This window comes from Calliphora vicina, chromosome 3, assembly GCF_958450345.1.
Source record: "Calliphora vicina chromosome 3, idCalVici1.1, whole genome shotgun sequence".
Lineage (NCBI taxonomy): Eukaryota > Metazoa > Arthropoda > Insecta > Diptera > Calliphoridae > Calliphora > Calliphora vicina.
The window spans coordinates 77406791-77478879 of NC_088782.1; the positions used below are offsets into that span (position 1 = coordinate 77406791).

At 30.1% G+C, this 72089-nt stretch overlaps 2 protein-coding genes across 2 annotated transcripts; one reads left to right on the forward strand and one right to left on the reverse strand.

Moving 5' to 3' along the window:
* Nucleotides 1-318: 318 nt before the first annotated feature.
* On the forward strand, nucleotides 319-20618 carry l(3)02640 (porphobilinogen deaminase-like protein l(3)02640). The gene is made up of 4 exons (XM_065503892.1): nucleotides 319-691; nucleotides 4148-4220; nucleotides 18513-18782; nucleotides 18845-20618. The coding sequence occupies exons 1-4, from the start codon at nucleotides 641-643 to the stop codon at nucleotides 20182-20184; spliced, it is 1734 nt and encodes a 577-aa protein (XP_065359964.1). The 5' UTR covers nucleotides 319-640; the 3' UTR covers nucleotides 20185-20618.
* A 3658-nt stretch (nucleotides 20619-24276) lies between these two features.
* Nucleotides 24277-25728, reverse strand: LOC135953642 (zinc finger E-box-binding homeobox 1-like). The gene is made up of 2 exons (XM_065503602.1): nucleotides 25572-25728; nucleotides 24277-25507 (listed from the first exon to the last, which is right to left on the reverse strand). Exons 1-2 carry the CDS (start codon nucleotides 25689-25691, stop codon nucleotides 24410-24412), a joined length of 1218 nt encoding a protein of 405 aa, XP_065359674.1. The 5' UTR covers nucleotides 25692-25728; the 3' UTR covers nucleotides 24277-24409.
* Nucleotides 25729-72089: the final 46361 nt, after the last annotated feature.

The window sequence follows — 72089 nt, forward strand, 5'->3', positions numbered from 1 at the left end:
TGTTAATAATATTTTGTCAACAGGTTGTTATAACTAATTGGACATAAAATATAACTTAATTAAAAATTTTCCTACTTTTTGAAAAATATGATAAGAATAAGCCACCATATACAATTTTAGAACTAATGTACAATATATATACAATATTCGAACTTTGAAGGTCCATAATTGGTCATAGCTACGATTTAGTATCGTGTTGAGGATTTTTGGGGATTCAACTACTTTAAATGGGGATGAGGTTTCTGAAATATTGACAACAACGAATGTGTAGAAAAAATTTAGTTATAGCACGTTCGTGATTACAGACGGTTGTTGGTGTTGTATTTTTCTCTCCTTGAAACGGATTTTGTAATCATTGTTAGTTTTTAACATCTTAATAGAAAAAATATTGACGGTGCTCCAGTGCTGACACGTTATCATTTTTAACTCTAATTGGAATCGAAATTCACTGCCAAAGGTTTCTCAACTTCTACGTTATAAACAAAGTCTCCATCTGCAACAACAAAACGCTTTCTCTTTGCAACCATCAGCAAACAACTCAAGTACCTGCATTTTTGTTTGTCTTTTTTTATAAATCTTTAAAAATAATACAATATTTTATTAAGACAAATAATAATAATAATAATTGTAACAAAAGGAAATGATGACCAGTGAAGAGAAACCTATCCGAGTTGGGTCAAGAAAGAGTGAGGTAATAATAACATGATTGTATTAAATAATTATTTTCAAATGTTTGTTGTTGTTTTTTGAGTTAAGCAATCAATTGTTGGTGCGTGTGTGTTTTATTTTATTTGTTAAAACTGTGCTTGAAAAGAATTTTTATTTCTTTTTTTGTTTTTTATGTGAATTATATATAATATATACATAAATAAGTTTTTAAACTGTCTAAAGAGCAATGTTACACAATCAATCTTGCCACAAAAGTAACCAAACTAAATAATAAACCCCAAAATGTTTATATTTCTTTAAGTGATTATCATACAAGTACATTCTGGTATGTATCTACATATCTATGTATATATTTCCAAGTACATATAATTAAGTATATGTGTATATATGCACATATCTGAATGCTGAAGTCAAGATTTCAAAGTACATACCTTCAATTGCAGATAAAATGTTAAAAGATACAATACACAAAAATTGTTTATTAATCACAGACCAGTTATTTAAGAAATACAAAAATACGACAATCACGAAATTGAAATATTTTTTTTTTACAAATTAATAGGTACAATGAAATGGTTGGGAAACTTTATTCATATCTACTATGAACTACATCAAGTTAGAAAGATTTGATATAAATCTACAGGTTGTTGGAGACTCCAACTTTTATAAAATTGTTGACATCAATGATAACTTTAATGCTGATGTATTGCACTTTCATTTTCGTATGAATGAAAGTATTATTAATTTACTTTAATGTTACGTTTTTAAACCAATAGATATTTCTTTTGCTAATACCTATTATACCTATTAGGTATTTATTTATACACTTAAAACTTTCAACACAAAGTATACTTATTGCCTTCAATCTATTTGCAACCAACCCGACAATAAATTATTTTTGTTATGGGTATGTACCTCTCTAAATCAGTGAACTGTTTTCTAAACAGGTTCAATTCGAATACATATTTATCAGATACCTATTCAATTAGCTTTAATAATTTATTTCTACTTTTTGAGTATTGAGTTTGATAATTTGGATAATAGGTATTCGACCAATTTTAGTTATTGGTTGAACTTTAATAAGAAAAGTTATTGAAAATACTGTTTTTGTAATTGAAATCTCATTTTAGTAGGGATTTCAATTACGAAAAATTTATATTCAACCAATAAAGAAAACTGTATCTATATTCAATTATCCAAATTATAAAATCCAATACTCAAAATATAGATGAGAAACAATATAATATTAACATTCTACTATGCACCTTAATTGGTCACAAAATGTATTGGGTGTAAGACTTAAAAATGCAGAATTAACAATAGATGGTGTATCGTTTGAATGCATTTTGAAGTGTCATTCTCTCGGTCATTCTCTTTTAGTTATTGAACATTGTAGTGTAATCAACAAAGGTTTTTTTCCTTCGAAAATGTAGAATTTTGTTCAGTATTGGTGATTTTGACACGGAAGACAAAGCTCGCCTAGGTCAGCCAAAAAATTTGAAGACCAAGAATTGGAAGCATTACTTCACGAAGATTGTTGTAAAACTCACGTTTGAAAGCAGCAGGATTCATCCAAAAGCAGGGAAAATGGGTACCATATGAATTGAAGCCGAGAGGCCTTGAAAGAGCCAAAAGTGATTTTATTAAAGGAAATCACTTTTGGCTCAGAAAGATAGGAAAAGGTCATAGCAAACAATGGCCAATACATTGAAGCCAAAAAGCTAAACATTTTAAAAAATCTCACATTTTTAAGACATACACCCAATATGAGTGTGCTGTCATGTCAAGGCTTGGTCGTATATCTGGCATTATTTTAGTTTGGGTCTCTGCACATAGAGACTACTATTTAGATTAGACAGATGAGTTAGCCAAAAAGTAATATCTTCAGACATTTTCTTCAAAAGACTGAAAGCCAAGTAATTAGGGAGCTCTTTTGACAAAAAACGCCCAACGCTACTTATAACCCGTAACAGAAGGTATATTTCAATGTGAGCAATGTCACGGCTACAGGCTGAATCTAGTAAATGACACATCTGACGAGTGGTGTGATCTTGTCAAAACGAGGTCCTTTCGACTATACTTGAATGTTTGCGCGCAGCGAACTACCCCGTTAACAAACCAACCAAATGAACCATTTTTTGATTAAATACATTTTTGATCAAAGTAAAGTAAAATATATTTTGTGAATAATATTAATAATCTTTATTTATAAAAGGTGAAACTCAATTTCATTTGATTGAAATGTTTTCTGATAAGAATCCATTATAAATGGTTTATTCTTCATAAGAAGTATTATTTCATTAAGCAGATTATAAACACTTCTGGCAGCAATGTTTTTGTACATTATTAACATTTATGAAGATTGAATTTGTTATATCAAACCTATAAAATCAAAGTCGGTATACCATCCTACAAAATTGATGTGGTTTTTTATAGTTTTTTCAAAACTTTAATATTAATAATAACTGGTCAAAACTTTTAAACGTTGAATGCTTTTTTTTAATTTATATCTCCACTTCAGTAATATAAAACCATATTTCCAAAATAATAACATTTTTTTTATTTAATATATTTCTTTATTGAATCTTTCTTTTTAGAAATTTACAGTATTAAAATCTTAACCTAAACTAAAACTAAAGTTGTTATTGCCTCTGCAATGTCCAACATGAGTGCTCTTTAAAATGATTATCTGGCCAGAATCACTATTTTCAATCGCCTCAGTCGTCTTTGACCCTCAAATGACAGCAACTCCCTGGCAAGGGGATTTTGATGATACATTCGTTTTGAAAGGTAGTTTAAACTGGAGAGTTTGATCTCCTCGCTTATTATGGGGACATTATGATCCCTATGGATATTAATATTGCGAAAGTACCAATAAAATAATAATATTTGAAAGAAAACTTATTTTTTCGAAAAAGCACAAATTTGGTTTTAAACTTAATTTGTTGTCATCAAATTGATAAAGTTCTATGATCGCACTTGTCGCATCAGTCGCACAGTCTTGCATTTAGTTACATTCTATGAAGGATCGTTTTTCTACCATTTTCGGTACAATTGTTTGTCTACAGATTTTCTCTTTGTTTTAGTGAATAATGTATTTAAATCGGTTCAGATTCTGGTTGAATTTCGACATATATATAAATTTTAATAAAAAATGTGTTTTCATACAATCAAAGTCTAATAGAAAAGAGAAAAGTTTCTAAATTGCTTTTATTGGCAAATTTGTAGAAATATCAAGAATACACATGAGCTAATAATTGTATATCGCTACAAAAATACAACTCATATTTACATTGTCTTGTTGTTCTATGTCATTATTCTCAACAAAAAATAAAATCTGAACAATCTGTTTCTTTGTGTGTAAATTCTCGTAAAGAAAATTTATACACTCGTTATTCCGAATTTATTTTTTGTTACGAATTCGGCTGCTAATATATTATTATTTCTACAAAAAAAATATTAATTTCTTTTTTTTCAGCTGGCTCTCATTCAAACGAAACATGTCATTTCACGCTTACAAAAACTCTATCCGAACAAAAAATTTGAAATACGTAAGTAGAAAAAATATTAAATAAATTCAAATTAATCTACCATTTATGTATGCGAGAGTGAATGACAAACAAACAATCGTGCTATAGTTCTTGTGGCCGGATATCAATTACAGTATATACAGAAACTATTTACGCAATAGTAATTTAAAAAGAAATACTTTATGATTCCTGTTTTAAATTTTCCACTTTTACCGGAAAAATATACAAATTTCCCAAATTCTAGTCATGATGCATGCTTTCGAAATGTCTACACTGTATAAAGAAGAGATCACGGAACTTATTGTTTGTACACGTGCTATGTATAAACAATGTAAACACAAATACATACTTTTACAAATGCGGTTTTCTCTCTGTGAGCCTATGACTGATTAAAACGATAAAATATTGTTGTTTTTGTAAGACAAAATATGTTCTATGAAAATTATAATATTTACAATAATACTTTTAACATTATCAAATAGTTTCAACATTTTGACGATATACAAAAATTATCTGGCAACTGCTTACTATTTTTATAGTCTAAAGGTAGGGTCACACATGGCAAATATTTGCTAAAAAAAAGCGTAACCACTTTTTTTAGCACAAATTTGTTTGACGTATTTACTATAAAATACGTCACTAAACGTCACTACTATAAAATAAAACTAAATTTTTTGTTTTGAATCAAACTAAGTAAAGCAAGTTTTTGAAATAAATAAAAGAATTAAAATATATTTTATTTAGTGGTTATGTCTTTTTCATCAAATATTTGTCATGTGTGACCCTACCTTAAGATTCAGTTACAGATTTTAATAACACAATATCTAATATTAGTTTTACTAATGAAAGATTTACATACATATATATAAATGTAACATATGTCATATTTTTAGATGTTTATAATTTAGAGTACATATATGAACCCTATTTCAAAGCTCTTTTAATCAGATCCTTTTCCCTCAGATTTCAATTGACAAATTTTCTATATAAGTATAAAAGCTTGTATATAACGTTCTAACTCAATAAAGTGAACAATTACAGATGCTTACAGATGTTTACAAAATTGCATTATCTGTAATATTTGTGCGAACTTGAGTCTGCATAAATTAAAATATGAATCTACACCTTTTTCAATTGTAAATTCAATTCAGAAAAGATCAATTGGAATTGAAATTTTTCATTTGATATTCAGAAAATTCGAATTGAAAATGATATTTTTAATTTCAAATTCGGAAAAGAACAAATTGATAATGAGAATTTTCATTTATAATTCGGAAAAGAAAACTTGAAAATAAGAATTTTCAATTGAATTCAATTGTTTTGTCCCGAATTATAAATGACAATTCTCATTATCAATTGTTCTTTTTCGAATTTCAAATGAAAATTCTCATTATTTTTCTGAATATCAAATGAAAAATTACATTTGTTTCTGTAGAAAATGATATAGTTGTCATAATATAATTTATTATTATTATATATATGTTTTGTCTAAAGTGTTGGCTAACAGCCTGTGTGTATGTTTAGGTGCTTACCTACATATACATACAGTTTCGAAAAGTAAAATAGCAGTGCCACTAGTCAATTTTTTTTTTTGAAATGGCGTTCAAAGTTTTTGAAATTTTAAATGTGAATTTTGTTTTTTTCAATAATCTGACATTCATTGTTTGTGAGGTAATATTTTTGTAATATCAAGTGAAATTTAGTAAAAAGGTTATGAATTTATTGTATATTTAACCCTCCGTTAGTCGCAATCATTTTCAATTGATATCAATAAAGAAAAAGCCGCGTTTGAAAATAATCTCTTCACTTTAAATTTCGTAAACATAAAAACAATATATTAAATTCAAAGTATTTAAAAGAGTAATAAAAATAAAATTGCATTAAAAATATAAAATAAAAAACAAAAAAAAATTTTGCATGTATCAACCAGATCAGTTGCGACTAACGGAGGGTTAATATTGAACTAAGTTTCATTTTTCGATAATTCTTGTTTTAGCGGTTCACGGGAAACATTGCAAAATTGCTTATAGAAAATAAATTTTAACATTAAAAAAGAGGAACATTTATCCAGATTTTCAAATCAATATCAATAGCTATTGAATAACATGAAAAAATACGGTCTGGGCTGGAAAAACTTAACCACACAACGATCGAAATATCGTTAGAATCATCAAATATAATCTATTTTAAGAATTAAATTTAGAAAGATATGACCAGGGAAACCGGACATGTGCTCTAAAAAAAGGGATTTATGCTGTATAAACCAAAAAAAGTGCTCTAAAAAATAAAATCTACACAAATTCTGAATTAACAATGTTTTCATATGGGAAAAATTATGAAAATCATTGCACTTTTTTAAGAAATGAAGTACAATCGCACTCGTTCAACAATACGGTATTAACTCAAAATTTTTAAAAATTCACTTTTTGCAAGAAATCAACTAACAACATAAATATCTATCTACTGTAAAAATTTACTCTTTCATCTTGAAAACCACATTTGAGACCATTTTCGTGATAATTAATAAAATAATACAAAAAAATATCGACAATTTCCAGAAAAATGGTAGTAACTAAAAAATAGATTTATTTTGCAATAATTGCAAAAATTTTAAAGAAAAACAATGTTAATATATTTTCAAATGGAATTTGCTTACTATGATGTATTCGGATTTTCAAATTCTCTTAAAATGTAATCACAAACAGTTTTTGCCCTCTAATTTAAAAAAAATTTTGAGTTAATACAGTATTGTTGAACGAGTGCTAATATACTGATACTGATACTGATAATAATACTAATAAGTATAAAATATGAAAAAAAAATGTTTAAATAAGTATAAAATTAGAAAAAATTTAAACAAAATGTATACAAAAAGGCTGTAAAAATTAATAGGACGCACAGTGGGGTCAAATGCCCTTTTAACGGATTTATTAATATCTCAACAACAATAATAGCAACGCTCGCAAAATTTTACGTGTGTAGCTCTTAGACCAATCCGCATATTGTAACAAAATTTTATGGATATAGGAGGGGGAAGTCAATTACCCACCATATAAAATAATTATTAACTGTGCTATATCTATAGAACTACAATAGTTATGCACACTAAATTTGCTGTGGGTAACTCTAAAAACAAACTTCACGTTCCACCAAAATCGGAACGGTATACGAGGGTGGAATCGGGTTCCCCCCATACAAATTAATAATTAATTCTCCTATATATATAGAACTACATCAGTAAAGAAACTAAAATATTGTTTTAAGATGATATCATTATATTAACTAGTAATGGGAGGTTGAATAATAGAGATCTTTCCCAACTCCTGCCACTAAAAGACTTCGGTTCCTGCAAAGTTTAAATGCACTGCATTGAAATATATGTATATAACACAATATTTAAAATGAGACAATATAAAAACTACAGATGTAGACATGAGTGATAACTGGCTCCCGATTTAAAACATTAAAATTCTCGTGATCGCGCTGACTATCATGATTTTTTTATTAAGCTAAATTGCCTGATATCGGATGACTTCGTATTAACCACAAGAAAATAATTTTAAACAAGCATGTATGTACAAGCGTGAGTGCGTGAGAGTTAAATTGTTAAAATCCCGCGTGTTATTCATTCACGATTAGAAACTCAACGGATGGAAAACTAAACTTAACTGAAATAAAGAAAAGTAATTGGTAAAAGTAATAATACAAGAATATAACCACAACATTTGCACATCTCTTATATAACAAAAAACGATGACAATAACAATAACAACGACATCGATAAAACGTTTATCAGAATCGCAAAGTGCTTTTTGTAGGTAGACTTAATGGGTGAAGCTGTTACTAATTTACATATAGTTTACGAGGCGCAGCGATGCACAACATATTTTTTTATGAAACAACGCTTAACTGTCCAGGCTTTTAAATTATATTAAATTCTCTGCCCAGCTGAGCCCAGCTAATAACTTTATGTCCATTTGAACTGATAAAATCCATTTTTTCACTTTCACAAATAATTCAAATTTAAATTTAACCAAAACATATCAATAAATACTTGAACTTGATGGTTGCATAATTAGATTTGTTAATTTTTTGATATTAACTATTACAAATAGTATTTATGTATTTGCACAATTTTTATACCCTTCAGCTTCGTGAGAAGGGTATATATAAGTTTGTCATTCCGTTTGTAATTTCTACATTTTTCATTTCCGACCCTATAAAGTATATATATTCTGGATCCTTATAGATAGCGGAGTCGATTAAGCCATGTCCGTCTGTCTGTCTGTCTGTCTGTCTGTCTGTCTGTCTGTCTGTCTGTCTGTCTGTCTGTCTGTCTGTCTGTCTGTCTGTCTGTCTGTCTGTCTGTCTGTCTGTCTGTCTGTCTGTCTGTCTGTCTGTCTGTCTGTCTGTCTGTCTGTCTGTCTGTCTGTCTGTCTGTCTGTCTGTCTGTCTGTCTGTCTGTCTGTCTGTCTGTCTGTCTGTATGTCTGTCTGTCTGTCTGTCTGTTGAAATCAGTTTTCTGAAGACCCCAGATATCTTCGGGATCCAAATCTTCAATAATTCGGTCAGACATGCTTTCGAGAATTTTGCTATTTAAAATCAGCAAAATCGGTCCACAAATGGCTGAGATATGAGGAAAAAACCAAGACAACCTCTATTTTTGACCTATTTTTTACCTATATCTGGATTACTAAGACATTAATATAGACAATATGGATATCTAATGATAGATATTTCAAAGACATTTGCAACGACGTATATAAGACCATAGTAAGTTGGACCTACAATGGGTCAAAATCGGGAAAAAAAAATTTTGAACCCGAATTTTTTTTTTAAAAAAAAAAAAAATTTAAAAAACAAAAAAAAAAATTTTAAAATTTAAAAAAAAAAATTTTTTAAATTTAAAAAAAAAAATTTTAAAATTTAAAAAAAAAATTTTAAATTTAAAAAAAAAAATTTTAAATTTAAAAAAAAAAAATAATTAAATTTAAAATAACAATCGAAAAATTTTTTTTTTCAAAAAATTCAAAAAACAACTGGAAAAAAAATTAAATTTTGTTTACCTAAAAATATTTAAAATTTTGAAGTATAATTTGGTGAAGGGTATATAAGATTCGGCACAGCCGAATATAGCACTCTTACTTGTTTTATTTTTTTTTTATAAATTTTTTTGTTTTTTTTTCTCACAATATGTAATTTCAACACGTGACTATAAAAATAACGTTTCATATTTCACATTAATTTTTTGCCTGCTGATGTAGAATTTTGTGCTTTTTAAGCTGTTACTTTCAGTTTTCACGATACTTGAAATTTGTTTTTTCAATATTTTCTTTTATAAGGAAGTTCAGGTTGTAGGCAATATATGTATTCGACGCCCACACCTTCTTCTGCTTGTCAAACACAGTACACTTCGAAAACAGTCAAAATATTTAAAAATCTAGTGCTACCATCTTGTTCGCAACTGTATGTACGTATTTATATAAAATTCAAATTACGCAAATTTATGTAAAACCATATTGCTTATCGATTATTTATGAACTTAAAAAACGACATTTTCAAATTAACAAAATACATACACTGATGGACAAAATTCACCGCCATTTCCTCTTTAGGATGTGTAAAGGATCGCCACGGTACGTATTTGTAAATTAGGTTAAGTTAAAAAGACTTGTTTTAACTGAAGTATAATTAAATTGAATTATTGTTTTTGTTGAAAAAATAAAATTTTGTGTTTCAATTATATTTATAAAGTGGTAGTCCTTTAAACATTCTGAAGGGAAATGGCGGTGACTTTCGTCCATCAGTGTACATACATATTTACTTAAAGGACTAATGAAAGTTGAAATGCTCTTATAAAAACAATATAATTTAATTATTACTAAAACGCACATAATTGATAACGAATGCTTATATCTAATAAAACTACTCTTTATTACATTAACAAAAAAACATCTTAAACTTCACAGCGTTGGAAATTTGTATAAAAACGGCAAGTAATTAATAAACCAAATATTGATTAGTCACCATTGAAAACAATTTTCAAAGTACAATTATGATAAGATGGGTTTCTTGCATGTATGAAATAGATACAGTATTATAGTAGGCACAGATAACATTAACTTACGGTACGTTTGTACATACATATTTACTATTTCTTTAATTTAAACAAATATGCATTTTATGTTTATGAAAAAATTAAAAATGATGAAATAATGTAGTACTTTTTAGTACATATTCCTGATTAAAATTGTACCTCTAAAATATACTTTTATTAAATAGATGTTTACCAAAAAACGTAAAGACATTTGATGAAGTAAAATATATTTATAAGTTATTTTTGGTAAACATATGAAAATGATCGTAAGAGAAATTGATGATCAAGTCCATACATATCCCATTTTTTTCTTATTTTTCAAAAACATTTTAGATTTTTGTAATTTTTCTAATTATTTTTATTTTTTTGATAAAAAAGTAATTTCTCAAAAAGTCTACATAAGAAACACTTTTTTAAGTTTTAAAGTTAGTGAATGGGTGCAAAATAAATGTATAATAAAAAACATTTTTAAAACAAGCTTTTATTTAAATGCTTAAAAATAAGAAAATAAACTTTAAATTAAATTAAACTATTTATGTCCAATTTTCCATGACTCTGGCGCATGAATCAGGCTGAATTTGACCGATGGCATGGGCTATGTTGGCTTTGAGGGCTGATGTGGTTAGTGGCTTATTCCCATAGACCTTAAACTTAAGAAAACCTCAAAAGAATAAGTCCAACTGGATCAAATCCAACGATCCCGGTGGCCAGTTCACATTACTATAGTCTTCAAATCGAGCCGTAGCGTCGTCCTGTAGTTGTCCATATCATCCAATTCTGGCCATCACCATTGACGGTGAAAACTCCAGCCCTAAATTCACAAGTTCAGAAGTCCCTATGGAAGACCATTTATAATGTAATCAATAATTTGATTTAATTATAGTTTATTTTCTTCTTTCTTGGAACATTTAACTAAAAGCTTGTTTTAAAAATAAGGGTATTCATTGTAAGTCACTCATGCAGCGAGTCTGTCCAGCTCAGATCTAGTCTATTTAGACAAATTGCTCGGTATCGAGGCTTACATGGCCCGCTTTTCAAGGGAGTTTCATACATTTTTCAAGTGCAGTAAGGGTCAGTATTTAAAAAAGGGTCAGCATTAAGTCTCTTGGAAAGGACACTTCTAAAGATACACTTTCTATGTCATCCAGAATTTCTACAGATTGTTACTTACAACTTATATATATATATTTCGGGGCACTATTTATATTCGGGCTGAAAAAGTGCGTTCTAGAAATCAATATTCATAATTTAGCAAACGATATTTATAACATTAAAAAAGATAAATGTAAATTTTATCAGATTTTTTAGATTTTTAGTGGGCTGTGAATTCCTTTGTATCTAAATCGATACTTAATAATTTCTCAGATTCCAAAGAAATTATAAAGGAGTTAGAGTTTCGAGGTTATAAGGAAATAAAAAGAATTATTTCCTTTTTGGGATAAAAGGACACTAATTTTTCAGCTTCATCTTCTGAAGATATACATATATTTACAGAACATATATTGTTTTATTATAAGAGAAAAATCTGTCACGTACGATAGTAAATTTTACGCCTCTCACGATTCGAATATTTTCGCATATTTCTACATGTACCTCAAAATGAGTTCCGTTTTATGTCACGTAGTATATCTTATTTCGCTCAACATTTTGGACAACAATATTTCGAAAGAACTTTTTATTATTTTAAAATATAGTACCCTCTGAATGGAACATAAAGACCAAATTATTTTTCAGATACTATTGTTTTTGCAAAATCTATTCCACTCCATAGGTGTACAAATGTCAAGTACGATGACATGGAATTGCCCTTATGTGTACAAAATTTTAAACTTTTACAATAAAAAATAACCAAGTTATAACCAAAATTCAAAACAAAGTATCAACAAGTGCACGATTTTCTTAAACAAAATAACGTATGTATGCGTATGAGTAATTAATTAATAAATAATATTTACTTTATTTTAGGTAGTTTCCTAATACAATTGCAATTGATTCTTTTTTGCAGACTTTATGAAAATATAATGAAGTATCTTTTTTAGTTTAAATAAGTAGTTTAGTTATCAAAATTTAAAAAAAAAAGACGAAATATAATAATAGGTCTGTTCATTTACTTTCCCAGTAAATACTTGCAACAAGAGAATAAAATCAAAACTTACAAAATTACTCTCTTAAATTCTCAAAAATAGTAAAAAGTAAATGAACGCTTTTCCAGTAACAATTGTTTTATACACACAATTTTCTTATTTTATTCCTTTTAAAATGTATAAATACTCACATTTTCTTTAATTTTATTGAAAATTATTTTGTTTTGGCATTTTTTCACCACAAAAATAAAATTTTAAATAAATAAACAATAACACAAAACATATAAAATATAAGCTGCTAACTATTACGAGTTCAAAATAGAACTTGTAATAGTTTGCAACGAGAGAACACTCTCCAAAATTTATACGCTCTTGATTTTTTCTCTACTTGCAAGTTTTTGAGTTAATGAACGCTTTTCCAGTAACAATTGTTACTAACTAGTAACAACTTTTAGTTATTGAACATAGCTAATATCTACAACTGCTTTCATTTAAAACAAAAAAAATAATTTTATTTTTTCATACAAATTTATATTGATGATACGTTATTTTGGTTTTAGAAAACAGCAATTCAAAATAACATAAGACACATAGCTAAAGTGTGCTTTGAAAAAATTTGTTTTTTTTATACCCTTCACCTTCGTGAGAAGGGTATATATAAGTTTGTCATTCCGTTTGTAATTTCTACATTTTTCATTTCCGACCCTATAAACTATATATATTCTGGATCCTTATAGATAGCGGAGTCGATTAAGCCATGTCCGTCTGTATGTTGAAATCAATTTTCTGAAGACCCCAGATAATCTTCAATAATTCTGTCAGACATGCTTTCGAGAAGTTTGCTATTTAAAGCATTTACCTAAAAATATTTAAACAAATTTATTTTAAACTATAATTTGGTGAAGGGTATATAAGATTCGGCACAGCCGAATATAGCTCTCTTACTTGTTATAATATGTATATATTTCTAGTGCCATTGTAATTCAGATTTGAAAATTTTGTTTCAATATCTCAAGTAGTTTTAATTGTATAGTGATGTTACGTTATTTTTGCATTTTAGGTGATGATATGTAAGTTTTTTCTTATTAAAAAAAATGCAACGACTTTGTCGTAATTTGATTATTTATGCATAGATTTTTGTAAAATTCGGTGGAGTTTTAAGGGTATACAAATAAGACCTTCACTAAGTAAATGAGCAAACAAATTTTTCATTTAAAATTTCAATAATTTATATTCGTGAGTGATTTTAGCAAGTGGGACTTATATAAGAGATACTAGCTGTCCCGGCAAACGTTGTTCTTCCATAGCTCACACAAAGTTTGAAGACTGCCACTATAATAGTTCTAAAGATATGCATTAATAAATTTTTACTTTGTATGGGAGGTTCCATGCCCATTGTACCTAGGTCAATTGTGAATCTAAACCATCCAACACAACAAATTTCATCGAAATTGGCCCAGCCGTTAAGAACGAGTTCAGTTACTATAACACGTACAGAAGAATTATATATATAAAGATGACCAATTATGGAAAGTTATTTCTGTTAAATTGTATGTTTATAGCCATGGTCTATTAATATACATTGTGGGTGCAATGAAATAAGGCCATATGGCCTTTATTACCACCGAGGGAGTGAAATAAAGTCATATTCAATTAATGGTCAAAGTGGAAATAAAGCCATATCAGTGTAAAATAGCTTGTTATAATTACAAACATACGTATAGTTATTTTCTCGTGACAGGCGACAAAAAAAATATTTTATAATCATTTGCAGGAAAGGCTTCATTTAACGAAGCCGCCTGCCGCGTTCCATGTAGGAGAAAGCCCCTAAGAGCGGCCGCAGGCCTCCAATAAAAAAAACCTTTTCCTGCGAAACCGAATAGTTGCAAGCCATACTACTGAGCAGGCTTGGGCGGTAATGATTACATTGTGTAATATATTACTGGTACATTACCATTACCTTGTAATTGTAATTGGATTTTTGCAATTACAATTACTTGTAATGTGTAATTGACCAATAGCACATTACAATTACATGTAATTGTAATTGAATTTTTCAATTACAATTACAAGTAATTGTAATTGCAAAATTTTACATTACAATTACATGTAATTGTAATTGAAAAATGTCAATTACAATTACAAAATTAAGAAAAAGTAATAGTAATATGACTAAAACTATGTAATGATTACTTTCAAAGTATTTATTATTAAAAAATATAAAATTACAGAAGTTACCAATTACTTATTTTTATAGTGTGCAGTAGAATGCCGAAGACCAGTATATTATATAGTAACACATACATATCTACTGATGCATACTCGATTAATTAAATTAGTCTTCAGTTTCCCAAAAAAGATTGAAAAGTATAGTTTGTAAACAATATTTTTTAAATTTTTTCGAAGTACATATGTATATGGATTTTTAGCAACTTCGAATTCTCTGAAATTCAAAGTATACATTCTACTCTTTTCAAGACGTATTAACTCGAAACTCCAACTTCATATCATTTTATATCCCTCTAAATTAGAACATTTACTTCTCAGAACTAACATATTGACCATTTTTTAAATATGATGTACGAATATTGAACAAAATTAACAAACTATTTTTAAAACGAAGTAAATTTGTAAGTTATGATTTACATTTAAAAACAAGTAAGAGTACTATATTCGGCCGTGCCGAGTCTGAAATACCCTCCACCGAAATATGATGAGAATTATAGAAGTTACATTGGTATAAAGATCCTATTATGTATGAGGATTGAGAAAAGGTCATTGAAATACTATTAAATAAATATATGAAATAATATAACAATTGTTAAAAATACTATTTTGCGCAGAAGTTATTTCATTTTGATTGTAAAATAATTATATATAATTCAAGTGAAGAATCCGATTATAAAAAAGGGTATACAAATATATTTAGACATAGTTCAAAATTTTGCATACGGAAATTTTAATATACATATATTCGCGTTTAATGAATTTTCCGGATATGAGCCTTATATACGTGCAATATATAATTATGAACCCATAGTCTCAAAATCAAATAGTATGATTTCTGTCTACTTGAAACTGATTTCTGTTAAAATTTTGATCGATATAAATGTGCGTTAATGTATTTTTGGGTTGAGGGACATATGTGGGGCTATGACCTACTTGGTTCAGTAAAGATTTATTTTGGAGATTTGTGAAGGTTAATGAGTTTTCCGGAAATGTTTCTCATGCGAAGGCTATGACGATAATTTATCTTCATAAAATTGAGTACAGTGATTTTTATATATATTGAAATTTTTTGTTTCGAATTTCAACTTGATAACTATATTTGTAAGAAATTTATTACGATCTTATTCGGGAGTTGACCTTATATGGGAGGTATAGCCAAATATGGACTATATTCACAAAATCCTGTAGTATGATTTGCAAATATAAATTACGGATAGGTATGGAATTTTTGTTCAATATTAATATTTTTAAGATATTTATGCAGCTTAATGTGTTCGTAAATGGTCCTTGTATGGTCCTTAAGAATTGAGTAATAAATCCTCGAAAATTTTACATTTTTTAATTCTTTATGCAATTATTTTATATCTTTGACGAAATAATATTTTTAAAAATAGTATCAAAGTTTTTAAAAATATGTTTAAATGAGCTTTAAAAAAACATATTTCATTAAAACCGTTAAAGAAACCTGAAACCGGTCGAGTTTACAAAGATGAAAAAAACTGTAAACCGGTTTAATTTTTTTATAAATGTAATTGAATTTAAAGTAACTAAATTACTTTTTAATAAATTACATATGCTTTTTCTATCAATTACAATTACTGGTAATTGTAATTGCCATTTTTCAATTACAATTACTGTTAATTGTAATTGAATTTTTCAAATTACAATTACATGTAATTGTAATTGAAAAATCGCAATTACAATTACCAGTAATTGTAATCATAATTCTTCAATTACAATTACATGTAATTGTAATTTGAAATTATCAATTGCAATTACACCTAAAGTAATTTAATGGAAAATGTAATTGGCATCGCCCAAGCCTGCTACTGAGTGCAAAAACACTTGTCTTCGCAAATAAAGTTTTTCTGCATGGCGGCCTGCGGCCGCTCTTAGGGACTTTCTCCTCCATGGAATGCGGCAGGCGGCTTCGCTAAATAAAGCCTTTCTTGTAAATAAATTATTAAAAAAATACTTTTTTTTCGGAGTGGATGTTCCTTAATTTTTGATTGAACTTTCTTTTTTTGTCAAATTAAATAAATCATTTAAGCAAACAAAAAAATTTCTAAGATGCAATAATGCCATAATGGCTTTATTTCACTTCTACCATGGGAAATAAGGCCATATGGTCTTATTTCCCAACTAGTTGAGCAATAGAGCCATATGGCCTTATTGCCTATGGCCTTATTTCACTGCACCGACATTGTGTATACCTACATTTTTAAGAGATTTATGCACGTTAAAGTGATTTTCATCATACAATTTGGTGATATGAATTCCGTATATATAAAATTTATTTGGAGCGAAATTTGTGTAGATACTAGGGTATTAATTCGACTAATGATCGTTCGATTAATCGAATAATTTCTTACGAATAATTATTCGAACAATTTGAAAATGGCCATTTTCGAATAACGAATAATTCGAACAATTTTATGTAGAATAATCGAATAAAAATAATAAATGTTCATATATATTTAAATTTATTAAATTGCTTAAAAATGTTCATAATTCTGAAATTCGACAATAACTAAAGACAAAGGACTTTCGATCACTGTAGATGAGTGTTCCGATAGCTCCTTCTATAAATATATAAATATTACTGCAAGAAGTTACAATTCTAAAAACAAATCATTCAAAATTTTTAACTTAGGGCATGAACCAATGAAAATAAAAGGTACGGAATAAAATATTTGTTATTTAGCTGGTGAAATATTAGAAGAATCGCAATTAATAATCAAAATTTTAATTTAGATTAAAGTGGAGTTGAATGTGATGGAGAATGTGATTTTGAAACGGTCGTCGAAAGTGATATTGAGGATGAGATTTATAATGATTACATTGAAATAGATGAAGGCCATGATCTTAAAATATATAAGTGATGTTATTAACCGCGTACGTAATATTTAATAAATCGAATGATAAACATAAATATTGCAAACTAACGTTTTGTTGCAAGATGATTTTGAACATCGTAGAACATCCTTGTCTAACATGGTAATAAACTTTTTGCGTATTTGTAAATGCTTCAATCATGCACTACCTGACTTCAAATTAGCCACGTTCATTGACTATGATATAAACTTTGGAAAGATTCCCTTTATTGAGTAATTCCCCAAGACCACTTTATTAAGCAAAGATTCGGCAACGTTGATAGAGCTTGATGTATAATAAAATTTGTTATAAATAATTTAGAAATTGTGAATAATTAATTTACTAAAGAATTAGTTACTCAATTTAAAACCTGAAGTAATGAACGACATAAAAAAAAGTTCTTAATACGTTTATATTGTATTTGAATTCAGGATCATGTCCAACTAGCTCACATTTTTTAAAACATAGCTAAAAAGCGGAAACTAAAGGATTTGCTAGTCAATTGTTTTGTAGATTGTTCGGGAGATAATCTGATCAGAATATTTCTGATGAAAATTTAATGATGGACTTTGTTTTCGAATGTTTTTTAACATTATCAATACTTGAATTGTTAACTTTAACGTTATTTTTTGCTTTTCTTTAACAATAAAATATTAAAAACCGACATCAAAACTTCATTCTTTACTTTTTTTAAAAAAATGTATATTATTCGAATAATTCCATTAATTTTAAACGTGTGATCGAATTATTCAAACAAGTTAAAATCTTTCGTATTCGTTTTATCCGAACAAGAGAAAAATCTAATAATTCGAATACCCTAGTAGATACCTTTATAAATTAAACTGAAATAATGTACCAATTTCAGCTAGTTTCAATAGGCTACATCCTTGGATGAAAGTGATTCTGAGTCGATCGGTTACACTAATATTTTTGAACGTTACAAACATCAGCACAAACGCATTATAATGCGTAAAGTACTTATCATGTTATTTATAAAACTAATTGAAAATTAAATATATTTGGTTTCAGATACTATGACAACTATTGGAGATCGCGTTCTCAATATATCACTGCCCAAAATTGGAGAAAAAAGTCTTTTTACGAGAGACCTTGAAGATGCATTACGTAATGGTGGTGTTGATTTTGTCGTACATTCGTTAAAAGATTTACCCACCGCATTACCAACTGGCATGGCTATTGGTGCAGTACTTGAACGAGAGGACGCTAGAGATGCTCTTGTTCTCAGGTCGAATTTTAAAGGTCACACAATTGCTACCCTGCCCAAAGGAAGTGTTATTGGTAAGAATTTTGAAAATGGTATTAATATCATGATTTTCTCATGAAACTTCTTTCGTTTGTAGGCACTTCATCATTGAGGAGAACCGCTCAACTGCGGAGGCAATATCCGAATTTGATTGTTTGTGATATACGTGGAAATTTAAATACCCGTTTGGCCAAACTGGATGCAGTCGATTCGAAATTTGCTGGCATTATTTTGGCACAAGCTGGTTTGGTGCGTATGGGATGGCATGATCGCATAAGTCAAATTTTGGAGCCGACTGATTTATTGTATGCCGTGGGACAGGGTGCTTTGGCGGTAGAGTGTCGATCAAATGACACCGACATTTTGAGCATGCTTCGAAGTCTTATGTGTCTGACCACCACATGTCGCATCTTGGCTGAACGGAGTTTTCTCAAAACACTCGGAGGTGGTTGCAGTGCTCCCGTTGCCGTCGTTAGCATTCTAAACGGTGATTTGACGAAATATTCCTACAAATGTGAAAATCTAAATTTACACTTGGATGGCGCTGTTTGGAGTCTTGATGGCTCTGTGGAGATTCGAGAGAAAATGTCATGTTCACTTGGCGTAGAAATTGAGAACAATAACATAGATGGTGATGAGAGTAGCGGCGATGAGCCTCCCATGAAGCGCACAAGACCGAATGACAGCCCCGTAATGCAGAGCCAAAATAGTCCTCCTATAATTAACGATGATCCTGACGTCGAAGCATTGTCCGGATCGTATAACATTGAAGAGTTAGTCGAAAAGCACATTAGTTTGGCGAGAAAATGTCCGGTTGTGAGTTCGGAAATTAAAAGTGACGCTGCTAATGGCAATATGAATTGTGAACCTGGTGGCGGAGATGCAGACAAAACTATGACAAAATCTTGTCCACTACCAATTGATATTGGGCAGGATGTCATGGGTCAATGCCCGTTTGTGGGCAACGACGCAAAAATAGCACTTGCTGCAGTAGGAAAATGTCCAATGACCAACAATAACCCCAATGGTAATAGCATAATTGGAACATCAAATGGAGACGAGGTTGATTGTTCACCCTCTGTGTCTGCGGCATCGAAATGTCCCTTCGCCTCGATGCACAAGCCAAATGACCCTGTATTTGCGACAAAACCTCAGGATACTGAATCTGCAGTACATGGAAAGTGCCCCTTTTTACAAAAGACTGTTAAAATGTTTGACTATACCGACGATGAAAAGCCTCAATCGCAAAAAATCGCCAACATCCTAATTGAAGATGTAGACAATTTGTTCTGTGGACTGTATCACCATGCCTGTCACAATCGAGAATTGTATGTGAAAAGCAATCGTTTGGGACAACAATTGGCAGAGGATTTGATTAAAAAAGGTGCCTTAGATGTAATGAAGTGTGCTCAGGCTGAAATTCATAGTAAATCATAATAGAACTACATCCGTATTCTGGCCTAATTGTTGACATTATAAATCTTCTAATGTTCTTCCTAATTCAAGCTATCCAGCAATCTTAATGTGTATGGGGGCATTATATCAAATTTGTTCGTTATATTGATCATTTGTTACATAGTTGTATATGTACACATTTTGTTTTTTATTAATATTTTTTTCGTTATTTTGTTTGTTATCATCATTATAAATATAACTACATTTCATTAAATCAACCAAAATAGTTTATCATAATAATTCATTCTGTTTAAAACTATAATCACAACAACTATGTTAACTCAAAGTCAAGAAACATACCGTTAAATCGATCGAAATGGATCAAATGGAAAACTTTATTTTAGTTATACATACATATTAAATTTTTAGTTAAACATATTACATATTTAAATAAAGGAATGGCATTATTAAACAAATTGTAACATTATAAATACAGTATAGCATTTCTGAAATATAGCGTAAGTATTTTTTATAATTATCTTCTAATATTTGAGCTATATTAAGCACCTTCTGCATATATGTATAATAATGGATGTGTGTATGTATGTTCCGTATGGACTCAAAAACGGCTGGACCGATTTTGATGAAATTTTCAGGGAATCATTAGAATAGACACTAAAGTCAGATTTTTGATTTTCGGTTTGTGGGTGGAGGGGCGTGGCAAAATCAAATGTTTACACTATACCGCTAATGACATAAAAAAAAATTTTGTAGAAATATGTAAGTAATTTAGGCCAAAAAAATAAAAATTGGTAAAAAAAATATTTTTTTTTTATTCGAGAAAAAATTAAAAAATTTTTATAAGGTGCAACATCTACTTTCTTCTATATACATATGTATGTATGTATGTCTGTTTATTTGTTCCTTATGGGAGGCTAAACCACTACACCGATCCTCCTGAAATTTTTACTGTATGTTCCTCTATATCTGGAAGGAACAATGGGCTCCATTTTATTTTGAAATTTCAGGTCGGCGTTAGGGTGTCCATTATTTTTCGATATCGTTTTTTTTACGCATACCCGCTGAAAACTTGTTCTAAGAAGCGCAACCCGTGCCGACTTAGCGATTTAGTTTTAAGGTGCATTTACAATGGGAAAAATGCATTTTTTGCAGTTTTTGTAAAAATTTTGCCATTAAATAATTACTTTTACAATTTAATTTAAAAGAATCGAAATGTGTACGTAATTGTCGTTCTAATAAGATATAAAAGGCAAAAATTGGTTAAAAAATTTTAAAGTTATTAAAAAATCGCCAGGCCATTAACGTGTCTCAGGCCACTAGAACCAGAAATTTAGGAACAAAATTAACATATTTTGATAAATATTAAAATAAAAGCTTATTTTTCAGAGACCAAAAATAACTGTTATTAAATTTTTTGTGACTGAAAAAGTTAGGCATAAATCAATGAATAATTTTTACGTTTTCAAATAAGAGTTATTCATAATAAATATTTTTTTTCGTTGCTCATAACTTTTATTTTCGATTTATATTTTTTACGTTGCTCATAACTTTTTTTTTTCAATTTGTATGTTTTTAAGTTGCCTGATAAGAGTTATTCTAAAGAATATATTTTTTTCGTTGCTCATAACTCAAAAGAAGTTTCTTTCGCCACCTTGGTTGCATTTTATTAGTACATACATTGAATTTAACCTTTAAAGTCGCAAAAAATAAGCTAGGTATGAGATTGATGTTTTTTATTGTGTGTTTTTTTAATTATGAAGAATTTTGTTTCACAATCAATGTTTTAGCAAACGCATTGTCCGCCAAGTTGCACCTTTTCACAGTCAACAAAATACGCAAAGTAGAAAATGCTCTTACAACAGAAAGCCGTTTAGCCGACAGTGCATAGACAATATGAACTAATTTATTTAAAAATTGCAAAAGTATCCTTTTTCTCTTGCTAATATTACAACAAATCGGCTTCTACGTCCAGTCTCATAGGTTTAAAGCCCTCTATTTCAGCTATAGCTGCCTATAACTCTCGCGATGTATTGCCTTTGTCATCTTCTGAAGATAAATCCACTTCAAGTTCTCTAATTGATGTTCCGAACAACGATGACGTATTTAGATTCGTCGATTCGTCAATCAGAAAATCGGATATTGGTTGAAGTGGAGATACTCAGGTGAAGTTAAATCGAAAATAAAAGTTATGAGTAACGTAAAAAAATATTTATTATGAATAACTCTTATAAGGCAACGTAAAAACATAAAAATCAAAAATAAAAGTTATGATTAACGAAAAAAAATATTTATTATGAATAACACTTATTGAAAAGCAAAACTTATTTTCATTGAGAATAACTATTATTTAAAGAAACAAAAATTTATTTCTACAATATAACAGTTATGGCTAAATTTTTTTAGATATTTCTTTTAATAGTTATGTCTCTGGTTAAAATACATATTTTGGCCAATTTGTACAAAACTGTGCCCCATTTTCTCATTCTCTGGTTATAATTTTTCGTATATCGTCAAGTTTCCATTTCCTCTTTAGGATGTGTAAAGGATCGCCACGGTATGTATTTGTAAATTAGGTTAAGTTAAAAAGACTTGTTTTAACTGAAGTATAATTAAATTGAATTATTGTTTCTGTTGAAAAAATAAAATTTTGTGTTTCAATTATATTTATAACGTGGTAGTCCTTTAAACATTCCGAAGGGAAATGGCGGTGACTTTCGTCCATCAGTGTATGTAAAAGTATTTATTTGGTGTATATATTAAGTTTTTTTTATTCATTTGTGAGTCGGCCATTTCTTATATTCTTTTCTTTTTTATTTGTGTGCGTAAATAAAAAATTGTCAAAGAAAGCATCAACTATAAAACCGATGCGTGATTGCTTTTCTACTGCGTTTAAAATACTCATTTTCGGCATTTTGAAATGGTATACACAGTAAGCATTTTGTATGCCGGCATTATGAAACAGTATACTTTGTTCAAATACAAAGCAACTAACATTTTGGAAGTCAGCCATTCTACTCACTAAAAGCACAAAATTACGAATTTTTTACGAACAAATTCAACACTCTTTTGGTGCAAAATTTATTTATTTATTGAAATTCATAGTAATATAAAAAGGACAAAAATAACTTGTATTACATAGTTAAATTACCTGAATAAATATACATTAAAAAACCAATTTATATTCAAATATTGATATCGGAGTTTTTAATATCTAGTGGAAAACAAAAGAAAAATAATTATAAAATATATTTGTAATAGCCATAGTCTATAGAAGACTGAAAAATATTAAAATGTTTCATAATGGTTATAGAAGTCCGACAAAAATATAAATCGTTTATAATGGTTATTGTTTAGGTTGCATCTTTTTGGTAATAATAAAATAACATTAAACGAATTATACAATTTTTTAGAACGTTAGAATCTTCCTTTTTGTATGCAACTTAGCTGGAAGTACTTTATTGGATTCTAGTATTGTGTAAATATTGTTTGCCACCGTTATTTTATCGTTATAAAAAATCTCTTCGTTTTGTGTAAAGGTAAATATACATGGCAAATATTTACTCAAAAAAGCGTAACCATTTGTTTGACGTGTTTACTCTTACAAGTGTTTTGTAAGACCAAAGAAACAGCATCAAATAAAATAAAACTATTTTTTTTGTTTTGAATCATCTTAAGTAAAATAAGTTTTTTAAATAAATGAAAGAATTCAAATACATTTTATTTAGTGGTTAAGTCTTTTTCGTCAAATATTTGTCATGTGTGACCCTACCCTTAGACATAAGCACTACTATCTTATTAAAATACGCAACATATTCCTTCTGCGATGTAATTTTTATTTGCAATAAGGGGATATTCGTCTCTAATTAAAACTTGAAGTTCGTTTTATTTTTATAACAATTTTTTAAAACTTGGGTTGATGGATGCCAAACAGTTATGGAAGACCAAACAAAATAATACTCTTTTGCAATGGTTATATTAGGATTACAATATTTTCCGTTATTTTCTTAGTTATTTTTTCTATAACCAATTGCTTGTTTAAAAAAAAAAATAACAGTTATTTCGGTTCCCTGGTAAAAATTAAATAACTAAACTTTTTGGAGCAGCTATGAAAAATTTGTTATGTCAAGACAAGTGATTTTGTAATTTATTCAGTTTAATTAAAAACAAATACATTGATTGCATGTATGACCATAATGTAGTAAAATATGTAAAATTTATTTTAATCCTACAACCTACATAGTTGGTTCTATTCTGCTTCCGATTCATTCTGCGATGAATGCTTCTCCTGCATGTGTAATTCCATCTTGTGAACAGTTTTAAAACGCTTGTTACACTTTGGATACTGACAAAGGTTGTTAGTGGTTCTACATTTTTCACTAAATACATGCGATTCATATTTTTGCTGTGATCGAAATTCCGATGAACAATGAGGACATGCCTTTAGTCGTTCACCCATATGACTTGTCTCTATATGTTCGCGCAATGCGCTCTTTTTATGAAATACCTTGCCACAAATAATGCAATTCATATCTTTTACTTTGCTTTCCATGACATTCGACTCGTTCCCATCCTGCTCATCGACAGTTAAATCCATTGGGGACTCTTCGTTTACAGATAAGGATATTGATTTATTACGTTTCATAGGTGTCGATGCGGCCAAATCGTCTTCGTCCAATTGGATACTCTCATTTGTTGTTGTTACTGGCTTTCTTTTTGTTGCCGCCTTGGCGGTTGTATTTTTTACTGGTGTTACCTCATTGTCCAATATCTTCTTGAACTTTGGAGTTGTTACAGAATTTGGCGTATCTCCATTCTCATTAGAGATGTCAGTGTTGTTCACCAGCTTGGCGTCTGGAAATACAGATTTACGTCTTGCAATTTTTTTTGGAGTCTTCGGTTTAGTTTTATCTTGAGTGATTGATTCCTCTAAATTGGTTTGAGAATCAATTTCACCAGTTTCGGACATATCTAAGTTTTTCTTTCCATTTTCTTTAGAAATGTCATCGTTGATTACCGTCTTATCATCAGGAAATACAGATTTACGTCTTGCTATTTTTTTGGGAGTCTTCAGTTTGATTTGAATTTTTGATTCGTCTAAATTTGTTTGAGAATCATTTTCACCTGCGTCGGACTTGTCTGAGTTTTCCAGATCATCATTATTGTTTTTCTCATCAATTATCCTCTTAGTTGAATCTTTTGAGGGAGTTTTGGGTTTTTTCACCTTCACCAATACCTTTAATCGTTGTAGAGAGTTTCGTAATTTATCAATAACCAGATCAGTTTGTACCAACTGTACGGCACAAGATTGACATATCAGAACACCATTTGCTTTGCGCGGGTCCAACTGTTAATAACGAGTGAAAGTAGGTGGTGAAACATTTCCATTATTGAACATTTAGTTTACTTACATCTACGCCGGAAATCTTCACAATCAAATGTGGTAGCAATTTACCAAAGTATTCTCCGGTTATTGGAATATTTTCAGCGTCTAGAACCGCACAAATTTTACATCTTTTAGAAACCACCATTATTAGAAATTACAAAAAAACGAATAGCGGAGAAAAACAAAACGAAAAGAACACGTTTTTGTTTGGTAACAAACTTATAATTTGCACTAAAACGAAATGGAAAGTAACACAGGGTGGTGGCATGTAAAACAAACATTAGTCTTTGCGTTTTGATTTGTTAATGTTGGCAAAATATTTTTAAATTTATAACGTACATAATACAACTTACACACATACCGGGTTTTAAATAAATATTATTTAATTCTGACTTTTTCTTTCATATATTTCCAATGTTTGAACAATATCTTCTTTTGACGTGTTATATACTATACAATCAATTGTATAACACGTTCAAACGGAATTAGTTTTTGTAACAGGGATGATTTTTAATGAACACAGCCAAGAATGAACAACAATATAATACAAATAATAACAAAACAAACATCACTCATTTGCTGCAACAACGTCATAACTCAAAATCCGGGTGTTTTGAACTGAGTACTACAAAATATACGTCTTTCATATAGTTTTATCAGATTTAAAAAAGTCAATTATTTTTTGTATGAGAGTGTTTTTTGTTGTAAACGTCAAAATGAAAATTCATGTTTTCTCGTATATTTGACAAGTAAATATTTGGTTTAAATACAGATTAGAAAGATATTATGTAGTATCTACTATTTAAATCTGGTTTTATTTCAGAAATCGCATGATTTGTTGAAAATTTATTTAAGAAATAGTAAAGTGTCATAAAACATTCAAAGTCGTTTTTCTCGAAACGACTTTTTTGAATTATGACGTTGTTGCACCTAATGAGCGATATTGTAAATTTTCATTACTGCAATATTAGGTTTCTTATAATTATAATAGTTTTGTTAAGAATATGTACGTGATAATGAATGTTGAAAACTACTGACATCCATTTAAAGACATGAATCGGATAAATTATTCAGGATGATAAATGAAATGCCATCCGGACCAGCAGCCGAGTGTGCATTTCTGGATTTTATGTACAGTATATATCATTTCTAACCACTAGATCTTATACAGTGACCGACAAAAGTCTACATACGACCATTATACTCGCGGACTTCTAAACCATAATAAGTAAAAGCAGTTTTATTTCAAATGCATTTTTATTAATATAACAAAAAAATATCGCTAAATTTATAATTAATTTAAACTGTTACAGTAGTTTTGACTTACCTGCTATCACTTAAGAGCATTTTGCATATAAGTGCACAAAACTTGTGTTTTGTATATTTATTTACCAAACTCCATATAAATTCGTTAATTTAAGTGCATTGTTCATACCTGCACATTTAAGATAAGTGCATAATACTTTTGGAAGCTATAACTGGTTTTCATGAAAAAAATTTAATTTAGCTGCCTAATACAAAATTAAATCAAAACAAATAAGAAAAATACGATTTTGAATGAAAAAATATGTTGTACACTTCTTAATAATTTTAAAAGTAGCTAAAATATAAATTTGACGTTATTTTTAGACGGAAAAATCACAAAGGTTCGTGTAAATTATTTGCCGTTAGCTGCTTTTTTGGGCAGTAAACTGTAAATGCACTTACCAGCATCAATGAGCAGGTAAGTGCATTGAGGTTAACTGCATTTTTAACTTACCTGCACCAAAAAAATATCGTGCAAAGTTGATTGTGCATGTAAGTCAAAATTACTGTATTCACAAAAAATTAAAAAAAAAAATATGTTGACAAAAGTCTACATACGATCTGTACACTAAATAAACATTTTTCAGCGAATACAAATTTTCGTTAAATTCAATATTTCGTTGGGCCACCACGGGTATATACAAGCGTCTGGGCATCGAAGTAACAAAATGTTCCAGTTCTGCGGACGTTATATTTTGCCATTCTTCTGGAAGCTTCTCCTTTAACATTGGTTCACAAGTAATAAGATGTTTTCGGATCTTCCGTTGTAGAATTTCCCACACGCTCAATAACATTTAAGTCCGGGCTTTGAGGTGGTGTATACAATTGTCGTGGAGCATGGTAGAGTAACCAATCTTTGACAGTTTGAGACGTATGTTTCGGATCGTTATCTTGCTGAAATATCCAACTTTAACCAAGAGTTAAAATATCAACTGGTGCTCTCAAAGTTTGTTCCAAAATTGATTTGTACTGATAACGATCCATATTACCCTCAATAATCACTAACTTTCCCACTCCAGAAGCAACGACAGTACCCTAAACCATCACACTGCCACCACAACTGTAGCAAGTAAGTTTTTCGGATCCATTGCTGTATTTGTTTTGCGCCATACTTTATCTCTCTTCAACACTTCTAAATATGTTATACTTCAACTCATCAGGGAACAAAACTCGCTTCCAGAATTCCATGTCCTTTTCAAAGTGCTTTTGGGCGAATTCCAAACGAAGTTTCAAGGTTCTTTGAATTGTTCGTGAATAAACATTATCTTCTGATCTTGTTGCGAGTTCTTCGGCCAATTTTGTGATATTTACTTTTGAGTTTTTGTTGACTTCTTTTAAAATTAAGATTACATATCTACGATGTAGTTTCTTTGGGCGACCACTTCGCAGCTTGTTATTAACTCTACCAGTGTTTTCAAAGTTACTGAATATTGTTTGAACTGTAGACTTAATAAATTGCATGCTTATCTGTTAGTATTCAAAAAAAACCAGGACATGCTGTGGTCGTATGTAGACTTTTTTCAATGTTTTTTTTTATTGTTTTTTATTAATAATTTTGCAAGTTTACATTGCAACAAATTTTTTTTTGGTGCATAGCAATAAAAATAGATTTCAAACAAAACTGCATTATTATTTTTTTATTTACCGGGTTTTCTCTCATAAACTGGCAAAAATTGTGGTCGTACGTAGACTTATGTCGACCACTGTAGTCTCATCTATCTATATATATAAAAATAAATGGTCCAAGTATGTAATGTCATCACGTGATAACGGCTGGAGCGATTTGGCAGATTTTTTTTTATTCGATTCGAAATTTTCGGGAGATGGTTTGTAAAAAAATCCGGCTAAAACTCGGAAATTTTAAGTTTTTAATATATTGTCTCCTTTTCACTTCTCATTTCTTAAGTATGAGAAAATTCTAGGAAAACACAATGAACTAAATTTTACTGCCTCCTTTTCACTCCTCATTTTTCATAATAAGCTAATTTTTTTTTGGAGAAACTTGAAGAGGTAACACACTGCCTCCTTTTCACTACTCAATTGTTTTACTTAACCTACGCCTTAACTTTAGAATATAATTAGTTATATACAGTGGTGGCCACCAATTTAAGACAAATACTTGAATTTTTTTCATCAACTGAATTTTAAGTGCGATAGAGCCAAAATAAAAGGTCCTCTAAGGGTATGAAATTTATTATTAATGTTTCTAGTTTCTGAAAAATGTTTGGAAAAATCGGTAAAACATATATGGACAAAGATATGTGGAAATACGTTGACCCACCTCAGCGAACATCCGCTGTTAATAACATGATATGACCGAAACTAATGGAACTAAAAATAGGAAATTTGGTCCGAATATTTTATAATAATAAAAATATTATGATATAAATGTGAGAAAATATGTTTATTTAAAAAAAATTTTTTTGGTCAAGTTGTAGAAAAATTGTATGTGTTCATGGTGAATATGTATGAATTGACACAGTCGAATAAAACACACTTGTGTGTTAAAACAGTCCTCATGCATACATATTTGTGGAAATATTTGAAAAAATAATTGACAATCACGTGGAATTTAGCAAATAATTTTTGTCTTAAATTCCTGGCCACCACTGTATGTATGTGTTTGCTCTGTGATATAATTTAGTCGTATTTGATAATATCAAAAGTGAAAACTTTAATATATGTACATATCGAGGGCCTATATTCAAAACCCTCTATCTTTAACCCAGATATGCCGATTTCTTGAGCTTGATCATTTTAAAAGTACTTTTATATTATTTTGGAAGCAAATGAGAAATAAAATACTGCAATTATTGTTTTTTAAAAATTTATTGAAAAGAGTGGTGGGGTCACAACAACAAAACTAAAACGCAATAATGAAACATTCATGCATATAACAATCAAGCTACTATTTTATTTATTCACTTGTAAATCTACAAAATTTTACTTTCCGTACAAACGAGATATGTCCATTAGTAATCTACGATGAATTCTAAGAATGTTTGCCGAAGAAACCATGGGTCTAAAATCAAAACCGAGCTTCCCATTTTTAACACGAAAATTTTCCTTTCATATTTTATAATTTTGTTTAAATATGCTAACATTTTATTGAGCCTTTTAAGAAACATGACTATGTTTGGGCTTGTTCGAAAGGAAAGAAAGGCAAAAAATGGAGAAGATACTAATAAATTATGAATCTCACATATAATTGGTTTGCATTCTTGTGGACTTTATGATAGAGGGTTTTTCTTCTCAACATATTCAATGTGTATGTATGAAAATGATAAGATAGAGGAGGACAAGATTACGACATCGACAATTCCGTTATTTTAGTGTACTCTTTTACTCTTTTTTCGTGACGTCAGCAATGATTGTTTTCTTATGTTTTGAATGTAAAATTCTTACTTTTTATATGAAGCTTCAAAACAAATAGTGAAAAATAAGTAAAAAAAATAATTAAAAATTAAAATGTGGTGTGCAGTCAAAAATTGCAATAATAATAATAATAACTAGGATCGCCCGGTTATTCGACCACTTTTAAACGCTTTTTACCACTTTTATGGAAAGAATTAAAAAAAAAATTATGTTCTGCAAAACTAGAGAAAATAACCATTTAAACCATATAAGTTTCATCAATATTGGTGGACAATAACATACTTAAAAGTGTACCACAAAAAAACGTGTGGCCTATTTATATACACTAGGATCGCCTGGTGGCCGAAATTCGACCACTTTAAAAATATTTTTTTCCACTTTTATGGAAAGAATTTTTAAAAAATTTGTATATTGTGCATATCTAGAGAAAGATATATTTTAAACCATATATGTTTCATCAATATTGGTTGACAATAACATACTTAAAAGTGTACCACAAAAAAACGTGTGGCCTATTTATATATAAGATGTATTTATATACATGTATAAGATAATAAAAAAAATCAAAATCGTGAACTAAAATATAGCAAAAATATTGAAAATTAATAAAGTAAAATATGTCTAATAACATAAAACCTAAAATACATTTTATTTTATTAAACATAAATAACTTTTAAACATAATTATTGACTTTTCCATTATAAATCACATACAATTTTCATATAATACTATCAGTTTAAGTCAATGTTGACGTCACTGAGCTTAAGAGAATTTTTTTAAGAGAGCGAAGGCGCAATCTTGTTTATTTCATTCATGGCAAGTACCCTCATATTATACCATACTTTTGTTGACAGAATCGTTTTGTTTTTAGAATCTTACAGTAACGCTGGGATTTATATGTGTAGGTGTTAAATTTACTACACGTCGTGGTATGCGGAAGTTTTTAACAGATAATATTTTACTACCACGTAGTGGTTTGTGTGATTTTCTTATAGTTAATATTTTAATACACGTCTAAGCTAGCGTTAGAAACCCATATAAAACAACTAAGAGTACTATATTCGGCCGTGCCGAATCTTAAATATCTTCCACCTAAATATGATGGTAAATCAGTTGAAATAATATAACAATAGTTAGAAAGACTAGTTTACTCAAAAGATATTTTATTTCAAACTAGATGAGGCCCCCGGCTTCGCCCGGTAGCTATATACTAATGTTAGTTCTTCAAGTTTCTCAAAAAATGTATCTTATTAAGAAAAGTGAGAAGTGAAAAGAAGGCAATATAGTAAAAATTAAAATTTCCGAATTTTTGAATTTTTTTCTTTACAACCCATCTCCTAAAAATTTCGAATCGAATAAAAAAAAATCTGCCAAATCGTTCCAGCCGCTCTCATGTGATGCCACTACATACATGGACCATTTCATTTTTATATATATAGATGTACAAACAATTTTTTCTAATTCAACTATTTATAACTGAAATTCCTATTAGAACGTATGAAATTTAACAATTTGGATTAACACTTTTCCCTTTTAACCTCAAGTGAAGAAACAGAGTATAAAAAAGGGTATACAAATATATTTAGACAAATTTCAAAATATTTGGTTGTGGGACTTATATGGGAGCTATGACCTATTATGATTCGATTGTCATAAAATATTTTAACGTGATTTTATGTATTTATATGGGAGCTGTGACCAATTATGGACCGATATTCACAAAATTCAGTATTATGATTTTTGAAAAGAAATTACTGATCTGTGTACTATTTTGGTTCAATATATGGATGCTATGACCTATTATGGTCCTAAGTATCTGAGGGCTATTTTTGTAGAATTTCATATAAACAAGGCTATTAATAAGAGTGGATCTTATAAGGGAGCTATGCCGAATTATGGACGAATATTTAAACAATTTTGTAGTACGATTCTTGTATACAAATTACAGATCGGTGTAAAATTTTGGTTCAGTACAGATTTTTTTGGATATTTTTGCATGTTAATCTGTCTTCCTGAAGTGGTTCTTATATGGAGGCTATGGCCAATTATGGGCATATCATCATAACATTTGGTACATCGATTTTTGTACATATTGAATAAATTTGTTTCGAATTTCAACCTGATAACTATATTTGTAAGAAATTTATGAGGATTTTAGTGATTTTCTGGAGTGGACCTTATATGGGAGCTATTGTTAAATATGGACCGATATTCACAAAATCCAGAAGTATGATTACTGGATACAAATTACTGATCTGTGCATAATTTCATTTTGATATCGATATGTTTTAAATATTTATTAAGGTTTTATTTTTTTTTTTCGGAAATGGGTCTTATAGGTGAACTATGAACAATTATCGGCCAATCTGCATAAAATTTGGTACGGTGATTTCTATATATATGATTATTATTTTTAATCTTAATTTTAACATGATATGGGTATTTATAAGAGATTTATGAGTACTTAACTTATTTTCGGAAGTGGACCATATATGGGAGCTATGGTCAAATATAGACCGATATACACAAAATCTTGTAGTATGATTTCTAAATATAAATTACGGATCTGTGTAAAATTTGGTTTTGATATTGATATTTTTTAGATATTTATGTAGGTTATTGTGTTTTTCGGAAGTGGTCCTTATATGGGAGCTATAACCAATTATCGGCCGATCTTCATAGAATTAGGTACAGCGATTTTGGTATATATGGGGACTATTTATGACGAATGTCAACTAAATAGCTATATTTGTAAGACATTTATGCTTATTTAAGTGATTTTCGGAAGTGAACTTTATATGGGGGCTATGGTCAAATATGGGCCGATCCACAAAAAATTTGGTGTTGTGATTTTTTTAAACACGAAACTCATTTTTCCTGAATTTAGTGTGGATACTGCAATTTTGTAGGCATTTACAGACCATAGAACCATATTTCGGGAAGAAATTTGTATGGGGGCTAGGAGAAATCATGGACCGATTCTTATAATTTTTGCTAGAGTTAGTCTCTTTAACATAAAAATAACGTGTGTAAAATTTTATTTTATTTTATTATAACAAATAACAAAAACTATATTAAAATTATCAAGGCCCTAATTTTGTAAATCACGTCACAAAGTGATATTTATATGGAAAGCAAAAACAAAATTTCAAAAATTTGAAAAATTTGTTTTTGTTTTCTATACAAATTCTGAACAGAACGAACGCACAAAAATTCAAGCGTTGATTGCCTTTCATAATTTGAAAATTTTGTACATAAAACAAAAACAAATTTTAAAAATTTTTGAAATTTTGTTTTTGCTTTCCATATAAATATCACTTTGGTGACGTGATTTACAAAATTAGGGCCCAAGTTTTTTTTAGGTTGTCTCACACTTTGGTTCATAACTCTGGTTCCACTGAACCGATTTTTCTTTATTTTCAATACCAAACTGCTTAGGAGAACAATAAACATTTTTTTTGCAAGTCTACCAATTTTGTTTGCCTATTTTGGACGTGAGCGTGTTTTACACAGACAGACAGACAGACAGACAGACGGACAGACAGACGGACATGGCTGAATCGACTTAGAATTTCACAAGGATCAATAATATATATACTTCGTTGGGTCTCAGATGAATATTTCTCAATGTTACACACGGAATGACAAACTTATACAGTGCCGGACTTAAATATTCACACAGCCTACATATTTATCTTTAATCTTCCATATTTTTTAAACGACGGCCACAACTTTCGTACGGGTTTCATAAAAATATTTATTAACGTATAACTTATTGAAATATATGGAAAAACTAAACATAAGTTGGCACATTTCAGAAAAAAAATTTAACTAATGTTTCGAAGTTCGATTTTAAGGGGACAAAAATATTCACACAGTTTCTAATTTTTAATAGGAAAATAGTTTTTTTTAATAGTTTAATATTTTGTGGAGTAGCCTATCTTTTTAATGACTTCTTTTAATCGTCTTGACATTGAATCGACCAATTTTTGGTGACGTCAGCTCCAATATTTTGCCATTTTTGTAGCAGGACTTCTTTAAGAGAGAATGTGGGGAACATGATGCACTACCCATATTCAGACGTCATGGGCAGTGTGTTTGGGGTCATTGTACTGTTGATAACAGAAATATTCACAAGCTTTAACTTTAGAGCACATTGTAGTAGGTTTTCTTTTAAAATATTAAGGTACACTGTTTTGTCCATTGAACCGTCGATGAAAACTAAGTTTCCTACACCAGATGCAGCCATACAACCCCACAACATGCCCCCTTATCCACCATGTTTGACAGTGTTTACTACATTGTTATTTTCCAATTCAGTGTTTGGCCTTCTCCAAACTCTTACTCTGTCGTCCGATTGAAAAATACTTACAAACAATCTTACAAAAATAAATCTGAAGATTTCTGGAACGTAATACTATTCTTAGATAATATATTTCAATAATATTTTTTAATCGGACAGCAGAGTAACAGGTTGTAGAAGGCCAAACACTGAATTAGAAAAGTACAATGTAGTAAACACTGTCAAACATGATGGATAAGGGGTCATGTTGTGGGGTTGTATGGCTGCATCTGGTGTAGGAAACTTAGTTTTCATCGACGGTTCAATGGACAAAACAGTGTACCTTAATATTTTAAAAGAAAACCTACTACAATGTGCTCTAAAGTTAAAGCTTGGGAACGTTTCTATTTTCAACAGTACAATGACTCCAAACACATTGCCCATGACGCCCGAATATGAATAGTGTATCATGTTCCCCACATTCTCCCGACTCCTCCACAATCACCTGACATGAATTCCATAGAACATTTGTGGGATAAATTGGCCGAACGTGTAGGAAAGCACCATATTATTAGTAAGACTCAAATTAAAGAAGTCCTGTTACAAAAATGGCAAAATATTGGAGCTGACGTCACCAAAAATTGGTCGATTCAATGCCAAGACGATTAAAAGAAGTCATTAAAAAGATATACAAAATATTAAACTATTAAAAAAAACTATTTTCCTATTAAAAATTAGAAACTGTGTGAATATTTTTGTCCCCCTTAAAATCGAACTTCGAAACATTAGATAATTATTTTTCTGAAATGTGTCACCTTATGTTTAGTTTTTCCATATATTTCCATAAGTTATATGTAAATAAATATTTTTGTTGAAATCCGTACGAATGAAATCCTCATTCACCACTTATGGTGGTGGAGAGTATAAAAATTACTACACGTCTCCGTAAGCGTATTCTTGTATTTTTGTTTTGAGTTTCAGAAAAGTTTTTAACTCTTTTGAAACTAAACATATATGCTAAGAGTGTAATAAACCAATGTGTATGGGCTATAGCAATCGGCTATGTATTAAAAGTCTGAATTTGACGAATGATAATTTTATCTCAAAATACTGTTATTTTTTATATATATAATATATTCAAATGTTCCTTTTTATTTTAATAAGTATATAAGTTAGGCTGTTGAAAAATCCCATTTAATTTTTTTGTTTAACCTTTATTTTCTTAATGAACAAGTATATGATATATGTACCTATTTTTTTTTGTTTGTGTAAAAGAGACTTGTGAAATACAGTTATTTTTTTTTAATAAATTTGAAATTATTTCCTTGTTTTTGTTAATAATTATTTTAGAAGCAATCAAACTTGAATAATATAAGAATACAATTATTATAGTATATACCCATTCAAAGTTATGTGTAAAATAAATCTGGTGTAAAATTTACACCACATCTTCATATACGTTAAAAAATGTCACGTCATAATTTAAAGGTTAGAAGTAGACACGTTTTTAAGCAAACTCCAACTTTAACCATTTATTTTTATGCAATGGACATTATATTTTCCAAAAACAAAAATGTAAAATATTTCCGTGGTAATTCAATTCAGAATCGGCATTCGCTATTTTGATAAATGATTAAAAAATGTAAAATTCATGTTCAGCATGCAAAAATTAGTAAGAAAACATGAATTGCAAGAAGAAATTTTTCCAAAAAAATCCAAGCTACATTGAAATTTTTCTATAAGAATTTCCGGTTTCACGCAACTTTTTGATATTTTGTCTTACTGCTGGGTCACAATTAGGGTTGGCAGCCTGGCTGGACTTGGCTGGATTGTCCAGCTTTTATGATGCCTGTCCAGTTTCAAGCTAAAATATCATTTGTCCAGCTAAATAGAAATTTTCGACAATAATATCTATATTATTTATTACTTCAAATTTACTTACTACTAATTAGTACACAGTAATAACTTATGGAAAAATGTATATGTATTATTTGAAGGAAGGAAAAAATAAAAGCCAAAAAGTTTTATGGTAATACGTGTCATATGGAATTTCTGATAATGATTTCAATGAAGAAGAAGAATGTAAAAGTTAAGGATTATCAGAAGCATTTTAATATTTTATGCAAAACATAATGCAGGAATTTCATATAACTATTTTAGCTTGGGAAGATTTACAAAAACTTCAGCAAAACCTTTAAATATCTGAAGAAATAGATAATGATAAACTATACATATATCAATTACTGCAGCCTTCGTGAAGTTTATAAACAAATACCAAGAGATTTGTGAAATGATATGGTCCTATTTTTTTACCAGAGGTGAAAGGAATGAATTCGAGAATTTAAGAAAAGTTGTATGTTTCGTATTGTCAATACCAGTAAGCAAAGCTTTTTGTAAGCGAGTTTTTACTATTTTAAACAATCTTTATACTAAAGAAAGAAACCGAATGTCATTCGACCTGACTAGAGCTGAAATTTAGAAGAAGTTTGTAAAGATTTTCAAAATTCTTTACAAACCTCTAGGTTTGGAATTGGCCAAAATCCGTAAGCCCAAAAACAAAATAAAGTGGCAGAGTTTTTAGTATTTAATAATATAAATATGTATATTACGGACTGTGCCGAACAAATTTAAGTTTAGTTAAATAAATTTTAAGGAATGAAATGTTTAATTGTGATTCTAAATTTTTAAAATTAATAAATTGCTAAAAAAAAAACTTTTTGTAAGAACTTGAAAAGCGACCAAGTTTTCAAATATTTTGAAACACCCTAAAAATTATGAGTTATTTTAAAAATACTTTAGTAAAACATTTTTAGACCGACAAATTTGAAACAGTTATGGAAAGGCAAAGAATTAAGCTTTCATAAAATGTATGCATAAAATGTATTTTCTATGAAAACCTATTTTTTTTGTACAATGTTTTAAAGAAAATTGTATATAGAAAAATAACGAGACATTACTTGTTAAAATCGGTTTAAATTTGCAAAAGTTTATAAACTTTTTCGAAAAAGTTCGAAAAAATTTACTTGTAAATTAAAAACTCTACAAATATTTTATTAAAAAACGTATTAATGAAACGTTGAAGAAAGCCATGTTTTGTTAAGAACTAAATTTTATTTATACATTGCTATAAATTTGTATAAGCTTTCATAGCAAAATAAGCAATGAAAAGCTACACTCTAAAAAATGCGTGTATATGTACTACTATAAAATAAGTAAATTTTCAAGTAAAATGCACAATATGCGTAAATTTACTTATTTATTTGTTTATCAATTACATAATTTTATCTGCAAAAATACAAACAAAATGTAGTATTTGGAATGTTTATAATATAATAGGCATTTTATGTTTAAAATTACATATATTGTGCATAAATAGAAGATTTATACACAAAGGTGTAATCTTTCTTTAAACATTTAAGACCTTATTCATAATCAATTTTTAAATTTATTAAAGGTTTATAAAACAAAATTTCCATACAAAATCTGTTTTATAAACCTTCGATAAATTTAAAAATTGATTATGAATAAGGCCTTTAATATACAAATTGTCAATATTTTATTTCTAAAAAACAAAAAGCATTTGGAATTTACACACAACATGTATTTTTACCATAATTATAGTAGGAGAAAAGTTACCTACTATTAATGTAGGAAATTTACATGAAAATTTATTAGAGTGTACTTAAAATAAAAAAGTTGATGAATTTAGTTTTTTTTTAGATATTCTTAACAAAAACAATACAATACTTATAACTATCAAATATAACAAAAAAATCACGACATTTTAAAGTGTAATCAATTTTCTTTCTAAACCCGTTAAAAAATTAAAATTGTACAAAAACTGAGTTACTGGTTGATAAGTTGACGAACATCACCTAAAACGGGTTTTTAGAATAACTTCTGAATTTGAGAGTGTTCTCAAATTTCTTGACACAATTTGTAATGTACTCAACAAGACCTATAAACCACTCTTTGTCGTTTTCCAGGTTTTTTCCTCACTGTTGCACCATGTAATACACATATATGTATTACATGGTGCAACAATATGTTGATTACACTGGATAAAAACATATTTTAATACAAATTAGTTACACAAAACCAAAATTTACATTTTCTCAGTAATTTGTATAATGTCCAGTTTTTTTTATTTGTCCAGCTTTTTAGACCCCAATGTCCAGCTTTTTGCAAATCTGAATCTGGCAACCCTAGTCACAATGCTTAGATTTTCCCATTTTACACTAATTGACTTAAACAAAAGAAATAATTTTTATGTTGGAATGTACTTTAGAACACTATTCTTACCTTTTATACTTAAACAGCCCAATTATGAATACAAATTCCGCGGGAGTTTTTTCCCTTTTCTCATTTTTCCTATTCAAATTCAATGGGAAAAAACTCCCGGGGAACAAACTCCCCCGGAATTTTTTATTCATAATTGGGCTGAAAATAATAACTTTCAATAGCTTCTACAATATGATTATTTTCTAATTGATGCGCTGTCCTTATTATTTCGCACAGGTAAAAACAACCTCTCAACAATTAATAATTTTTTATTATCAAAAGAATGTAAATTTAAAAAAAAAAATTTTGACATAATTGGTTTTTGTAACATCCCAGCAGTTAAGCAAGTAGTCAATGTATCGCTTAAAGGCATTAATTGTCACGTGAATACAATTGACACTTAAGTGCCTCTAAGTAATCTGGAGTGTAGTCACTTTAAACGTTTTGTGAGTAATTCGTACAAACTGGTTTTATACAAATTGTGTTAATATAATTCTCATACAGTTTATTTTTATTTTTGCTTAAGTATCTGGTATCCCATGTAACATAGCATGAAGTCAATAGTCACTTTACAGTCTCTTAGTAACCTATGGTGAAGTCACTTAAAACTTTTTTTGTACTGCACTTTATTTTATCCACCAGAAGCGTTGACTACTTTCGATCAGCTATCAGTCACATTGTAATCAAAAGGACATAGGACATGCACGCGTTAAAATAACTAGTCAAGTAGCTGATCAAGTAACCAGTTACAAAGCTAGTAAGGATACTGACGCTATGTAACCAGTGTGTGAATCCAATGCGTTGCCTACTTTGGACCAGCTATTAGACAGTCCCATTGTAATCAAAAAGATACAATTGACCCCCTGCTTAGGACATGCCCCTATTAAAATGATTAGTCACGTGGCTATTGAAGTAACTAGCTCCCACCCTAAATGATGGGTAAAATCACTAGTTCGGTACTGTCTCCTAGAACTGCTGGGATATTAGCTAAAATTAATCACCGTTATTTATCAGCAATTCTCTCATTTTACTTACTTTCTCACCAAATAAGAATGTACCACATTAGTGTCATTATTATTTTTCACATCACTGTATATAAAAATGAAATGATCCATGTGTGCAGCGTTACCATATGTCAAGTTTTCCCTTTTTTTGCAAGGTTTTTAAGATGCAAAAAGTTTTATTTTTTTAAAAAAAAGTTTTTTGGAAAATTGTAAATTTATGATATCAATAAGTTGAACCGTTTATTTCAAAATGATGTTCCCAAATTCATTTACTAAATGGGGTAATTGATTTATTTAGGAGCTGAAGTGTCTCCACCGCTAAATTCACATAAATTATCTCAGTTTGATTATAATCAGACTGTTTAGTTGAAAGAAGAAAGCTTTTGCTGGGAATCTGGATGGATTAATGTTTACTACTCTCAGAGCCAATGATAAACAAAATAATAATTTTATTTTTTTATCTCAGAAACGAAACCCCAATTGACAATGCAGTGAATAATGAAAATAAATAAAAAATGCACAGAATTAGGATTAGGTTTTGGACAATAGAAATTTATTGGATTCAAGGAGAATATATTACCTTAAGGTTCGAATGATGAAAAAACAAGAAGGAAAAATTCTTAGCTTAGAACGGAAACTACATTTTAGACATCTTGGCCAGGTTGACAGATGGTTTTAGGCATTATAAGAGAAAGAGATAGCCTGATTTTCATAACATTCAGCCTTTATATAGATTAAAGCAAAGGGGGAAAACTTTGCTCATCTCTAATATTAAGGCCAAAAGAATGTATTAGGCTTTTGGCATTAACATTGCCGCCCGCCTTGCAGGATTTGCAAGAAGAAAAATGGAATGAGTTAGCCGGGCCGTGTCCAAGATGTTGCTTCTGTTCAGGAATTGATAAAAAAAATGGATATTAGAATAGTTAATTCAATGGTAGGTAAATATATAATTCATTATTATTATAATTGGATTAACAATATATAGATTAATTTAAAATTAAATGGAAAATAAAATGTAAACATACTACATTGCAAATTCATTATAAGTAATACAAAATTCATAATTATGTAGTGATTGAGATGTATGTTTTATACTTTGCTTTATGTTTAGCCTAAAGTGCATTTCAATATGTATTTATAAGGAACATGGGCCGTAAATCGTCCATCCAAAAATTGTACTCTGAGCAGTTGGAAACCCTACTCTGGAAAAAACTCCCTGACATATAACCTTTGGATAGATATCTACCCCAATGATAATGTCAATGGAGGCAGATTCATAGAACTTCGAATCTGCCAGGAATAAGTCTCGAAAGTTCTTTTTATAAGACTCGGGCAAGGATTGTGTAGGAGTATGTGTCGTTATTCGGTTATCCACGCGGAAAGTGCCTTCAATTTTCGAATTGGAATCGTATCTCGATTTCAAAGTTATTGAACAAATAGTTTCACCTTGCAGTGAATATGCTGTTAGCTCTAATTTGTCGACCAACGTTTTGGAAACACGACTAATTGGTGACCCAGAATCTAATAGGCAACGAGCGTATGATGTTGTTGATCCAATTTTTGCCAAAATCGTAGGAAGAAGTATCAAAGTGTTTTGACGGATGATTGCCGTTAAGGTCGCAGACTTTGAAGTGGATGGTCCATTTTCGGAGTTAAGGGACAACGACTCTTTTCTGCTTGAGGAGTTGGATGGCTCTGCGTTTGGTGTCTTTGAACGCGATCGGTTTACGTGCAGAAGAGTGTGATGAAATTTACGACAGTGTTTGCACCCATGTTTGGAGAAACATCTGCCTTGAGAGTGGTCATGTGCCAAACAATTAACGCAATACTTATTGACACGGACTGCACGAAGACGGTCGTAGATGGACATAGCGAGGAATTTCCTGCAAGTTCGGAGTGGATGAGGACGTTTGCATATACGACACGGATAGGCATTGTATCGACTTAGTGATCCGCTGGATAAAGATTTTGAGCTGTCTTTAGGCATGATGAACTGAAACAAAGATTACAAATAAGTCAAAGTGAAAGCAAGTAAAGTCTATGCGGCTGGTAATAACACAAGTTTAACGATAGGTCTAGTTATTAATCCGCGCTGTGTTAAAACGTCGGCTACGCGAACGCGATTATCCGAACCTGAATATATTTTAACAATACGACCGAGTCGCCACGAGTTCGGTGGGAGGTTTTCATCCTTAATAACTACCATAGAACCTTCCTGGATATCTACCTCAGGCCTTTGCCATTTAACGCGTTTGTTCATCTCTTTTAGATACTCGTTTTTCCAACGCAGACAGAAATTTTGGTGTATAAGCTTGAGTCTTTGCCACCGGTTTATTAAGGAAATGGAAGAATCATCAACTTGCGGATCGATATGTGATAGAATTGGCGTTCCAATTAGAAAGTGTCCTGGTGTCAGCGCGCATAGGTCGGTTGGATCCGTTGAAATTGTAGAAATTGGCCTGGAGTTAAGACACGATTCTATTTTGGACAATAAAGTTGATAACTCCTCGAAGGTATATTTATAGCAGCCTGCTATCTTGCGGAAATGAGTCTTGAAAGACTTCACTCCAGCCTCCCAAAGTCCTCCCATGTGCGGAGCCGCTGCTGGAATAAAGTGCCAGGATATGTTTTGATGAGCATAGTCAGCTACAATGCGTTGTTGGGATGTTTGAACAAACTCCCTTGCCAGAATCCTAGAAGCACCTACGAATGTAGTACCGTTATCGGAATAAAGATTTAGCGGACATCCTCGACGAGAAACGAAACGACTAAAGGCCGCAAGGAATGCTTGTGTGGACAAATCTGAAGTGGCTTCTAGATGGATCGCCTTTGTGGAGAAACACACGAATACGCATACGTATCCCTTGGAAATTCTGCATGCTCAGCCGGAATAACTTTTGACATCGAATGGTCCTGCGAAGTCTATGCCAGTATTAGCAAATGGACGGGTTATTTCGGATCTTTCCGGTGGCAAGGTTGCCATTATCTACTTTTGGCACTTCTTTTTATAGATAACACAAATCTTGCACTTATTGACAGTAGTTTTAATGAGGTTTTTCGCCTTAGGTATCCAAAATTGTGTTCTCAGAAGACGCAAGACTAATTGGTTCCCGCCGTGAAGACTTACGTCGTGGACAAATTTAACTAAAAGTCTTGAATAAGTGGAATTGTATGGAAGGATAATAGGATGTTTCTCGTCATAGGTAAGTCCTGGTGAGGATTCGAGTCGACCACACGATCGGATTATTCCTTCGGCATCAAGAAACGGATTTAAGTTCAAGATCGTACTAGTTTTCGAAATATTTTGTCTACTGGAAAGGGCTTTGTACTCATTCGGATAGGACGCGTTTTGGCACACGGAAATAAGATAAGTTTTAACGGAGCTGATTTCGGATTTGGAGAGTGAAAGTGAAGTTTTATGGAAATTGTAACGATATCTACTATGAGTTCTATAGAAAAAACGATAGACATATGCCATAACACGCATTGCCCTACTGAAAGAGGAAAATCGTTCAAGAATATCTTCGAAATTAGAAAAGTAGGAGAAATGTACTTTTATGGCTTTGGATTCTAAGTCTGTGTTGGGAATATTAGTTTTACAGGGGTTTGGCCAATTTGCTTCTGTTTCCTTAAGCCAATGAGGTCCAAACCACCATAGCTCATTTTGGACTAAATCTTGTGGATATAAACCTCGACTAGCTAAATCCGATGGATTCGCTTCCGAGTTTACGTGTCTCCAATTTTAACATGAAACGACTTGAGTAATCTTCGTTACTCTGTTTGCGACAAAAGTTTGCCAACAACAAGATGGTTTTGCTAGCCAAGCCAGTACAATGGTGGAATCGGTCCAACAGAAAAGGGAATATTGATTGAGATCTAGCTGTGGAAGTAGATTATCTATCATCTCCGCTAAGAGAACTGCACCACAAAGTTCTAATCGCGGAATGGACAACGTTTTAATAGGGGCCACTTTAGTTTTGGAAGAAATAAGATGAGTGGAAATGGAATTGGAATCTGCTACTCGAACATATAATGCCGCCGCGTATGCTTTTTCAGACGCATCGCAGAATCCATGAAATTGAATTTTGGCATTTGGATGATAATCAACCCATCGTGGAATACGAATGGTGTTGATGACGGAATAATTTGACAGAAATGATTTCCATTGAGAAAGAGCATCTGGAGAAAGATTTTCATCCCAACCGGTACCATCGATCCATATTTTTTGCATAAGGATTTTTGCAAGGATAATGCAAGGCGCCAGCCAGCCAGCAGGATCAAATAACTTCGCAATGTTGGATAAAACTTGTCTCTTAGTATAATTTTCAGTTTCCGGAAATGGATTAGCAGCAAAATAGAAGTTATCTGAACACGCATTCCATCGGATGCCAAGCGTTTTCGCGGAATTCAGGAATTCCTCATGGAGTAGATGGTCTGGTGGAAGATCTTCAAGGATTTGTTTGGAATTTGATGTCCACTTCCTCAATGTAAAGCCAGCGGAATCTAAAGCTCGGATTAGTTCATTTCTTGCTTTAATGGATTCCTGTTGCGTATGAAATCCAGCTAAGACATCATCGACATACATGGAATTCCGAAGGATACTACTAGCAATAGGATAAATTGTTCGAACGTCATCAGCTAATTGTAATAGTGTTCGAATAGCAAGATAAGGTGCGCAATTCACACCAAAAGTGACAGTTTTAAGTTCGTAATCACAAATTGGACTATTTGGATTACTTCGGAATAATATTCGTTGATATGGAGTATGCTTTTCATCGACCAGAATCTGTCTATACATCTTCTGTATGTCAGCATTGAACACAAATCGATGAAATCGCCATTTTAAAATCAAAATAGTAAAGTCAGTTTGTAGAATTGGACCAACATGGAGTAAAGAATTCAAACTTTGTCCATTTGACGAAGGAGCAGAGGCGTTAAAAACAACACGAACCTTGGTAGAAACGCTATCGGGTTTTATAACAGCGTGATGTGGTAGATAATAAAACCTAGGACTTTCGGATAGTTCAGGAGAAGCGACCTTAAACATGTGATCTAGGGTTTCGTACTCCAGAACCACTTTATCATATTCAGTTTTGAAATCTGGTGTCCGAATCAATCTAGCTTCGTTTCGAAAGAATTGCGCCATAGCGCTAGACCTAGAGTTACCTAAGGACAAGGTTTCAGGAAACTCTTCCTTGAAGGGAAGTGAAACTATATATCGTCCTTTTGAATCTCTTTTTGTTGTACGGGTATATAAATCTTCGCAAGCCTGATCGGATGGGGACATAATGTTCTTCCTCGGAAGATTCTCCACCTCCCAAAAACGAGAAATTTCTTTATCTAAAGAAATTTCACAGAAATTTGAAACTATTGTTCGACTTGGACTATCATTTCAAGAAATTGGACCAGTAAGGATCCATCCAAAGATGGTTTCTTGTGCTAAGAGGGATTCGCAAACATTCTTCTTTATCCCTGATCGAACAACAGAGGGGAAAATATCAGCGCCAATAAAAACATCTATCCTTGAAGTGGCATACAATTTAGGATCGGCTAGTGGGATATTTGGAAGATTCGACAATTTAGACTTTGGAATGGACTGAGAAGGAAGATTGCTAGAAAGTTGAGGGACTACAAGCGCCGTAACTGGAAACACTATCATCAAAGTTTGACCCTAGTACAAAAGAACACTGATGTTGAACCGTTGCTGAAATTGATTGATTTAATCCCGAAATTTTTGCACTGGTAGATTGAGAGGGAAGCTTGAGAAGGTTGAATAAACGTTCTGAAATAAATGTACCTTCAGACCCAGAATCTATCAATGCGCGTGCTTGGTATTTCGTACCAAGGTGACAAACGTTTACCCATGCTGTCCCTAACAAAACACCCGTTGAATGTGTAGCGAAACAAGATTGTACTCTACTAGAACTATCAGTGGACTGTATATTGGATGAAGTAGGACGAGAATAGGGCTGTGAATTTGGATTAAGATTCGACGCCATATTGGAACTCTGAACTGTAGAAGACGGAATTTGATCTTCAACATCTTTGTGTAAAAGTGTATTGTGCTTCTTTTTGCACTTAAAACATGTGTTTTTGCTTGTACAATTTCTCACGCTATGGGTCTTTGAAAAACAGTTTATGCACAAACCTTCTTTCTTTATTTCCTCCAATCTTTGTTGTTGACTCATTTTCAGGAATTTGGGACATTTGCGAATTGCATGATTCTCTTTCGGACACATTTGACATTTGGGAATAGTAACATTGACTAGGAAGGAGTGAACTCGTTTGTTAGAGTTTGAATTGAAGTTCGCTTTCGATTTCGAATCACTATTTTTGGAAGTAGTTGAGTCTCGAATTTCAGAGACTGACTCTAAGGTTCTATAGCGATTTGTAAGGAACTCATCTAATTGGGACCATTTTGGAATAGAAGTTTTGTCCTTTAACTCTTGTTCCCACAAAGTTAAAGTGTTCTCAGGAAGTTTACTAGTGCAAATAAAAACAAATATCGGATCCCAACTACTAACATTAATTTCGTAAAGCGATAATATAGTTATACAAGAGTTTATTTCCCTTTGTAAGTTCTTTATGCCTTTACCAGATTCAGAATTTAGCGTTTGAAGGTTGAAAAGGATCTTCAATTGACCATTGACCAAAACTCTTCGATTTTCGAAACGTGAACAAAGATTTTTCCAGGCAATGTCGAAACCCTGATGAGTAAGTGGACTCTTTTGGACAATTTCTCGAGCTTCGCCTTTTGTTTTCTGTGTTAAGAAAAACAACTTTTCGACGTTACTTGCTCGGGAATTGAAAACTATGGCAGAGAACATGTCTCGAAAAGTAGGCCAGGAAAAATAGTCACCATTGAATGTCTCGATTTCAATAGGAGGTAGATTGAGACTGCGTGGCTCGGAAGGGATTGAGTTTTGGGTCAAATCACGTGAAGAACAGGGAAGAGCAGAAACATCGGGCTGGCGTGGTTCCCCTTCAGGAATAGGATTTGTACTGCATCATATGGAATCGGAAAGTTCCGATAACTTAGTCAAACAATTGCAATACGTGGTGTATGTGCTTTTGTATTTTGACTTAAAAGTTTCTATGTCGATTGGGTCTTCACTTTCACCATGAATTGGTCTAATGACATTTTGAGAACTTTTAGAGTAAACTATTTGAAGATTATTCAATAAAATAATGGAATAAAGGTTTATAATAGAAAGTATAAATTATTTGGATAAGCTAATTCAAAAATAAGTTTTGAAAGGTGGGAAAATTGAATAATATGACCTAATTAACTTGAATATCAATGAAATGTTGAATGAATATTGTCATAAATATAAAGGAATAGGAAAAAGGAATTGAAATATTTAAATCTCTGGACTATAAATTGAATGTATTCTATTAAAGATCTCTATTTTCACTCAGCTGTGCTATGTAAACAAAATAAGTAAGAGGTCATTCAACCTTTTACTCATGGGAAATTGTTCTACACTTCCACGAAACTTCCCAACAATCGGTCTGTTCGCGAATGTTTGTACCACACAAATAATGTTTATATACAATTGTGGGAGATGAATGCTAACTTCCAAGAAACTTCCCAACAATCGGTCTGTTCGTGAATGTTAACAAAGAGAAAAAAAATGATTTGTGTTGAATTGAAAATAATTTGATTTTAATTTGAATGTAATACGGATTGAATGAAAATGAAAAGGATTGAATGCGGATAAAAGGAAAATAGGAGATATGTTCAATAACTAAAACTTGTTACAAATTTTCACAAAATCAGTACAACTTTTCACAAAAAAGATATTTGAAATATGTTTTGAAAACACAAGAAAAAAAAGGAAATCAATTTGTAATTGTAATTTTGTAATAATTTGTAATTTTGTTATTGAATGGATAATATATTATGAATATAATGGAAATAAATAGCAATTTGGTAAATGAAAAATAGTAAAAAGTATTGAAATAAAGTTAGAAATAACGAAAAGAAATAAAAGAATATAATTAAGTAAGGATGTTTACTTTATAGTTCTTAGCAAGTTAAGTTGCGAAAGACCTATTGTAAATGTAATTTCCAGGTTTTTATTTGTTTATTTCCAAAATAAATGGAAATGAGAAACAAAATACCATAAGTGTTGCCAAGTGACCAAGAAAAAAAAGCATACAAATGTAAATACTAATGGTTTTCTATTTTGGAAATTGATTAATTGATTCGTAACGAATAATGTTTTAATTCGCTATTAATAAATTAAACCTATATATTAGGAAACTATTAACGGGCTCTATTAATTATTTGACCAAAGTATACTTTTTTGTGTAGCTTGCAGTATAAGTAAATTTATCGAAAGAGAAAAAAAAATAGTGATTAGAAAAAAAATCAATTCAAACCAAAAAAATTGTATTTAAATCGATTTAAATTTTCTATTGATAAATTTTCTGGTTTTTTTTTTACTGTATATATATGAATTCGATTAGGCAAAATGGACAACAACAGAAATGTTTAACAACCAAAATAAGCTCTGGAAATCACATATAAACAAAACAAAAATCTATTAAAATGATCGTTTAAACTGAATTAAGTAATATATGTAATTACTTCACTTTGGTAGATCGCTGTTTTAGTTTTAAGCCAAATATTCTTTTAAAAAATATATACCCGCTATGGCAACACTTGTACCAAATAAATGGAAAGTACAAGAGTATACACACGCTCAATAGTATATATGGAAAGATTTGGTAAGAGAAGAAATTGTAATTAGCTAGAGATAATAATTAAAAGCTTTGCTTTAACTTAAAGAGTACTGTGAAAAAGAGCTGATCAACGTATAAGTGAAAGAGAACTGCAGGGATAATTATTAAAGAGAATAAGTAGATGTTAATAAGAGTCAGCGTTGCCACTCATAAAATATTTTTCCTACCAAATTTCTAATTAAAAACTACCAAAGCCTACCAACACCTACCAAATTTAAAATATTTGAGAAATGCTATATGAATTCGTTTCAAAATTAATAGTTAACTTAACATTATATTATTGCTGCTATAAAATTATCCAGAGGAAGAATGATATTGAAGCAGAGTTTAACACATATTATTAGAAAATAAAAGTTTTGAGAGCCCTTTGGAATTTTTTGAACTCAACACTACTAAATAAATACACATTTACCTGACTAAACTAAATATTTTAGAAAATGCTATCTTCATATTTTGCAAATATGTAGTTTTATTATTTTGGCTTAACATAAGTAGTTTTTTCGTTATTATTTTAATTATTTTGTTCTTAAAAATACTTCTGTATTCAAAAATATCGTAGCTTACCAAAACACGACAAATATCGGAACAAACCAACCAAACTACCAAAAGTCAATTTGGTAACTTCAAACTAACAATTTTGGTCCAATTGGACCAAAGTGGCAACGCTGATAAGAGTATATTAGTAATGTTGATGTAAAATTTGTAAATTGGTGGTAGGAACAAAAATACTCAAGAGAAAGGAACTAAGGGGAAAAGTATAGGGATAAAAAAAGCAAATATATCACGATGAAAAAGAATGCTAAATTACTCAAGAGTAATTAAAATGCTGAAAAAGGGAAGAATAATATGAACATACATACATTCATAACATATTTCATTTAAGAGAACCTGAAAATTAAAATCTTAAAGGAACGTAGGAAAATAATAACCAGAATATGATACCCTACACCGGCAAATATGGACACAATTGATATTTTTCTCGTGATTTTTTCACTAATATTTTTCTAGAAATTCTTTACAATTCTTATTCCCAACTCACTTTTTGCTGCTGATGTTGATGATGATGAAAAACCCCCACATCGAACAAATGTATTTTCTTCTTCTAGGATTTACCCGGACCGCTTCTTATGAATTTTATAGACACTTGTATCGCTCGGTTATTGTGATTATAATTTATCACGCTTTTTAATTAATTTTTTCTTTAATTTTATATTTAATATTTTCCTAAATTGTAATATTTTTTCTTTAACTACACGAGGTAGTATAATGCCAAAAACAACAAAAAAAAACTAAACAGTTTCTATGAACTGTATGAAATGCACTTTGATGACTAAATCACTACCGAAAGCAAAATATAAAACATACCTTGTTAATATTATTGGAAATATATGAGTGTAGATATTTGTGTGTCTTCTTGTGCCAATCCAATGTAGAAATCTCTGAGAATGGTTACTTTCCAATCCGGTTCGTACTGGACCAAATGTTTAGTTGAAAGAAGAAAGCTTTTGCTGGGAATCTGGATGGATTAATGTTTACTACTCTCAGAGCCAATGATAAACAAAATAATAATTTTATTTTGTTTATCTCAGAAACGAAACCCCAATTGACAATGCAGTGAATAATGAAAATAAATAAAAAATGCACAGAATTAGGATTAGGTTTTGGACAATAGGAATTTATTGGATTCAAGGAGAATATATTACCTTAAGGTTCGAATGATGAAAAAACAAGAAGGAAAAATTCTTAGCTTAGAACGGAAACTACATTTTAGACATCTTGGCCAGGTTGACAGATGGTTTTAGGCATTATAAGAGAAAGAGATAGCCTGATTTTCATAACATTCAGCCTTTATATAGATTAAAGCAAAGGGGGAAAACTTTGCTCATCTCTAATATTAAGGCCAAAAGAATGTATTAGGCTTTTGGCATTAACACAGACATATAATTATATGTACGAATTGGGTTTTGTAATTTTAGTATGTATATAGTTAAAAAAAGTTTTTTTTTTGATTTTTTTATTTGATTCGAAATTTTCAGGAGATAGTTTGTAAAGAAAAAAATTCCTGGTAAAACTCGGAAATTTTAAGTTTTTAATATATTCTTATTGTTAACATTGAATTTGAATAGGAAAAATGGAAAAAGAGAAAAAACTCCCGGGCTGATTGCCTCCTTTTCACTTCTTATTTTTCTTAATATGAGAATTTTTTTGTAGAAACTTGAATTTCGTTTGTAATTTCTACATTTTTCATTTCCGACCCTATAAAGTATATACATATATTCTGGATCCGGAGTCGATTAAGCCATGTCCGTCTGTCTGTTGAAATCAATTTTCTGAAGACCCCAGATATCTTCGGGATTCAAATCTTCAATAATTCTGTCAGACATGCTTTCGAGAAGTTTCCTATTTAAAATCAGCAAAATCGGTCCAAAAATGGCTGAGATATGAGGAAAAAACCAGGACTACCTCGATTTCTGACCTACAGTGGTGGCCAGGAAATTAAGACAAAAATTGTGTGCTAAATTCCATGTGATTCTCAATTATTTTTTCAAATATGTACATTAGGGACATAACTGATTTTGGCAAAATTTTTGGCATACCACCACGTGATGGCCAATGTTGTATAAGTAATGAAAATCATTTTTTTAGGTCATTTGGAATCAAAAACATCACGCACCAACACCAATTTCTAAAATAAACCAAACTTTTTTTTTCACTGAAAAATTATATAAATAATTTCATATTTTTTTTTGCAAGTGTGAGGGATATTTCCCTTATTTAAAAATTATCTTTTGTAGTATGTCCGCAGTTGTTATTAAAATAAAATATATTGTATTTCAAAATAATTGAAAATATTTCATGAAAAACTATATTGCGTTTGGTGCGTGAACTTTTTTAACAACCGCGAAAAAATAATACTGTGGTTTTTCATATTTTTTAATGCTCTATCCGACTATGGTATGCTAATTTGCATATTTGCAAAAATTGACAATAGTTACATCCCTAATGTACATATTTCCACAAATATGAATGCACGAGGACTGCTTTAACACACAAGTGTGTTTTATTCAACTGTGTCAATTCATACATATTCACCACGAACACATAAGATTTTTCTACAAATTGACCAAAAAAATTACAAAAGCAAAAATATAGCGAATTTTTTGGGAAAAAAACGTAAAAAAGATGGTAATTTTTACATGTTCCAACTTTGGGTGCTTGTAACTTTTTATATGGACGAGATAACTGTTAGCAAGTTGTTTTTATAGTATTTTTATTTATAGAAATTTTATCGCAAATATAGGTGATATTTTAAAACAAATTAGAACCTCCGTAGCTCCGACTAAAAAACTAAAAAAAGATCGAGCAAAATTAAAAAAATAATTAAATAAACCTAAATAACTCTTGACCTAAAAGAGATAACCAGGGCAATCAAAAATATGCAATATCATATTTTTTACTGTGCGTCGTATAAACATATGAGTTAGTTATTTATCCGTTTCAGATAATTTTAAGAATTTTGTCATCGATTTGTTATTGCATTTTTTTTTGCATATTTTGCTCTTTACTGCATATTTTAGCATATTTTGCATTTTATAGCATATTTTTTCGTATTTAACTCATAACGGCATATTTTTGTTGCATATTTTGTTTTCTTAATATAATTTTATTCATTTTTTTTATTTTAAGGTTGCTTGAGGCAGTTATTTTGACGCACTTTGCTATTATTACCAAAAATTTCAATGAAACTGATGTTTTTTTTTTTGTTAATCAAAGACGTAAAACACAAAATATGAATATTTTTGTCATCCGTGATCTTCACATGACGGCAAACACAAAACAAATGAAATTTGATTGTCAATCACAACAGGAGACGATCAAATAATCAGTCGTCAAATAAAAAATTCAAAATCAAAAGAGAATTTAAAAATGTTTTACAAATGTTCCACAGTGTGGACCGGGACTTAACAGTTAACCTCTAATATAAAATTAAACTATTCAACAAATGTTCAGAATATTAAGATCCATCGAAAACCTCGCGTTCAAAACATTTTGATAGATTTACAAAAATTGTAACGAAGATATTAAGAAATCATTAAAAAAAGAATATACATTGATATCAATTGTCGAAACAATGGATGAGAAAGGAAGAACCATAAGAAATGTGATGGAAAAAAACAAAAAGTTTTTTTATTAGAACAAAACACCTCACTATTGTAAGACTTTTTGATATTTCTATTTAAATTTTGGAAGACGAATTTATTAAACTATACATACATGATGAATGCTCCAAAATCCATTGCAATTTTTTAATAAAAAATTACACGCTCTCCATAGAGTTTTTGAAACTTAATTTAAATGTTAAAAAGTGGGTTTTAAAGCTTTTTGTAGAATAGAAACGTTTCGAGAAATTTATACGGAACATCCTCTCCCTACTGATCCTGTAAACATTGGGGCACATGGATTTAGAATGAAAAATATTATGCTACTAATTATATAAAAAAATGTTTGAAGTATTAGTCATTTTAAAAGATGAGATGAATCAATTGATTAAAATTTTCTAAGAAACACTACGGAAATCTAAAACAAAGATTTAGTTTGAAAATTTGAAAACTTAATTGAACCAAACTATTTTTGTGTAATGCCCAATTCACCAAAATCTAAATTTAATGCTATAATAACCAATTTTAATTTGTGAGCTCAATATTTGTTCTACTTTTTATATATTTTATTAATACAACTTTAAAATAAAACAATAACCAACTATTTTTAAGTGCATATTTTTATATTTTAAGAGCATATTTTTAATTTTTAAGTGCATATTTTATGCGCATAAAACACTTTTTTTAGAGCATATTTTTTGGTTGCCCTGGTGATAACTACATGTGTATGAACGTTTTTCGTAGATCATCTCTAGGACTATTTATATTTTAAATATCAGCTCATTCGGATTATAAATAGATTTTTGGCGATTTTTTTAAAAAATGTGAGAATCAAGGTGGCGTGTAATTTTGCTAATTAAGCGTAAAGAGCTTTATCTACAACTTTGGTATCTTTGGTGACGCCCACTGAAATTTTCCGGCAAAAATTTTCGTCGAATATTTTAATCCTTTTTGAAAGGACTTTTTTTGATTTTCTCGAAAAAAGGGTCAAATTGACCCCTAAGAAGAGGAGCTAGTGGATTAAGATCTTCCACAAATATGATCTTCATAATATTTCACAATATAACTATGAGAATAAGAATTCTCTTAGCCATTAACTTACAGCATTTTTCTCAGTTAGTACACTGCTCCCTTCGATCAAAAAACGAAAACTTTGACGATCCACTGTAAAAAAAATTCAGACCAGTTGGACTATAAGTTTATTCTACAAAAATGATCTACTCAACATGCCCTTTCAGAATTATAGAGTCGTTATTTTGTTCCAATCAAAAAGTCTCAATTTGTTGGACAGTGTAATTAATTATAGAACCCGTTCTGTAGAACACAACACCAGTTCTTTGACACTAGTACTACATTGGTTGCTGACTAGTTCTGTAGATTACTTACTAGTTCCGAAACAATTGCATGGATCCGGTTTTGAAGGTTTTATTTTTTGGAAAATGCAAAATTTACAGTGGCTCCAACGCATAATCGGTTAAGATTTTGTCTAATGTAAATGTGCTCTAAACATCAAAATAATGCACCAAAAAAATAGTTTTTTTCGCTTATAATTACACTCAACATTCCAATATATCTAAAAAATAACAAAAATTAAAATTTGCATAACTAAAACTGTAAATTTTTGAAGAAAAGCCAAAATATCTCAATTTCTTGAGTTCAACACATAATCGTACGAAGTAAAATAGGTATTCCAAAGTGTCCGATCAATATTTAGTTGCATATCCTTTGTTGTCTAGAATGGCCTGTAATCGCTTTATAATCGATTTTACCAAGTTTTGACACACTTCCGGCTCTTTTGAGTTCCATGCTTCTAGTAATGACTCTTCTAGCTGAATTAATGTATTACTTTTTATATGATGCACTATCCAGCTGATTCCTGCCAAAGATGCTCAATTACATTAAAGTGTGGAATCTGTGTAGGTCGTTCTATATGTTTGGAACTATTATGGATCAACCTTAGCTAAGCAACACTTGATGTGTGCTTGAGATCATTGTCTCGCACATTGCTTTACATTTTGTTTCAAAATGGTTCAAAATTGTGAGAAAAACAAATCTGTCCATTTTGCCTTCAATAAAATACAAATTGCGTACTCCGGCACTCTACATCCAGCCCCAAACTATAACCAAAACAGATGATTTTTATGAACAAATTGTAAATTTTTTGGTAAACCTCCGTAAAACCCATTTTTATTGCTAGGTTTCATTATTTTAAGGTTTTGTTCACTGACGGAAATAATTTAATTTATATGGCAAGCTGTTTGTGTGGCGGAAATCAAAAGCCGAATTCCATTATAAAAACACAAAAGCCACTGTAGTGGGCTCTGTACATTTACATTAGACAAAATCTTGTCCGATTATGCGTTGGAGCCTCTGTATATCTCAAAACATTAAATGGCCCTAAGGGTCCTCATGTAAACGCTTAAATGCCTCGTAAACTGTGCAATCTGTGCATTTTTTTTTTGCAAAACTCCGATAAGTTTGCGCGACAATTTAGACTCGCAAACTTGAATTTATTGTGCATTTGATGAATCAGCTGCTTTTGTTTACTTTTATACAAATCAAATAAAATATATATGTACATACATTTTGTGCATGTGAAAATTGTGTAACTTTGGAACAGAATAATTGGATTAAATGTCATTGTGTATGAAAACATTAACAAACAGCTAGAATATAAACAAAATCTTACCATCGTTTGTTTGAAAGATTTAACTTTCATTCAACAATTTTAGAATTAAAATTGATTCAATTTGAAAAAAAAAATTCTTGAAGCTTTTGTTGAATTTATTTTTATTTGTCATTTTTATCAAATATAAATTTTCTGTATAAACTTGAAAAGTTGGGTACATGAAACAAACTTGCACATTTGCACAAATGGGAAACTTAAGCGTTTAAATGAGTACGCTTACTATTTTCTTTTAATATCAAAATTAATTAAATTAATTGGTATAATGTACGAGAAATATAAAAATATATCGAAACGAATCATCTTACAAAAACTTTTCAAATACAATTCATGGAAGCATGGATGACAAAATTTAATGTAACTAACGGACGCTCATTGAATACAAAAATTGATTATCAAGCGTATTTATCTCCAAATACAAGTCTTCTTATGTTAATTCCATAATTGAACCGGACTAACTATACAAATTTACTTTTTGGAAATTGCTACCGAATTTGTATACCGAGGGCCTATATTCAAAACCTTCTATCTTTGATTTTTACGAAAATTACTTTTTAATGTTCAGTAAAATATTCAGTAAAACAGCCCTCATCTATGATGTGAATTTCATAACAAACATATTTTTTTTTACTGTTTTATTTTTTACATTTTTGTTACTTATACAATTAATTTTTTCCGAATGCAAAATCCTCTATCTTTTTAGAATAATTTCTTCTTGCAATTCTTTTTTTCTTACTAATTTCTGCATGCTGAATATGAATTTTACATTTTTCAAATATTTATCAAAATAGCGAATGCCGATTCTGAATTGAATTACTTACCATGAAAACATTTTACCTTTTATTTCACATGGTTAGAGCTGAGGTGTTTTTGAGTTGAATTACATTTGTTCAGCTTCCTAAGGGTAATACGGGCCAGTTTGTGCCCCCTCAAAGTTGGTCACCTCGGGTCTCAAAATTTTTAAAAAAAATCCCCAAAAATTCATTTATGATCCGAATGAGCTGAAATTTAAAATATAAATAGTCCTTGAGAAGATCTACAAAAAATACGCTTACATGTGTAGGTTATCTCCTTCAGTTGAAGGAAAGATTTTTTTAATTTTGCTCGATTTTTTTTTGTTTTTTAGATATGGCGGCCCTACGGAGGGTCGAATTTTTTTTCAAAATATCAGCTATATTGGCAATAAAATTCTAAATAAAATAAAAAAAAACTTGGTAACAGTTATCTCGTCCGTGTAAATAGTTACACGCATCCAAAGTTGGAACATGTAAAATGGGCCTAATTTTTTACGATATTTCCTAAAAAAGTCCCTATATTTTTTCTTTTGTAGAAACAAATTTTCTTTGGGACTATATACAATTTTTATATGTTCCGGAAAGAAAACTTAATGCAAAAGCATGTAAAGTAAAATTGGGCTCACTTAAGCGGACACAGTATCCCCCAGACCTATCCAAACTTGGACAATTTTAAAAAAAATATTTAGGTTTCAGTAAAAAATTCTAAAAAGGCAAAGCACCGATCCTCGAAAATGTTCCGTATTTGTATAACCCTATATGTTGTTTAAATACTTAGAAAGTTGTTTTACTATCACACGGTAAATAGCGTCACAGTAGGCACTTTTCTAAAAAAACTCAGTTTTTGGAACACATTTTCCCCGTTTTAGGAATTTCGGTATTTGAAAATAAAAAATGTCAAAAATTATAATGTCATTAATTTAAGGACATTTGGATCTAAATTTTGTTATGATATCTTTAACCGTTAAAATTTTACATTAAATCAAATTTTTTATTTTTGTTCGTGGAAAATCACCATATGAAAGTTTTTTTAGTTTTTAAGGTAAATGAAGTCCCAAAATTTTATAAAATTATTTAATTTTACTAAAATATCAATCCTCAGGTCATAATGTTTTCAACAGTATCAAATACTTATATAAAAAGCCTTTATTTACTCCTCAGAAGTTCCACAAACCTTGCCCGCTTTGACAAATTTGTACATTTTTTCATATAATGCGTACAAAATGTTATTAACTGTTAACAGTATGTGTTTGAATTCAAACACATACTGACTTAACAGAAATTTTAGTGTAACAGATTTTTGCACGCATTATATGAAAAAACGTACAAATATATACAATATGTATATAGTCCCAAAGAAAATTTGTTTCTAGAAAAGAAAAAATATAGGGACTTTTTTAGGAAAAATCGTAAAAAATTAGGCCCATTTTACATGTTCCAACTTTGGATGCGTGTAACTTTTTACACGGACGAGATAACTGTTACCAAGTTTTTTTTTATTTTATTATTATATGTAAGCGTATTTTTTGTAGATCTTCTCAAGGACTATTTATATTTTAAATTTCAGCTCATTCGGATCATAAATCAATTTTTGGGGATTTTTTTAAAAATTTTGAGACCCGAGGTGACCAACTTTGAGGGGTCACAAACTGGCCCGTATTACCCCTAGGAAACTGAACAAATGTAATTCAACTCAAAAACACCTCAGCTCTAACCATGTGAAATTTTGTAATAATATCTCCAATAGTTCCCGAGATACCGAATTATTTCCAAAAAAAATGTTTCTAAACCACTGTGCAGCGGTATCTCACACAGTGGTATGGTCTGTTACTTCTAAACACTTAGTCCAATTAAAACAAAATTTCACATGCGCAAAGAGGAAGTGTTGTCGAGTTTAAGTTTTGAACTCGGACCCAAGTAGGACACCTTGGGTATGTTTTATTTTAAAAATGATCATATTTCTTCGTTTGTATTCCGATTTCAAAAAAACTTACATACATATATAGAATCTTCTCATCGAGCACTACATAAAACCTCGCTATCAATTATCTTTTATAGCTTAGGAGATATTCGCATTTTAAAATTAAATTTTCAACTTTTTTACCCCTACTCCAGTTTTTTGATGACCGCGGTTCTAAATATTTCCCGATTTTCTCCACTTTTTTTATAGGATTAACAACAGATGTACATATATCAAATAAAGAAAGAATTGGTTAAAAATCACGGCTGAGTCCAAAGTTACATGCATTTGAATTTAAAAAAATAAAAAAGGCGATTTTTGGGGAAAAAAGTACTTTAAAAAAGTCTTTTTAAGTTATCTAAAAAATTTCTAAGAGGATGTATAATGAATTTGTACTTTTTGTAAAGCTAACTTTACATCAAGACCGAGGGGACCAGGTTCATTCAAAAAATTCCTATTTTTTATGTAAAATTCAACTTTAGAGCAAAAATTCTCAAATCGCATAGTCGATATCAAATTATAATAATCTATTTTAAATATGTTCTTAATTATTTTGTAAAGGGTTCCGATAACCCCGCCCCTAGTATGGATATTATAGCCAAAAAACGAAAAAATCCCATTTTTGAAATTTTTCAATACAGGCAAATCCCTGTATAACGAACGATATGTTGTCAGGCCCATTCGTTAAATCGAAAAATTCGTTATATCGAGATGTTTTTTTTTTAATAAATTTTAAGCGGTGTGACATTAGCTTGACTGGAGAGACATTACCAAATATTAATAAAGCCCTCATTGATTTCGGTTCAAAAATTTATCCTACAATTAAAAATGTCCATTATTTCAATGAAGATAATTTACGACACTTTTTTACGAAAAGAGCGGCGTTTATTTGACTTGCAATGAAAAGATAAAATCATCTTTGTTCCTCATTCATTAGCGTTAACCAAAATTGTTAGTCTATCCTTCGATAACATTCTTCCTGGAGCACTAGTTTCTCTAGCGTGCACAAACAAGTTTTCTGGTATCATTTTACAATATATCGCTATGAAAATAACACCTGATTCTTTAAAAAATCTTACACCGTATCTTTTTAAATACAGATATCACTTGCATGAAATCCACCATTATAAAGCCTTTTTTATTTCTAGGGCTCTTGATTTTAAAGCAATTCTTTTAACTTGAATGTGTTTTACCTCTGTTCTGCTAATCAACAATTAAATGCCTTTTCCACAATGGGATATACATCATTCTTTATAGATCGACGATTATTTGAGCCATTCTTGATAGCTTGTTATAATTTTCAATGTTAAAAATTTTATCGTTCGTTTGTTTCTGTTTTTTTCTCTCTCAACATTCGTTATATCGAGTACAAAATGGTTGAAACGTTCGTTATATAAGGTAGTTAATGTTAAAAATATGGTTGTACGTTATATCGGATTTTCGTTAAAGTGAGATTCGTTATACCGGGATTTACCTGTATTTTTTTGGAATTGCGGGATTCCTGATTACAAATTTAAAAATTTGTTTTCATTTTTCCATTTTCAATAAAAAAAATCTATATACATAAGTGTAAAATTTCATTACAAAATATTTATAAATAAAAATTTTATTTCAATTTTAAAAATTTGTATCTATGCCAAAACTCATTAAAAAGCATTTTTTGTCATATTTTTCACAAAAACATTCCATGAATTTGTTAATTTTCAAAAGTTATAATTGGAAGGTAGACAAAATCCTCTATCTATTGATATATAACATGTCTACCTTATGTTTTTTACGTGGCAAATTAATTAGGGAAAACTTATAGTGCTCGATGAGAAGATTCTATATATGGGCAAGTCCCATACCAAAAATGTGCAAGTCTACCAGCAAAAAAATTTTTAAATGAATCTAACTTGGAATGATTATCAAATCCAACACTAGGTCAGATATCTTAATTTTATACAAAAAATTTAATTTTTTAATGTGTTTTTATAATTACTGAAATGTTAACAAGATGGTTCTATTGACAGCTACATTTTTGACCATTCAATTTAAATACAAATGAATTTTGAGTAATTTCACTTTGAATTTAATTTTTCGCAACTTCTCACGGAAAAGGAGATAATTTTCTAGCATCTGGATAATTTGTAACGAGCGTCACGTAACGCTCGGAATTACACTTAAATCTCACTATAGCGTATAGTATACGTTGGAGGCATCTTATTTGAAAAACCAAAAAATTTTCATATTTAAATATGAAAACGTGTACGAATGAAACGTTCGTCACGCAGGATTAGCCCATATGTAAGTTTTTTGAAATCGGAATACAAACGAAGAAATAGGATAATTTTTAAAATTGAACATACCCGAGGTGTTCTACTTTAGGGAACCCTGGTCCCGCTCGTGGTAGGCTCATGAGGTCCAAATTCAAAACTTAAACTCGACAACACTTCCTCTTTGCGCATTGGACTAAGCGTTTAGAAGTTACAGATTTATTTCCATCTTTTTTTTTTCAAACCACTGTGTGTCATCTATTATTATTATCAAAAAGTTAAAAAAGTAATTTTTTCTACAACTTTTTGTTTAATATTGTTTATTGTTATTTTTTTATCTTATGTTGTATTATCTTAAATAAATCACGTTAAAAACTGACAGATTGCATAAATGAAATCAAAATAATTTAGTCCCTAATTTCGTCACCAAAGTGGATAGCAAAAACAAAATTTCAAAAATTTTAAAAATTTGTTTTTGTTTTCAAAATTCAGGCATTGATTTGCCTTTCATAATTTGAAAATTTTGTATTTTGAAATTTTTGTGAGGATCGGTCCATAATTGACCCTACAACCCATATAATCCCTATATGAGAAAAATATTTTATTGACACATATTGATAGTGGGTATACAATTGGAATGAATTTTCTACCCTGCCAAGGACAACATCAACAATCTTTATTGTCAAGATCTATTATATATGTATATGATCTATTATTGAGAAATATAATATGGGAAACCAAATTCATATGTTAGACTTGTTTTCATTACTTCGCTTAGATTACTTGAGAAACATCGATGAAGGGTGTGTAAATTGTCTTAACTGCCGAATATTATTGTTTTTTACTTTCTTCAAATAAATATCTCGTGCTCTTGTTTCCTTAAATACCTACCATGGATGAGGTCTAATTGCTCAGTTCAACATGAATACGTTCCAGACTCTTATTTAATATTCAAAAGAGTCGCGGTTTAACACTCATTTACAATGCAAACACTTGACGATGAAAAAAATAGGCAACGAAAAAATATAAAACAGAAATAATAAAAATATTATTATTATTGTTGAATAAGTTCAACATGATTGCGATACAGTGAAATACATTCATACATACAAATCTGATCATAAACTTACTTACAATAATAAGAAACTGTGTGCGAGCCTATAAGAGGAAACCAGAGCGCCAAGTGCCACTCGAACAATCAAGAATTCAATCTCACTCATTTCGTTTTTTGTAAATAAATTTTGTTTATTTAATCGATTCGATTACTGTGCATTCCTATTGTTATCATCCATCTCAAGTACCGGATCATTAAGCGCCTCATATGGGTGGCATTTTTATTAACATTTTAGTTTGAATCAAAATTGAACATGAAACAACAATTATGAATAATTTTTGAAGTTAATACCTTAATACATATGTACATTAGAGTGGGTAAATTTTTTTCTAAGAAATTTTGCCGAAGAAACCATGGGTCTAAAATCAAAATCGAACTTCCCATTTTTAACGCGAAACTTTTCCTTTCGTATTTTATATTTTTGTTTAAATATGCTAACATTTTATTGAGCCTGTTAAGAAACATGACTATGTTTGGGCTTGTTCGAAAGGAAAGAAAGGTAGAAAAGATGAATCTTTGCAAATGGAGAAGATTAACAATAAACTTCATCCGAGGATGGTTAACAAAATCTCATATTGTGGTTGTGCGAGAACCTAAAACCGAGCTTTTCACAGTGATTCAAGATCCCAAATTGGGGCAAAATTTTTATTCTCGATTCGATTTGAAATATTTGTACACTTGTAGAATTTACTAGAAGAGAAACATTACTGTAACTTTATTTTATCTTTTATAGTTTACGAAATATTCACCATTAAAAATTAAAATTTTATGTTTTTTACCTACCTTGGTCTGAAAGGTAGGTTTTCAAATATCGGATTCAAATTTCTCCCGATTTTTTTTTTTTTCAAATATATATTTTTTAATTAACAACAAATGTATTAGTATTATAAGGAAAGAATTATTTCAAAATCAATACCAAGTCAAAAGTTATGTGCTCTTAATTCGCGATTTCTTTCGAAAAAAGTACTTATATTAATCTGTAGTTAAACAGAAAATAAAAACAAAATAAATAATGCATTTATATTTTTCTCAACGATAACATTTTTGGAAATTCTATAGAAGAATAATAATTTCAATATTTGTTTAACTGCGTGGTCAAGAGCCTTCAAGTAGACCTATTTTTTATGTAAATTTCATATTTATGCCAAATTTTCTCTAATCGCATATCTCGGTACCGTCAACAGAGTCAAAAATCTAAAAAATACCATTTTTGGAATAAAGAATATATGTATATTTGAAAAAAATCCGGAGAGATTTGGATCCATTATTTGCAAAAATACAGACCAAGGTAAGTAAAAAACATAAAATTTAAATTTTCAGTGGTGAATATCTCGTAAATTATAAAAGATAAAATCTAGTTATAGTAATGCTTTTTCTAGTTCTTTTCTAGTGGATTAATTTAGCATCATTTTTAATTTGTAATATACCCGAGACACCCCAATATGGGTTCTTGAGACTCCCTCCCACCTTAGTGTTGAAAGTCCAAATTCAAAACATTAGCTCGGCAACACCTCCTCTATAGTCATGAGAAATTTTATTAAAATCGGATTATTGGTTTGGAACTTACAAATTTATTTGCACCTTTTTTATTTTTCATTTTGCCCACTGTGATCCAAAAGATCGGTTTTGGTTCACGCACAACCACAATATGAGATTTTGTAACCATCTTCGGGTGAAGTTTATTGTTAATCTTCTCCATTCGAAAAGATTCATCTTTTTTGCCTTTCTATCCTTTCGAACAAGCACAAACATAGTCATGTTTCTTAAAAGGCTCAATAAAATGTTAGCATATTTAAACAAAAATATAAAATACGAAAGGAAAATTTTCGCGTTAAAAATTGGAAGCTCGGTTTTGATTTTAGATCCATAGTTTCTTCAGCAAACATTCTTTGAATTCATCGTAGATTACGATTTTGATAACCGCTTGGTGCATTTTTTTGATCCATACAAATTGACCCACTCTAATGTACATGTTAGAGATGAGTGATCCCGTCATTTTCGAACTGTGACCGTATTCACGGTTTGTATATGGGCAATTCCACGAGAATCGCTACCACAACTGAAAAAACAAAAACCCTTGAAACTTTTTTTTCAAGATGATTTGAGTAGAAGAAAATAATAAAATGTTTCTATGTGAAAGTATTTAGATCATATTACAACATTTTAAAGACAAAAATAATAGTTTAAACTGATTATATTTAATTATTTAATGTTTTAGGCAAAGTATAACAAGTAGTCCAACTCTTTGACAGCAGTACTTAACTCTATACATGTGTTAGTGAAAAGTACCTACCCAGCAGTTAAGCAAGTAGTCAATGTATCCCTTAAAGACAATAATTGTCACAAATGTCTTATCACTTGGCTGACTCCATTTTATGTATTTTGGTCATTTGACACGTGTGTGCACTTTGTAGTGCAGAGAGAAGACAATTGGTTACTTTATGCATCCCAAGTAATCTAGCGTGAAGACAATTGATACTTAAGTGTCTCTAAATAATCTAGAGTGTAGTCACTTTAAACGTTTTGTTAGTAATTCGTACAAACTGGTTTCTTAAAAATTGTGTTAATATAATTCTCATACAGTTTATTTTTATTTTTGGTTAAGTATACTGATATCAAATGAAACATAGCATGAAGTCAATAGTCACTTTAGTGTCTCTTAGTAACCTATTGTGAAGTTGACTACTTTCGATCAGCTATCCGATAGTCACGTTATAATCAAAAGGGTCAATTGACCCCCTGCTTAGGACATGCACGTGTTAAAATAACTAGTCAAGTATCTGAGCAAGTAACTAGTTACAAAGCTAGCAAGGTAACTGACGCTATGTAAGCAGTATGTGAATCCAATGCGTTGCCTACTTTGGACTAGCTATTAGACATTCCCATTGTAATCAAAAAGAGACAATTGACCCCCTGCCTAGGACATGCCCGTGTTAAATTGGCTAGTCACGTGGCTATTGAAGTAACTAGCTCTCACCCTAAATGATGGGTAAAATCACTAGTTCGGTACTGTCTCCTAGAACTGCTGGGTATGTCTAAATATGTGTTAGTAACAAAAATGTATATGTGTTGGTGCCATTTGAATTTTCACCAGACACACAGAGTTCTAAAAAATGTTTAAATTTTAATTTATTTAAATTTTGTTCTATTTTCAATACCAAAATTTGAAACGCTGTTCTATATTTTAAAACCTACCACAAACCAAAAAAGTCAAAATTAATAAAAAAAATATTTTTTAGTGCGTGCTTCGGAAAAGAAAAAGTGCTAAATGTGTTGAAAAAAATTATAAAGTAATGTGTGTTAGTGAATTTACGTGTATCAGACTATATTTATTGGACAATTTATAGTTAAAATCATAGAGAAACAGAGCGGAAACTAGAAAAAAACTCAATCAATAAAATTACTCAAAGTAATCACACATACGAGTGTTGTTTTTGTTTTCACATAGTTTTTTCTACTAATACAATCTCACTACTTAGGTTTGTAACAACTGAGTTAGGTCTTTGACAGGAGAGTTTCCGCTCTATGTCTATTCTCTATGGTTAAAATATCGTGACTTTTGATGTGTATAATTCTATCACAAGGGTGTTGAATTTACACAGTACCAGTATATGTGAGATAGTAATTTTAAAAAATAGAGAGTTAGACTACTTGGTATACTTTGGTTTTAGGTATATATTAGCTAGTAGTATGAAATGAATTTGACTCTGATTTTTTTTTTTTTGCTATTGCCAAATTGTTTATTGAAACCGAATGTATATTTTCTATTCACTTTTTTAGTTTTTGTATACATATATTTACAGAATATATAATGTTTTATTATAAGAGAAAAATCTGTCACGTACGGTATGTCACGTACGATATTAAATTTAGTTTATTATAAAATCATCCAAAGATTGTTTTTATTTAAATATGACGGATTGTAAATGAAAAATATTTCTTTTAGTGTAAGAAATTAAAAGAAAACATAACTCCTCTCACGATTCGAATATTTTCTCATATTTCTACATTTACCTCAAAATGAGTTCCGTTTTATGTCACGTTCGATATACCCTTATTTCGCTCAATATTTTGGACAACAATATTTCGAAAGAACTTTTAATTATTTTAAAATATAGTACCCTCTGAATGTAACATAAAAACCAAGATGTATTAACAAGGTGGCAGCGTAACTACAACAATTACAACAATACAAGAACAATAGTCAATTTTGTTTGTGTAAAACCGTGTAAAGTGTCAAAAAAAATCACAAAAACGCACTTTTATAAATGAAATAGTTTTTTTTAACACTTTTAAATATTTTATACACATAAAGCGGTGACAAATACTCACTTTTTTAAATATAAAATAATCTTTTTAATCTTATAATAAATTTAGAAATTTTTGTAAACAAGCTTTTGACATTTCACAAGGCAAAACACGAGTATAGCAAAAAATAGTCAGCTGGCGTTACGCTGCCACCTGGTTAAATATGCCTTGATAAAGACCAAATTATTTTTCATTATGTAATAATACATTATGTATTATTTTAATTTTTAAATTTGATCTTATGTTAACCAACAACTAATATTTACTATTTAAATAACAGAATTAAGCAAAGTCAAAATAATTGTAAGAGAACTTTATAGTATAAAGTTTATACCGTTGGTGGCCAAACACTACCCCGGGGTCATGAATGAAATAAACAAGATTGCGACATCGACAATTCCGTTATTTTAGTGTACTCTTCTTTCGTGACGTCAACAGTGACCCTTTTCTTATGTTTTGAATGTAAAATACTTACTTTTTATATGAAATTTCAAAACAAATAGTGAAAAATAAGTAAAAAAATTAATTAAAAATTAAAATGTGGTGTGCAGTCAAAAATTGCAATAATAATAATAACTAGGATCGACCGGTGGCCGAAATTCGACCACTTTTATGGATGGCTTTGGGATTTTAGAACATGTGGCCCAAAGTTGAAATTTTGATAAAAAATAGGTCAACTTCCAAAGGGCGTAGGACATGTCATGCGTGTTCGAAAAATAGGACATGTCTTTTATACTAAAATGTTCTCCGTAAAGAAACTTTATAGAAAAACATAAAATTGTTATATGTTCTTAAAGAAAGTTGTTTTTTAATAAAAAAAGAGTTAAGTCACCTTTTTGTCCAAAAAACAGCAAAAATATACTATTTTTTGAATTTTTAAATTGAAAATCGGTTATTTTTGGATTCGTAATTGATATTGCTCTGAAATCTTTTGTATGTTGTTGGTAAATTAGTTGTCTAACTAACAAAAAATTCGAGTCCATTCGGTCCAAAAGAGCTCCCTATATTTTTAAAAAATTTCAATTTTGAAATGCTTATAACTAGGAAATTATAAGAGACATGCAAGCATGTTTTTTCAAGATCTAGCCGAGCGCTTTCCAAAAATATAAAATTCTTTGCAATCGGATGGGAAACAAAAAAATGGCACGTGTTTAAAATTTGTACATGTCGAAGGTACCCTACTTTGAGCCCCCATATCGCGAATACTCCTTGGCTACGCCCAATTCAAATTTTATTCCGATCGGAGCAGACGTTTAGAAATGCCAGATTTATTTTCAAAAAATTTCGATTCTGCCCCACTGTGGTATGTCACAAAAATTTTTTTGGGGAAATTGAATTTAAAGTTTGAAAAATTTATATAAATAAAAACTGGTTCGTTATTTCTGTATGATGCATAGAGGGATTTTGGTGTCAAAAAGTCAATTTTTCAAACACTCAATTTTATAAATAAAATGATGCAGTTTTGTAGAGAAATGTTTAAAGATGAAATATACACTTATAGTTTTAAGTAACATTTTATTTTATTTTTAATAAATTGAAGTAAAGTCCATGCTAGGGTGTTAAGCAAAAATTTACTTATATTTTCACGCAATTCAGTGGTTTATATATGGGGGATTTCATGTCAAGTGAACCAACTTTTGAAATCGATGTCTTCCGATCGGGATGAAATTTGCACCAAGGTTAGCTCTATTGGATAGTAACTCAGATACAATTTTTCAACAACATCGGTCGAGAACTCTCTGAGTTATAGGGGGTAAAATTTTGACAATTTGGTCAAACAGGGGTTTTTTCTTATCCATGTAACTTATTACCTATTGTTCTTAGCAAAATGTGTTCCAAATAGTATAGATAGCTATTTCTTCGATCTTTCGAAAAAAAATATTTAAAAAAAAAAATAAAAAATGTTTAATATTTTTTTTCCGAAATCAAAAACTTTTTTGACTTTTTTTTAAAATACGCTATTTTTTTTTTTTTTTTTCTTAAAATAAAGTTTAGATATTTTCCTTGAACACCTACTTGGTCGCTTAGTGGGATGCGAGTGGGATATCTATCAAAATAAATATTTTGTAACTCAAAACATAAAATTTTTGACTTTTTTTGCAAAATCAAAAACTTTGTTGACTTTTTTTTTTCAAAATGGACCCTTTTTTAATCTTTTTTTTAGGTCAAACAAAAGCTTAGATATTATCCTTGAAGACCCTTTTGGTCGCTTAGTGGGATGCGAGTGGGATATCTATCAAAATAAATATTTTTTAACTCAAGACTTACAATTTTTGACTTTTTTTTTTGCAAATACGATTTTTTTTCCAAATGGGCCTTTTTTTTTAAATTTTTTTTGTAGTCAAAAGAAAGCTTAGGTCCATTCCTTTAAGATATTTTTAGTCCCTTAGTGGGATGCGAGTAGGATATCTATCAAAATAAATATTTTGTAACGCAAGACATACAATTTTTTAATTTTTTTTTGCAAAATCAAAATTTTTTTCCAATATGGGCCCTTTTTTAATTTTTTTTTTTTGCTCAAAAGAAAGCCTAGGTCCATTCCTTTAAGATATTTTTAGTCCCTTAGTGGGATGCGAGTGGGATATCTATCAAAATAAATATTTTGTAACGCAAGACATACAATTTTTTAATTTTTTTTTGCAAAATCGAAATTTTTTTCCAATATGGGACTTTTTTTTAAAAATTTTTTTTGCTCAAAAGAAAGCTTAGGTCTTTTCCTTTAAGACCTATTTTGCCACTTAGGAAGATGTGAGTAGGATATCTATTAAAATAAAAATGTTGTAACTCAAGACATTCAATTATTGACTTTTTTTTTGCAAATTCGAATTTTTTTTCAAAATGGGCCCTTTTTTAAAAATTTTTTTTTAGTCAAAAGAAAGCTTAGGTCCATTCCTTTAAGATATTTTAGGTCCCTTAGTGGGATACGAGTGGGATATCTATCAAAATAAATATTTTGTAACTCAAGATATACAATTTTTGATTTTTTGGCAAAATCAAAAACTTTTTTGACTTTTTTTTAAAATGGGCCCTTTTTGTAATTTTTTTTTTTGCTATAAAGAAAGCTTAGGCCTATTCCTTTAAGATGGTTTTGATCGCTTAGTGGGATGCGAGTGGGATATATATCAAAATAAATGTTTTGTAACTCAAGACATACAATTTTTGTGTTAAAACATTTATTTTGATAGATATCCCACTCGCATCCCACTAAGGGACTAAAAATATCTTAAAGGAATGGACCTAGGCTTTCTTTTGAGCAAAAAAAAAAATTAAAAAAGGGCCCATATTGGAAAAAAATTTTGATTTTGCAAAAAAAAATTAAAAAATTGTATGTCTTGCGTTAAAAAATATTTATTTTGATAGATATCCCACTCGCATCCCACTAAGCGACCAAAAGGGTCTTCAAGGATAATATCTAAGCTTTTGTTTGACCAAAAAAAAAGATTAAAAAAGGGTCCATTTTGAAAAAAAAAAGTCAACAAAGTTTTTGATTTTGCAAAAAAAGTCAAAAATTGTATGTTTTGAGTTACAAAATATTTATTTTGATAGATATCCCACTCGCATCCCACTAAGCGACCAAGTAGGTGTTCAAGGAAAATATCTAAACTTTATTTTAAGAAAAAAAAAAATAAAAAAAATAGCGTATTTTAAAAAAAAGTCAAAAAAGTTTTTGATTTCGGAAAAAAAATATTAAAAATTTTTTATTTTTTTTTTAAAATATTTTTTTTCGAAAGATCGAAGAAATAGCTATCTATACTATTTGGAACACATTTTGCTAAGAACAATAGGTAATAAGTTACATGGATAAGAAAAAACCCCTGTTTGACCAAATTGTCAAAATTTTACCCCCTATAACTCAGAGAGTTCTCGACCGATGTTGTTGAAAAATTGTGTCTGAGTTACTATCCAATAGAGCTAACCTTGGTGCAAATTTCATCCCGATCGGAAGACATCGATTTCAAAAGTTGGTTCACTTGACATGAAATCCCCCATATGTATAATTTTCCTAATAATACCATTTACCTTTAACACATTTGAAAAATATAACATTTCTCCATAAATAAAAAAAATATGGGGATATCATAAACCGTTAAGAAGATATTCCAATCTATAAGTCTCTAAAAAATATTTTATTTTTGATTTTCCATGGAGAAAAAAAATGTAGCCCCACTTTCCCCCAAGCTGTTTCTTTAATAAAATGAAAGTTGGGAGTGTCTTGATTCGATTAAAAGAAAAAATTTTTTTCGGAAGTTTTCGGAACAGGATGAAAACTTAAAATTTTTTGTCGAATAATAAACGAAATATCAAAAATCGAATCGAAAATTTTATTTTTTTTCTTAATTTAGTCCATATAATTCTCGGTACCAAATTTCAATGCTCTACGACCATTCCTTATAATTTTTACACAAAAATGTATTGCATTTGGATTGCATGGGCGGTATGCGGTGGGCATGGCCGATTTTATTGAAACTCGGCATACGTTCTTCTTTTGTTTAAGAAAATATATCTACCAAATTTCTAGACTTTTGCTTGGATAGCAAAAATTTTATGCGAAAAAATCGATTTGGATTGTATGGGCAGTGGGCGTGGTAGATTTTGATAAAATTTTACTTTTTTCTTAGTTTGGTCCATATAATTCTCGGTGCCAAATTTCAGCGCTCTACGGCCACTCCTTATAATTTTTGCCAAAAAATGTATGAAGCCAAACCGGTTTTCGAATTATTCGAAAAACCGGGTTTTTTTCCAATTTTCCGGTTTTTTTAAACCGGTTTTTACAAAAGGACGGTTTTTTTTGTCTCGAATTATTCTACAAAATCGAATATTTTTTAAACTTTATTTTAAGATTTTATGCGATTATTTTTAATAAGCTATATTCGTCTGTGCCGAATCACCAAATTATACCTTAAAATTGTTTTTTATTTTTTTAAAAAAAGTTTTTTCCAAATTTTATTTTTTATTTTTAAAAAATCTTTTTTGGGGAAAAATAATTTCTGACAAAAAAATTCAAAAAAATATCTTTCCGATTTTGACCCCTTGTAGGGTCCAACATACTATGGCCTTATATATGTCGTTGCACAGGTCTTTGAAATATCTATCATTAGATATCTATTGTCTATATTAATGATTTAGGTCAAAAATAGGTCAAAAATCGAGGTTGTACTGGTCCTTATATCTCAGCCTTTTGTGGACCGGTTTTCTCGATTTTAAATAGCAATCGAGCCGGAAGAATTCCCGATATATTAATGTATGAATCACGTATGTATGTAAGTTATGGAAAGTTGATTTCAACATACAGGTGGACAGACGGACATGGCAATATCGACTTCGCTATCTATAACGATCCATAATATACACTGAATCAATTAAGTCTCCGTACAGACATACTCATAATATAAACTAGATATTTATGGTCACTTTTCAATACATATTTAAACCTTTTTTTAATTCATTTTATAAAAAATCTTATAAACTAGAAATCAACATAAAAAAACTACAAACATTTTCATTAAAAACATAAAAATTTACATAAATTCAATAATTGTACGAAAAGTATCACCAAAAAAGTCTCCGTACAGTTAACCGTTTTAAGGCAAGGAATCCCAATATTAATTTTAATAGAATTTAATATGTGGTAGGTCCTCCTTTCTGAGCAATTGCAGCATTTTAATGGCTGTGCATGGAATGGACCAGCTTTGTTGTTGTCAGGGAATCTATTTTATACCACTCTTCCATTATAACGGCTTTTAGCTGATCTTTTCTTGTTATATTGTGCTGCCGAACCTTTCTTTCCAAGTGATCCCATATATGCTCAATCGGGTTGAGATCAGGTGACTGAGCTGTGCGATTTAAGTGCTTAAGAACATTATAAATAAGACATTCCTTTACTAATCTAGAGGTGTGATTAGGATCGTTGTCTTGTTGGAAGCAATACAAACGTCCCAAGCCTAATTTTCCAGAACTTTGTTTTAAGTTTTCTTTTAATATATTAAGGTATGCATATTATACCATAGTGTTCTTCTTACGGCTTACTCGACCATTGTATCCATTTAGTTTAAGAGCGTTTCTTACAGTTTGGGGGTTTACCGTTATTTCATCACTAGTTTTCAAGTTTCCCGCAATTAAACATGCGTTAATTTTTGGATTACCTTCTACAAATCGTACAATTCTTCTCTCTAAGTGGTGATCTATTTTTCTTGGATGGTCAGTTCTTTGTTTATTTGCCATTGTTCCGGTTTTTTTGAACTGTTGAATAACGTACTGAATGGAAGAGTGT

Bases quoted from the DNA above. Each gene is read 5' to 3' on its own strand.
- LOC135953642 (XM_065503602.1), bottom strand. From the start codon at position 25,691: ATGGTGGTTTCTAAAAGATGTAAAATTTGTGCGGTTCTAGACGCTGAA. The intron at 25,508-25,571 runs GTAAGTAAACTA...CGTTATTAACAG, and splicing joins TGAAGATTTCCGGCGTAGAT to TTGGACCCGCGCAAAGCAAA.